The sequence below is a fragment of the Marmota monax genome, unplaced genomic scaffold, assembly GCF_021218885.2.
Source record: "Marmota monax isolate L192 unplaced genomic scaffold, Marmota_monax_Labrador192_F-V1.1 WCK01_AAM20220418_F8-fsc00919, whole genome shotgun sequence".
Taxonomy (NCBI): Eukaryota; Metazoa; Chordata; class Mammalia; order Rodentia; family Sciuridae; genus Marmota; species Marmota monax.
This window is the reverse complement of record NW_026692816.1, coordinates 1-72089: the sequence shown is the minus strand read 5'-3', so window position 1 is coordinate 72089 and position 72089 is coordinate 1. Positions and strand designations below refer to the sequence as shown.

At 36.3% G+C, this 72089-nt stretch overlaps 1 protein-coding gene and 2 pseudogenes across 1 annotated transcript; 2 read left to right on the top strand and 1 right to left on the bottom strand.

Moving 5' to 3' along the window:
* Positions 1-13113: 13113 nt before the first annotated feature.
* On the top strand, positions 13114-14017 carry LOC124095309 (olfactory receptor 2B11-like; annotated as a pseudogene).
* Positions 14018-28596: 14579 nt separating this feature from the next.
* On the top strand, positions 28597-47911 carry LOC124095310 (olfactory receptor 2B6-like). Its single transcript, XM_046448458.1, has 2 exons — positions 28597-28963; positions 47334-47911. Exons 1-2 carry the CDS (start codon positions 28597-28599, stop codon positions 47909-47911), a joined length of 945 nt encoding a protein of 314 aa, XP_046304414.1.
* An 18802-nt stretch (positions 47912-66713) lies between these two features.
* Positions 66714-67651, bottom strand: LOC124095308 (olfactory receptor 10C1-like; annotated as a pseudogene).
* Positions 67652-72089: the final 4438 nt, after the last annotated feature.

Sequence of the window (72089 nt, the reverse complement as noted above, 5' to 3'; positions counted from 1 at the left end):
TACTTAAAATGGGAAATAACTAGCAAGTTCGAATTAACTTCTTAGGCCAAAACAGAAATGTCAACATATTACCTTATAGAAGTTATGTGTAGATCATAAATGTATTTGTAGTTGTACACAATCAATTTCTAATAGTTTTTAAAACTCAAACTGAATTTATAATGGGAATCCCTACATATGGATATAGTAACTGACCTTCAAATTAAAAGACCAAATGCCCCAAATTTGAAAAAAGTAGCTATGAAGAAAAAAGTACAAATGAATAAAGATTCTTAAACTTTGTAAATCTGAAATAGCTTTCAATTTTTAGTTAAAGAAAAAAAAAGAATAGTGTTATTTTAGATGAGGTAGAGAGAAGTGATGGGAGGTGAGGGAAGAGGATGGGGGGATAGGAAAGACAGTAGAATGAAACAGACATTATTATTACTGTGAGTATATATGTGGCTGCATGACCAATATGATTCTGCAACCTGTACACTCAATAAAAAGAGAAATTATAATCTGATTCAAATGCAAAAAAAGAACAACTAATGCTAAAGTGTTTGAACTTCTTGCTCAATTCTAAAGAGTAAAGAGACCATTGTTTCAATCCAAATTGTACTTAATATCTAAAAAAGTAATATGATTTTAGGACCAACTACTCACAATGGACAAGAATATATTAATTTCCATAGCTCTAGATCTCCTTCTTCCCCAACAACTGTAACCTAATTACATGATTCTTTTTTGACATTCCTGTAATGTCTTACAACATTGTGTCTGACAATAAACCATCTAATTTCATTACCTGATGCCATATCAACTCTATCAGACACCTGGAGAGAGAAACCTATAATCCTCAAATAAACAAACTACCTGGTTTACCAGTACAAGTCTGAAAACTATTGTCTTGGATATTATAAAACAGATTCACTCCTATTTTTTATTTATTCCTTATCATAATTCAAGTAAATAGCTATTGTCTGGCTTATTAAGACGAAGATACTCATTTCCAGAATAATTATCATACATGTTGAAAGTAAATACTTTTATTTTGTACTGTCATAAAAGAAAATTTGGTCACCTGCTGCCAGAATGTTTATATATTTGCCACATAGCTTTTGCTTCCAATGTACAATTTGTAGAGGTCAATGCACAAGTATGTTTTTTTTTCATTTTTTTATAACTCTATACATTTTTAGTCACTTACTTACTATAGGGGAAACACATTGAATATAATGGCACTAATTAATGAAAGCCACCTTGAAGTTTTTATCCTACTAGGCTTTGCTGACCATCCTTGGCTAGATATTCCACTATTTGTTATTCTTCTCTTAGCATACCCCATGGCCTTGGTGGGAAACTGCCATCATTCTGGTGTCCAAGTTAGACTCTCATCTTCATAGCCCCATGTATTTCTTCCTCACCAACCTCTCCTTTCTGAACATCTGTTTAACGACAAGCATTGTGCCTCAGTTGCTGTTTAACCTGGGAAATTCTAAGAAGACCATCATCTATGTGGAGTGTGCAATTCAGGTTTAATATTTTTTAGCTCAGTGGGAGCCACAGAATGTATTCTTGGGGCTCTTATGTCTTTTGACTGCTATATGGCCATCTGTAGGCCTCTGCACTACATTATATCATTAATCAATATATTCATATCCTATCCATGTCCATTGTATGGCTGAGTGGAATTACATATTCTGTTGTAGAGGTCACTCTCACATTGCAGTTGCCACTGTGTGGCATCAATAAACTGGATCACTTGTTTTGAGAGATGCCAGTTCTGATGAAGACTGCCTGTGGTAAAAAGGAGGCTATTGAACTCTCACTATCTTTATTTTGCATATTTTTAGTAACTGTTCCTCTGTGTTTAATTCTTTCTTTCTATGCTAGTATTGAATATGCTATACTTAAGGTTAAATCTTCTGAAGGAAAAAGGCCTTGGGGACATATTCCTAAGCAAGAATGATATTCATCTAATAGACACCATAGTGTTTCTCTACCTGTAGTACATTTTTAAATGGTTCTATTCTAGTCATACAAGGTGAAATAAGAACATTGTTTAGTAGTTTAAAATTAACAAGATAAACTGTAGTATAAACTATTAGACATGATAACGACATTATGCCAACCATTCATTAATGGACTTCCTATCAGTTCTCCTGAGAAATATTTTGTCATTCACTAAAGATTCAGCCATGTCTGTGTGCACACTGTGAGTTCTCTGTGAAAGACTCTATTTCTTCAAACAATGATGAGTCTCATTAATTTATCAAGCTCAATTTATGTTGATACTATTATTTTTGTGAAACTGAAATTCTCTGAAGAAGACTCATCTAATAAAGATTCTGGACACTGATTAGGGCTGAGTGAAATGTTGTGCAGCAGGAGAATATTGTAGGACAAGTATGAACATTTTTAGGAAGTGTCTTAGTACTTTTATCAGCAAATTTCTTTCAAATATGTATATGATTTAATATATATATATATATATATATATATATATATATATATATATATATATATATATATATATATATAACTATTAGATAAATCTTTAGGAATGTATTACTAAAATTAGCAGAGCTGTGGCCTTCACTAGCCCTAAAACTAAGATTGCTATAACATCTGAAACCTAATGAAAAGATTTCCCTAGTTTGTTATAACTGCTTATCTAATGCCTCCAACAATATATTTTGTAAATAATTTTTATATATGATTTTTGTTCTATGGCCAAAAAAGTTTCTTTTTTCTTTTTCTTTTTTAGTTATACATGACAGTGGAAACCATTGTGGTATATTTATAAAGTATGGTTTAGCCTGCAGCCAGCACAGGCTTCCTAGGTGAAGGTTCATCTATGTGAGAAATCCAAAGGGAGTTTGAATTAAAGAGACGGACTCTAATTACCTTTAAACCAGCTCCAGGACAGCTTCTCGTATCCCCAGCCTCAAGCTACATATTAGAGTAGCGAGGTTTACTGAAGAGACTAGCGAGAGAGAGAACACACCAGGGAGTGAACTTTTACTAGGGAACAAAAAATTCTGGGGAAAATCCTATCCAATGAAGATTAAGGGGGGGGGCTGTGTCCTAAGGTCAGGTAAGACAATTGGGTCTTAAGGGATTGTGGCCAGGCACACCTCCACATGGACAAACCCTCGGACCTGAGAAGGGTGGGGAAAACTCTGGACACAAAGTTGTGTCTAAGTGCCTCTCGCCCAGCCAGGGAGGTAACTCGAATCAAGTGTGAGGATGGCCTCCCATAGTGTGGAATATATTTTATTCTAATTATATTCCCAGTCTTGTGGATGTACACTATGGGTAGATTCATTGTGGTGTATTTATATATGTACATAAGAAAGTTATGTCAGATTCATTCCACTGTCTTTGCCATTCCCATCCCACTTCCTTTTCTTTCATTCTCCTTTCTCTAATGCAACGAAATTCTATTTTCCACCCTTCCTTCTTGTGGGTTAGCATTTACATATCAGAGAGAACATTCAAGTTCTGGATTTTAGGAACTGACTTATTTCACTTAGCATGGTCTCCAGCTCTCTCACAATTTATCAGCAAATGTCATAAAAGCATTATTATTTATGGTTGAGGAATATTCCATTGTGTATATATACCACAATTTCTTTATCCCTTTATCTCTTGGTGTGCATCTAAATTGGCTCCATAGCTTATCTATTGTGAATTATGCTGCTATATAAACATTGATTTGTCTGTTTTACTGTACTATGCTGATTTTAACTCCTTTGGGAATATACCAAGGCATGGAATAACTGGATCAAAGGATGTTTCCATTTCTAGGTTTCTGATTGCACCAATTTTCAGTCCCACCAATAATATATGAGTATACCCTTTTCCCCACATCCTTGCCAACATTTATCTTAAATTCTATTCTTAATCATTGTCACTATGGTTGGAATGAGGTAGAGTCTCAGTGTAGTTTTACTTTGCACTTCTTTAATTGCTACAGATATTAAATATTTTTCATATATTTGTTGACTGTTCATATTTCTTATTTTGCAAAGTGTCTGTTTATTTCCTTTGCTTGCTTATTTGTTTTGTTGTTGTTGTTGTTGTTGTTGTTTTGGTATTAATTTTTTTGTGTTCTTTATATATCCTGGAGATTGATGCTATATCTGAGGTGCCAATGACAAAGATTTTTCCCCATTATGTAGGTTCTCTCTTCATGCTATTGATTGTCTCCTTTGCTGTTAAAAAAGCTTTTAATTTGATACCATCCCATTTATTCTTTTTTGGTGTGCATGGGGAGGCATAACAGGGATTGAACTCAGGGACACTCAACCACTGAGCCACATTCCCAGCCCTTTTTTATATTTTACCTTTTAGAGAAAGGGTCTCACTGACTTGCTTAGCACCACACTGTTGCTGAGACTGGCTTTGAACTCACTATCCTCCTGCTGTAACCTCTGAAGCAACTGTGATTACAGGTCTATACCACCACACTCAACCCATTTATTAATCCTAGATTTTATTCCTTGCACTGGAGGAGTCATGTTGAGGAAGTCATTTTCTAAGCTGACATGTTGGAGAGTTAGGACTACTTTTCCTTCTAGTAGATGCAGAGTTTCTGATCAAATACCTAGGTCTTTGATCCACTTTGAGTTGAAGTTTGTGCACAGCGAGAGATAGGGGTTAAATTTCATTTTACTCAATATGGACTTTCAGCTTTCCCAGCACCATTTGCTGAAGAGGCTATATTTTCTCCAATGTATGTTTTGGTGCTTTTCAGCATTTGTGGGGGCTTGCTTTGTGTTTTCTATTATATTCCACTGGTATGGCTATATGTTTATGCAAACTCTTTCTCACCAGAATTTGTCATTTAGGGTAATTTGACCATTATTAGACTAGCATTCACATATTTAAATTAGAATAAACAAGCTTTTTATTTCCTTTAGATCAAAGTCATTATTTTACATAAGGCTTTTCAAATGCATTATAGTTCTTCCTTAATGAATAAGTACACTGTATTTTCTATGTGGAAATTAAGAATTCATATTTTAATATTAAAATGAATAGAATAAAGAGATAAATTTCTTAAAATTATTTTAAAATATTATAAGCATGAGTCTTCTTAATGAATGAGAAATAATGTTAATAATGAACTACAACTTGACAATATTTCTATATAGCAATTGCAAAAGGAATGTATGGAGGAAAGAAAGTGGAATGAATCAGACTTAACTCTTTTTGTTATATTGTGTGCACTGCAGGGAAATTAAGGGATCATTTGGAATTTTCTGGCATGTCTTCTGGTCTGATCAAAATGAAACAAATCACTAGAGAAAAGTCACATATTATCATGAGCAAGAATCAATTGTAACTCAAGCATAGTCTTTAAAAATAACAGAACAACGATTGTTGGTTCAGTGTTGAACATTGATAGATTAAATAGGGGAAAATGTAATAATTTTAAATATTGCCCCATTTCTGGCTAGGGGCTGAATCATTGTCAGAAAAAGGATTTCAATTTTGTGCATGTACACAAAGCACTCAGAGAAATAAGTATCCTTTGATGTTAAATAATATCTTTTAACAATTTTATTAGTTAAGGTATCATTTGTCGGACTTAATCATACATACAGTAACATACAATATCTTTACTTTAAGGAAAATGATACAGAAAGATTTTTGTCAAAAGCACAGCTAGAAAGACTGGTAACAGGGGCTAGGATTGTGGCTTAGCGGTAGAGCACTCGCTTAGCAAGGGCGTGACCCAGGTTCGATTCTCAGTACCACATTAAAAAAATAAATGCATTGTGATGTGTCCATCTACAAAAAAAAAAGATATTCTCTCTCTCTCTCTCTCTCTCTCTCTCTCTCTCTCTCTCTTAAAAAAAAAAAAGACTGGTAACGGTTGTTCTCTCTAGTTTCTTAAGTTATCCTTTGTCCTGAGTGAATGCAATTTAGTAATCATGGCCTGTGGAGATTATTCATGACAAAATTGTGAATATTATTTCTACTCTGAGAAATCAGGACCTCTTAAAAGAAATAACCATCTGAGAATGAATAATACCTAGAGAAGTGGTGACAACAATACACAGAAATACTTTATTTGGACTTCATGTCTTCACATCTCCAGAGTTAATTACATTCAGTTTATTCCAGGATGAAGGATACCTTAATTAACTTCATTTCTTTCAACAGAAATGCATATATGTTATCTGAAGTTGAAAATGTGCCCCACCCTTGGTAGAAAGCATGAGCACTCTTGAGATTGCTTTTGCAAGGAGGATCATCCAATATTTTTCTCATTGTCCCAAGAAATCATGACTTTCCTAAAGAACAGGAAATAATGTTAAAGGTAAAAATGTGAACATTAAAAAAATAAAATAAGAATTAATAAAAATTTTAAAATGCACACACCCATTTAGAGGCTTCATATAAGTAAAAGTCAAATATGTTTTAGAAATACATTTTTCATCACTACAGATATCACAGCTGCATAGGATAAAACTGCCAGTTATTAGCAGTCCATCTTATTCTAAGAGGGATGATTAAAATAAATGTGCACTAAGATTCTGATACAAAATATGTCCTTGACTAATATAAATTCAAACTGTATCTTTCCAAACTGTTACATTCAGAATTCCAAGGCCTTAGAGGAGTGCCAGAGAAGACTCAATTGGGTTGGCAGGAGAATGTTAGAAATGGTAAGAAAATGTCAGATTTTGTTTGAAGAAAACACACTAGATAGAAACAGAGATAACTGTTGCCCTGATCTAATCTGAGAGGTAAATATTTTTTTTTTCCCCTTGGGCATATAATACACATGAACACAAAAACACACTTCATTGGGTAGAGGATGTTTAAATAGCCATTTAAGAATTCACTCCACAAACTAAAATCTAAACTTCTCTATTTTCATTTAGATCAACATCATATTTTTTTAAAAAACTTTTTTTCATTATATCAATATTTAACTATTGAACTTAAGGTCTCAATTTCTTGTACATACTGAGATTTATTTATTTTGCACAGACAGGGAACTCAAATAACTGCTGAAGTTTTGTTTGATTTCACATACTACTTGCCATAACACTTCCTTTTCAAACAACACACTATATACTTCCCTTAAAACCATCATCAAATCTCATACCAACCACAATATCTTATCACTTCCATTTTTCTTAACTTTTTGTGTATTTGTTTTTGTTGTCCATCATGCCTCTTCTAGGTTATTACCTTTCAGAATTTCTCCTGAAAGTGAGTTATATACAATATACAATGCAAAAAGCACTAAAATTCACCTTCAAGAATATGTTTCTGGAACAAAAACTATGTTTCCCTAAAGAAATAAAGTTATATTCCAAGAGCATTTGTCAGAAACTGGAACATGTGGTAGAATTATACTGAAATATATCACTTTCTGGGAGAATACAAAACTAAAGGAGATATACTAGAAAGGCAATTATAATATTTGAAAAAGTTGTCACAAATTTGTGAATATTTTACACACTTTATATTTGAAATATTATCTCATTTTTCAAAAACCCATCTAAGTAAGTATAAACCAACATTGGCAGTAATAAAATGCGGCACATTAATTCTTGAGTATGTATATTTTATGTCAGAAGTGGAATTTGAGAGCCTTTCTCATTATCATTCTTTTGTGGGATTTGTTGTTGTTGTTGTTGTTGTTGTTGTTATTTCTTTAACTTTTTTGAATTTAAAATTACTTCATGTGTCAATTGTGGTAAAGTATACAAAACAAAACATTTAGTGTTTTACATTTTGTAGGATGCACACCTCAACAGCACTAAGTAGATTCTCATTATACAAGCATTACCACTATACTCTCCAGAAATCTTTTGATCTGCGCAAACTGAAACTTTGTACCATTAAAAAATAAATTCAGCTAGGCATGATGAGGATGGTTTGAGGATCTATGGAAGAGGCTGGCAGCTAAATTCCCTGAGTATTGTCTTGGGGATCTTCATGATTAGTTGCTGCAATGATACAGAGATTTTGTGTGTTATTTCCCCCAGGGGTTTTTCATGAGGCAGATTTGGGGATGTTAATGAGGATACAGTGCTTCTAGGACTGTATCCCACTGCTCTCCACAGGGCACCTCCATGGGAAAAGGGAGTCCTTCTCAGGTTCTGTTTTTTAGGATACTGATATGGGAGTGGTTGTTTTGTTTTGTTTTGTGTTTTGTTTTGTTTTGTTTCGCTTCTCAAGGGGGATTTTGATGTCACTCTTCCACTTTCGGTTTCCCTTGCCACTGGTTCTATGCCACTGGTTGGCTATTGGTTCAATGAAGGAGTGGAAGGGGGTTCTGGCTTCCTCTGGCCTCTCTGATCTGTATTGCCCCCAGCCAAAGGGCCTCTGTGCAGGAAATTGTCTACACCACAGATTGTCCTGAATTGCTAGACTTACTTTAAATGTCACAGCTGGCATCTGCCAGATGCATATGTTGGTTTCAGCCTGGAATTCATAGATCTAAGCTCAAAGTCTGAGTTTATGCCACTTTTTCATGGAGGTATTTAAGTCTGTGCTCCCTGTTCACAGCTCAACTGTGACTTTATTGTGTACCTGATTATTGGGCTGAATACCTTCTGGGTCTGCCCATATTCCAGCATTTATAAACCAGACCAGATTTTTCCTGAAAGAAGCGATTCCAGTCTACCTGTGTCAGTATAATAAATATGATTCCTCCTCTTTAACACTGAAAAGGCTACTTGAAGTGTTACAGTATACACAATCAACTTTTTCTATTGTCTATTTCCTTGTCTTCAATTTACAAAGTCCTGTATTCTGCCATTGCCCAGTAGGAGCTCCTTTTCTCTTATTTTTCCTTTAATTCTTTATTTTTGTAATTAAAGTTGTAGTAATTAATGAATCAGGAAATAAAACAATTAGATGTACAACTAAACGTTGTTATTTTCTTTTCTAATATAAGATATATATTGGGATACATATTGGATTTAAAACAGAGGAGACAATAAAAAATATCAAACAAATGCATAACATGGAAAAATACACATATAGTAGTAGTAGTGGTTACCTGCAATTTTATATAATTAAATTTTTCACAAAACAGTCTACTCATATATTATGTATCTAATTTTTGCATCTTAATGTTACTTGCATATTTAACTAATAGTGTGTGTATGTTTGTGTGTTTGTGTATGCAGAGGCAAAGAAATGAAGAGACACAAATAAAAAGACAGATTGTCATTTAATCTTTTCATTGTAAAAACATTAAATATTTTACAATTTTTAGGCATCACTTGAATTCTATTCCTGGAAATGTTCCTCTGTATTGACTAAACCCAATTTGGAGTGCCTTTATTGTTATGACTAGAAATAACATATTCTGATAATTAAATAATATGTTCAAAGAACTCTTGTTTAAATTTCCCAGAAGCATTCTTTCAAACAAGCTCTGGTCTTATTATATACTATTTATTTATCAACTTATCTATTTATTGCATCTTATTTAAAATTAAAATTAAGTGTTTTGAGAAATTGAATGAGTTTATTGTAAAACACATCTAAAAAGAGACTTGTTCCCAATCCCAATGCATTAGGTAGCTAATTTTACATAACAAGCTTTTCTATAGAGAATTCTATCCCAAGAAACTTTCTCTTCAAATTCATCTGGGATAAGTGTACATGAATGGCTTATTTGAAAACAATGCCCAAGAGTCTCAAGAAAAGCATACAAATAACATGATTGCAACCATTCTATGAGTTTTACACTTTACCTCCCTAACCTCTGCTTTTTGTATCACCTGAAACACTGATAGTTCTGAAGCTAATTCTAAATGAACATGTGTGGATATATTCCTTGATTTTTCTGAAAGAGCAAAAAACTCAAGTGCATTTTTCATTACTCTTTTACTGTAGGAAATTTATCAAAATAAGTTGAGTAAAAATACTTGATCTTATGGACTACTCATTCTCAAAGAAGGTAGGAATGTGTGTAGACAATAAAGCCTACTATACATATGAAGGGCAGAGTATATTTCAGTTCAAGAGAGACTTTCCTAAATTCTAAAAAAAAAAAAAAAAACCAGGTCAGTGGCTGAGGAACAACTAGATATCACTTTGTAATGTATATCTTAGTCTCTCACTTTAAACAATACTGAAAGCATTTAAGTTTTATAAATAGCTTTTCTGACAGAAATACTTGAATGAAATATGAAGTCTTCATTCAATCAAGTGAGTATAAAATGTGAACTCATTTTTTTATTATATGATCAAATTTCAAGGATTGACTTTTCCACACCTTTCAATAAGATATTTTGGTATGAGATGAAGATGACTGATTATTTCTTCTGATCTTTTCCTCCCAATGATGCCAAAAAGTGCTAAAAGTATAGATAAGATACTATGTGTTATGAAAATGAATTATGAATAATATACTAGCCTGAAAATGTGTGGGAAGTTGCAAAGAAGATATCAACATGAATAGTCTGGAAATTTGCCAACCTTACTTTAAGCATTCAAGTGTAATGAGATAGGGATGGAAAAATCACCTAATGTAGATAGAATCCAAGTGATTATAAAATGTGAGCATAACAGAAAAGATATGATCTAAGATTAAATTTAAAGAGCTCAAATATACTTCATAGTAAATGAAATTGACTTACACTGTCTCTGCTATATTCAAGGAAACAGATAAATGAAGGCACTATGGGGTAATGCTCATTCATTGTGAACTACATTTAAGGTGGAAAACAGGAACAAGATTTTAAATAATAAAAATTTAATAAACTCACTCAAAGCATAATTAATGGATTTTTTTTTAGAAATAGATGTACTAAGTTATATAAAAATTTTGGAGAATAAAATCTAAAATTGTTTGTTAAAAGATTAAAGTGTGGTACAGGGTAGAAAATTATGAAATTAAGCCCAATAAATAGATAAGAAGACTCTAACAGTATAATTACTTAATAATGTGATTAGGTAGTAATTTTCATAAAAATATATTTCATAACTCAATAAAATTTAACCAAGTTTACTTCATATTTAATATGAACACACAATTTTAACTGAATAAACATTTGGGATGAAGTGTATTTCTAAATTCTCTGTAGACAATAACATCTTGAATGTCAATTCAAATAAAGTAAAAAGAAAGCTGGGTGTGTTGGCAGCACCTGCCATAATCCCAGATACTTTGATGCCATGGCAGGAGAATTGCAAATTCAAGGCCAGCCTGAGCAATCTAGTAAGATCCTATTACATGTAAATAATAATAATAATAATAATAATAATAATAATAATAATAATAATAACAATAACAGCTGAGAATAAAACACAGTGGTAGAGTGGCCCAGGGTTCAAGCTCCAATAAAAAAAACCCAAAAGGGTATAAACAAAAAACATTCAAGAAACATACTTTTTGGACATATGCTTTCTTTAAAATCTTTTAGTTATTAGTACACTGTAAGAATAAAGCTTTAACAATGCCCAGAAATATGGTTACTAAGATTTCCTTTAAAAAAGCTTATTGGAGTATTTGGTCCACCAGTCTCATTAAGGAGCACCTGGCATTATTATTATTTTATTATTTCTCCTGCATATTTCTGAACTATGATAGCATTTAATCCAAGGGTCATGTTGATGTCTTGGCTCTGAATAGTTTTGTGTCATAGTACAAAGCATGGTAAAGGGAAAATACCTCAGATTTTTGTCACTAGGACAGTGTCTTAAATTTCCATCTGAAAGCTCTCCATCTTATAGAATAGAGTGGATTTAATGGTATACACTATACACATACACATAGATAAATGTATATGTATGTCTGTTTTTACACATAAATTTAAAGTATATACAAATTAAAATATATAAAAATTAATATACAAACAAAACCTTCATTACCTCATTTACATTTCTCAAAATATTGCTTAACTCATCTATCAATTCAATTATTTTCTATGTGCCATATAGCTGAGAAACAAATATATGTATATATATCCTGAAAATGTAAAATAACTGGAGAATCTGAAAATGTATCTGAGCTTAAAGTGGGATATTGATTTTTCTCCTGACAGCAGTTGTGTTTAGTTCAAAAACATATTTTAGCTGTATATACATTCAATTGACCACTGATAATTATTCAATATATCAATTGTATGCTGATACATTACAACAGGATGCTAAGCTCAGTTTATAATAAAAAAAAACACACAAAGGATATATTAAATAAAATTTAATACAAGAGATCGAATGCCTATGTTTGACACAAAGAGTTATGGAAGAAAACTTTACAAATTAAATTTTTAAACAACAGGACGCTTATGTTGTAATTTTACTATCTCAGTTTGTAGGTACAGAAACTACTGCCAAAAGTGTTTGAACTTCTTGCTCAATTCTGAAAAGCTAACAATTATGTTCAACAGAAGGTCTTCTAACTATTCCAAGGAAATCACACTACTTTGTATTATCCAATGTAGTCACGTTACTTTGTAGCAACTGTTATACTACCTAGTTTGATTGGGAAAATACTATATTGACAATTTCCATTGCTCCAGATTTTTTCCCTGTTCTTCCTCAACTACTGAAACCTCAGTACCTTTCCTTTTCTTAACATTTCTGTAATGCTTTGCAGCAGTGTATCTGAAAAGGAACCATCTTATACAAGCACCCCATGACAGAGCTCTTTCATCAGTTGATAAGAACCTACAAACTTTTATACAACCAGAAATATGAAAAAATGTGCTCTATATGTGTAGTAAGAATTGTAATTCATTGAGCTGTGCTATATAAGTAAACAATAAAAATAAATAAAAAGAAGAACCTACAAACTTAATGTAGACAAACTATTCTGATGATATTTATGCCAGTAGAAGATTGAAAACTATTGCTTTGAACTTGCCATTTTGAATCCTCATCAGAATTAAAGGAAATAACTATTGTTACATTTATTAAATATGAGAAGAAATTCAGTTACAGAATGATAAGTATGTTTGCTAAATGTAGCTGCTTTTAACTTACACTTATACTTATTACACTTATACTATTTGCCTAACAAGATTTTGCATGCCATCTCAGATTTGTGTATAGTCAATGCCTAATTGTGCTTTATCATTCTTTATAATTCTACACTTTTTAAAATAAATTCCTTACTGTAGGTGAAACATTTTGAAGAGAATGGCACTAATTAATGAAAGCCACCCTAAAGGTTTTGCTGACCATCCGTAGCTAGAGCTTCCATTATTTGTTATTCTTCCCTTAGCATACCCCATTGGTGAGAAACTGCCATCATTCTGGTGTCCAAGTTAGACTCTCATCTTCATAGCCCCATGTATTTCTTCCTCACCAACTTCTGCTTCCTGGACATCTGTTTAACCACAAGCATTGTGCCTCAGCTGCTGTTTAACTGGGAAGTTCTAAGAAGACCATCAGCTATGTGGAGTGTGCAGTTCAGGTTTATTTTTTCAGCACAGTGGGAGACACAGAATTTCTTCTCTGGCTCTTATGTATTTTGACCATGATGTGTCCTTCTGCAGACCTCTGCATTGCATCCTCATCATGAATTAGCGCATCTGTGTCCTATTAGGGTTAATTTTGTGAATGAGTGGAATTACTTATGGATTTTTTGAGGTCACTCTTATATTACAGTTGCCACTGTGTGGCATCAATAAACTGGATCACTTGTTTTGTGAGATTCCAGTTCTGATAAAGACTGCCTCTGGGGAAAAGGAAAATAATGAGCTTGCACTCTCTGTGACATGCATTTTTGTAATAACTGTTCCTCTGTGCCTAATTCTTGCCTCCTATGCTAATATTGGGCATACTATATTTAAGATCAAATCTTCTGAAGGAAGTAAAAAGGCATTTGGGACATTTTATTGTAGTTCTTTTATGTTATGATCCAGCCATTATCATGTACCTTCAGCCCACCTCTTCCATCTCAAGGGAACAACCCAAGTTCATGGCTCTGTTCTATGGATTGTTGACTCCTACACTCAACTCCTTCATCTGTACCCTGAGAAATAAGGATGTGAAGCTGGCATTAGGCAAGCTGTTGAGAAGCATTTTTAGTTCCAGGTAATACTTGGTAAATCAAATGAAACATTTTCAAAATTAGAGTTGATTTACTTGGTTCTCTTTAATAGCTCATTGTATCTTATAATTCCAGCTCATGTTACATATTCTTCTTCCAAAGAATATTTGTCACATTCTTCACAATCATGTCCAAAATAAATAAAGTTAACGAATATGCACCTGTGTAATATGCATCTGTGGCACTCTGTGGAAACATATTATAATGGTTCTATTATGGAACATACATGGTGAAATAGTAATTTCATTTAGTAGTTTTAAATTTAGGAATATAAACTGATTAGTTCACACTAGTCATCATAGCAATTCCATGGTAACCATTCATCAGTGGGCTTTCCATCCATTCAACTGAGAAACATTTTCTGTTGAGAGCCACAGCCAAAGGGGCCCCAGCAAACTTCCAGCTGCCAGCAGCTGGAAGTTTGCTGGGGCCCCTTTGGCTGTGGCTCTCAACAATTTTCCTCACTCTGTAAGATTGGCCAAGGTCTGTGTTCACAGCCTGGCTGCACTCTGTATTCTGTGTGAAACACTGTATGCCCAACAATCAAAAATTTTTCAAACTCAGTTCATGTTGATGTGACATACACTCAACAAATTAAAAATTGCTGTTGTTTTTCAAGGTCAGATGGCAAAAATTGGAATACATACTACCTTTGTACAAGAATATATCATTATCTTAGGGAAACAACTAATAAAGGAGACATATGAGAAAGACAACACAAAAATAGGAAAAGGTTGCTGTGAGTTAGTGAATATTTGACCATATTTTGTATTTGAAACCTTATCTAATGTTTCAAAAAATCTTCAAGGAAAGTATAAACCACAGTTGATATATAACGAAGTACCTCATTGATTCTTGAGCTCTTATAGTTTATATTAGGACTGAAAATTGAAAGCATTTCTTTTATTATTTGGGGGTACAGGTTTACTCACTTTACCTTTTACATTGTTCCCTTTAAATATTATTTCACTTTTTAATGTGGTAAAGTACACATAACATTTATCATTTTACATTTTTTGACGTATACTTCAGAAGTAGATTCCCCTTGTGCAATCATCACCACCATGCATCTCCAGAAATCTTTTGATCTTCACAACCTGCATCTCTGTACCAATTAAACAATAAATCCAATTCCCACCTCCAAACTCTGACAACCACTATTTTGCTTTTCATCTCTGTGAATGGCTGCCTTAGTTAACTCATACAGGTGGAATCATACCGTATTTAGTATAGTGTCTTCTGGATTCATTCAGGTCATAGTAGGTGTCAGAATATCCAAATCTTTCCTCATGCATAAATTTTGTTTCTATTTAGATCATTGGTATTTTTAATTTTAAAGAGGAAGACAATATTGTATGATTTTGTTATAACACCATAATGTCTTGGAATTACATTAATTACCAAAAAAATCAACTCTTTTCAATTTATAGTAATCTATTTAAAAATACAATGGATTACTGGGTATGATGGTGCATACCAGTAATCCCAGTGCTTGGAAGGCTGAGGGAGAAGGATGGTGAGTTCAAAGCCAGCCTCAGCAACAGCTAGATACTTAGAAACTCAGTGAGACCCTGTGTATAAATAAAATACAAAATAGGGCTGGAGATATAGCTCAGCAGTTGAGTGACCCTGAATTCAATCCCCAGTACAAAAACAAAACAATAGATACTTAAGATTATGTTTCCAAAATCATAAATAATTCAATAAATTTCAAGCTAAAAATTACAAATTCTTAAAATTGAAAATGGGATATATGTTAAACCACCAGGTACCCAAAGTAATTGTAATATTAAAGAATGTGTATTCTTACATGTGATAAAAACTTATAGGACTTTAAATACTAACATTATGTACAACCCTGAATTTAAGACCATATGAAGTAAAATTAAAAGTTGTTTTAAATAGAAAAATACCTAAAATTTTTTGTTAACGTAGCAGTGAGATCCTTCACTAAGATGTGTGTTAAAAATGTAAAAGAAGGGCTGGGGTTGTGGCTCAGGGGTAGAGCACTTGCCTAGCATGTGTGAGGCACTGGGTTTGATCCTTAGCACCACATAAAAATACCTAAATAAAGATATTGTGTACATCTACAACTTAAGAAATATTAAATAAGTGTAAAAGAAACAGAAATTGTGAGAAATTAATATAGTAGGTTGACTTGGAAATTTTATAAAATATAAGTACTCTGAGAAAAATATGAGCCATTGATAGCGGTTATATTTCATATAAACAGAAATGAATAGAAGGTATAATTTTTTTTCAAGAAGTAAATATCAAGAAAAGCATTTTCTAAAAGAGAGGTAGAACAAGGTGATAAGATTTATCAATAATTGTCCTTCTGCAGAAATGTAAAGTTTAACATAAAGTTTTGTGATGATTCTAATGTAAAATTTCACAAGAACTAAGAAAAAGAGGTGAGAGATCACAGTGCCTGATTATTATATAATAAGAAGACGCTAGATTGAAGATAGCAGGAAAGATTATTTTACATTACCCATGTCACTATTTCCTCATGCCCACACAGAAGAATACAGAGAGACATACCATCTATTTGAAGAAAGGAAAGGAAAGCAAGCATAGACTTTTATTTACAACTCAACACTGAACCAACCAAGTAAAATTCTAGACCAAACAGACAATCATAGCCCCTGACCATAGGCTCAGACTTCATATTGCCTCCAACACCAGGTGGGAAATGTAGCCACTGGGAGGGAGAGTCACTCTCTAGGTAAAAACCCTGCTGACAGAATACAGGACATTTGGACTTTTGTGAAATTTTCATGGCAGACAGGCCTCAATTGTTGTGGTCCTCAGATATACTCTAGTGCAATGGGAGCCTTGTGACCATAGCCTTCAGGTACACCCCTGAGTTACAACAGCTCCAAGGACCAAAATATTCCAATCCAGCATGTATTAGTCAGGGTTCTCAAGAGGAACAGAATGAACAGGAAGTATAATTATAAAAAAGGGATTTATTAGGTTGGATTATGTGACCAGAAGCTGGATAGTTCACAATGGCCATCTGTCGCCTGGAGGGCTGGGAAAACCAGTAGCAGCACAGTCCAAGAGAGCGAAGCCCCAGAACAAGAGGGATCAATGGTGCTACTCTAATCTGAGATCTAAGCTTTCTGGAGAATCACTGTCAGAGTCCACTGTGGAAAAGTGAAGAAGCAAGAATCTGATATCCTCAGACAATCACAGCAGCAATCAAGAAACCATTCAAGAAAAATTGAGCTTACATCTGCTGCTGCTTCTTTGTATTCCCAACTTTATTCCATTCAAGCCATCATCCTATTGGTTGGTGCTGCCCATACTTAAGGAAGAACTCATTTCCAGTTGGCTATCCCACATGCCAATCATTCCTAGACACACCCTCATTGATACAACCATAATCCTCTCAATCCTTGGTATTTTTTAAGCCAATCAAATTGATAATTAAAATTAACCATTACAGCACTATAATAAAGGTAATTGTCAAAGGATATAAAAACCATATCAGAGAGTCTGGCCAAAAATCTATGGATATATTTACATTCCTGCACAAAACTAGTATGTCAAGACTGGAATTAACACCTACTTCTTCAAAGCTTAGACATTGTAATAGTCAAGCCAAGGTGACTCCATTTTATAAAACAGCCATGCAAATACAAGGGTCATGACTGGGGTAAGTTGTTCTTTTCCTTTTGCTCTAGAAACCCTTAAGAACACAGAACTACCTAATGGGGCATTGTTTCTGTAGCTAGGATAACAGGGCTGTGTTTCTGTAATTGGGATGACTGGGCTATTGTGATTGGTTAAGCTTCCTGCCACCTGGCTGCACTCTCCTGCTTCTGTAACTTGGCTTGCTTGCATTGACTAGACCCCCAAATGTCCCTTTCACAGTTTTCAGGTTTATAAAGAGCACCCCTGTAATAGTTTGGGGCTAATCAGGAGAACAAGTTTATGTTCTGGTCAGTTGCCACCAGTGTGCTTCAATAAAGGCTTGATTCTATTACATGTGAGTAGTCTGGAAGTCAATTTATGAAACCTGGGGACGTTGCTTTAACTATAACAACATCAATGCAGGAACAACCAGAGAAACATGATATCACCAAAAATCCCAAAATAAAGTGGCAGCAACTGACCCTAAAGAGATGAATTACCTGACAAATAATTAAAATAACTGCTTTAAGAGAATTGGTTGAACTTCAAGAAAGCACAAATAAATGAGAATGAAATGAAATTCAAAAAATGAGAAAGAGTAAGTGAGCAGAACAGAAAATTTAATAGATTAAAACAATAAAGAAATTTGACAGAAGCCCAGAGCTGGAATACACAAATGAGGAGTACTATTTAAAACATCTACAACATAATTATTCTCCAGAAGACAAATCTTTGAACTCAAACACAGGTAATTTTAAAATACTTATAGGAGAAAAAGAAAAGAATATGATGTGGTATAAAACAGGATTATAAGATTTATGGGACAAAATGAGAAAAAATTGGAGTTATAGGAGTTAAAGAAGAAGATAAGAAAGACAAAAAAGAGAAAGATTACCTACACAAGTAATAGTATAAGGGCTAGGGTTATAGCTCTGTGAAAGGTTACTTTATAGCATGCACAAGTTTCTGATTTTGGTTCAAAGCACTGTAAAAGAAAATAAAGGAAAAATAAAGAATTGGATTAAGGAAGGAAGGAAAAAAGAGAAAGAATAAAGAATGAAAAAGAAATCTCTAGGATATATAAAAAAATCAAAAATCTTAACACCAAAAAACAAATAATCCAATCAATAAATGGGGCAAGAAACTGAACAGACATTTCTCAGAAGATGATATACAATCAATCAACAAATATATGAAAAAAAGTTCAGCATCTCTATCAATTAGAGAAATGCTAATCAAAACTACTAAAAATGCTAGTCAAAACTACTAAATCAAAACTACTCTAAGATTTCATATCACTCCAGTCAGAATGGTGCCTATTAAGAATACAAACAACAATAAGTATTGGTGAGGATGTGGGGAAAAGGGCACATTCTTAACATTGCTGCTGGGACTGCAAATTGGTGCAGCCAATCTGGAAAGCAGAATGGAGATTCCTTGGAAAACTAGGAATAGAATCACCATTTGACCCAGCTATCCCACTCCTTGGTTTATACTCAAAGGACTTAAAAACAGCATTCTATAGGGACACAGCAATATCAATGTTTACAGCAACAGAATTCACAACTGCTAATTGTAAAAACAACCTAGATGCATGTCAGTATATGAATGGATAAAGAAACTGTGGTATATACGCACAATGGAATACTCAGCATTAAAAGTCAATGAAATCATGGCATTTGCAGGTGGAATGAGATGGACATCATTACCCTAAGTACATATATAAAAACACATATGATGTGACTCTACTTTGTGTTCAATCGGAGACAAAAAATTGTGTTCTATTTGTGTAATATGGAATGAAATTGTACTCTGCTGTCATATATAACTAATAAGAATAAGTAAAATAAAATTAACAAAAGATGCTTAAATCATTAAACAAAATACATATATGAAGATGTGAATGTTGTGTCAACATACCTTATATATAATCAGATATATGATAAATTATTGTATAATGGTGCATTAAGAATTATAATGCAAATAAATAAATAGTCTTCAAAAAAAGATGCTTAAAAAGACTGTTTTAAAAAAGACAGAAAATGACTGCTCTGAGTAGATTAATTAAAAAAAAAATCCCACCTATATATCTTACTAGAAAGTCATTTTACCTCCATGTACACATATAGACTGAGATTGAAGGAAAGGAATAAAATGTTTCATGCAAGTAGAATCCAAGACAAAATAGGAGTACCACACTTACAATAGATGAAATAGACATTAGAACAAAGGCAATAAAGAGACAAATAAGGCTCTTATATAATGATAAAGGGGTCAATTTATCAAGATAATAATGTGTGTGTGTGTGTGTGTGTGTGTGTGTGTTTGTATTCATCCAATACTGGAGCACCAAATACATAAAACACAAATATTAATAGAACAATAGGAAATAATAGACTCCAATACAATAAGAGTTGGTGATATTATCACACTACTTTTGGCAACAGACTGATAATTCGGACAAAAAATCAATAAGGAAATAATGGAGTTAGAGTTATAATTCACACTAGACCAATTGACCCAACAGATACCTACAGAACACTCCATTTAACAACTGCAAATACACTTTTTTGTCAACAGCAAATAAATATTATCCAGGATAGATCACATTACAGACATCAAAAATATTCTCAAGAAATTTTAAAATCTTAAAATTATATGGAGTTTCTTTTCTGACAACAGTCAAATAAAAATGAAAGTCAACAATAAGAACAAATTTCAAACTATACAAATACATGGAAATTAAACAAGTTACTATTGAACATTCAATGGATCAAGGAAGAAACCAAGAAGGAAATTAAAAAGTTCTGAAAGAAGAGAAAATGCCGCCGCAATGTACAGAAACCTACAGAATACAGTAAAAGCTGTACTACAAGGAAGATTTATAGCAATTAATATCCACATCAAAAAAAAAAAAAAAAGAATGATCTCAAATAAATGACATAGCTGAATCTCAGGGAACTAGAAAATCAAGAACAAACCCAAAATTAGCATAAGGAAGAACAAAGACCAGATAAGAAACTAATGAAAAAGGGCTAAGGTTATACCTAGGTTGGTAGGTGCTTGCCTTGCATGCACAAGGCCCTGGGTTTAATCCCAGCACCAAAATAATAATAATAATAATAATAATAATAATAATAATAATAATAATAATTTTAAATGCCCTTGGTCTGTTTCTCTCAAGATTTTTGTCAGCTATGGTCCCAGTATAAATTAGATGGTATACTCCACCTGGGATTTTGAGGGTAGGTTCAAAAAAAAAGCATTTACAAAGGTGTTTGTGGGAAGGACTTAGAAATACCAACAAGGGATTTATACCTGTGTATTACATATGCACTATCCTGGAGCTAGCAATGGTGGAGAGCCTGTTATCAACCAAAAACCTAAAGAAGCAAAGGGAGGAAGTGGTACTGGAAACAAGAGAGTAACTATATTAACATGGCCACCTTCAGGAGGTTTCACCTTTGGTGAAACTACAGGCAGCCTCATGTGTTTCAGCTGAGAAGCAGAGAGGAGAAATTACCCTAAACTCTCTTTATTCTCACATGCTAACTTTAATGTTGTTTTCCATTAGCTAAACCCAACCAGAAGCCAGATACAAAGGAATTCTATTCAGTCAACCCCTAGAAGCACAAAACATGGTAGAAACATATAGAGAGATAGAGAATGGGTCTGGGATTGAGAGAGGGAGTGGGAAATATCTAGCACATGTGTAATTTGGAAAGACACACAGTCATGTACTACAAGTGATTACGTTCAGGGAGTTAGAAGGATTACAGACCAGGGAACAATTTTCAAAAGAAAGCCTTTACATTTGTACCTGATTTCAAAGATTTAAATTGTTTTTCAAAATAATGCATTCATGAATTATGTGTCTAATTTTTTAAATCTTAATACTTACCCACATATCTCAGTAACATGCACTTTTGTGTGTGTTAGTCTTTTTGTTATAAAATCATCAAATATTTTGAAGTTTTTAAGTATCACTATTCCTTTCTATTGAAAACATCACTTTTATAATTTTTTTCTCTTCCTAATTGTTGTACCTTTTATTGTTATTATTAGAAGTTATCAAATATTGCTTGACATAATTTAATAATAAATAAAATACTATATTCAAGAATCTCATTTAAATACCCCAAATCATTTATTCAGTCTAGGTTAGATCTGTTTGCTATTTAATTATTCAATTATACAGGAGGCTCTCCCTGTCCCCAGGTTTCTCATCAGCAGATTCTACCAATAGTAGATCATGTGCTATGCAGTTAGGCCTAACATGATTGCTTCTGTACCGAACATTTACATACTTTCCTTCATTGTTATTCCCTAAATAATAGTATAACAATCCATATAGCATTTAAGCTTTGCTAGGTATTATAAGTAATCTATGAATAATTTAAAGTACACAGAAGGATTTTTGTGGGTTATATCCCACTAATATGGAATTTCATGTAAAGAATTTGAGCATACACAGATTTGGATGTCCATTACGAATCATGGGAACAATTTCTCAGGGATACAAAGTGATAATTTATGCTGTTCAAATTTGTGTCCTTGGGGTTGATAAATTGACTGAGTTTATTTTAGAACACATTTAGCAACAGAAGAGACCTGCTCTCATCCTCAGTTCATTAAGTAACTAATTGTACACAAGAAGCATTTAAATTACAAATTCTGTCCCAAGGAATGTTCTCTGTTAACTCATCCGGGAAGTTGATAAATGAATAAAAATGAATGGCCTGTGTTAAAACAATGCCCAAGAGGTCTCAGGAACAGCATACAAATAACATGACTACAAAGCATTTGTAATATTTTCTACTACTGCCTTCCCAATCCATCCTTATCTTTGACAGCCTTGAGTCAAATGAAAAACTGAATTCTGAAACAAATTCTTAAATGCTCATCTGTGTATTTCAGCTTCTGCATCCTTCTCTGAAAGTTTAAAAAATATTGATAAATGTCTTCATAATTTATTTTTACTGAATAATATTTATCAAAATAAGGTAAGTTAAAAGATACTTGTCTTTAAAGGTCAAACATTCTCAGTAAAGGCATGAAGATATATAGATCATACTGCCTAATGTACATATGAAAAGCAAAATTTCAGGGAGATATTTTAAACTAGAAATATCACTTCAGTGACTCTGATAACTAGATTTCTCTTCTTAATTAGACCAAACTTTAAAGCATTTAAATATCAATAAACTCTATAAAGAGTGATGTTAAATACTTGAATGAAGTATAAAGATTTCCTTAGATAAAGGGAATAAGTCACATGAAATACATTTTAATGTATAGTCAAATTTTCATGGATTCACTTGTCCTTATTTCATTCAAATGTTTTGATGAACATTAATTTCTTTATCTTTTATTATAAATAAAGGTCAAAAGTACTGTGAATATAAGTCAAATACTGTGTTTGATGAAAATTAAGTATGGACGAGACATACTACAATGAAAATCTGAGCAGATAAACTAAAGAGATGTCAAAAGGAATAGAGTTTGGTCCTTTATTAAAGTAATTTTAAAATTTGGGGGGTAAACAATTTATCCAGGTAGTGAAATAGTGATGGAAAAAAACACTGGAAGTAGAAGATTCAAAAGTCATGGACCTCAAAAACTAAAAATAATGAAATATCATGAGAATGATATGGAAAAGATGAGAGATATAAGAACATAATCGTAGAGCTTAAACTATATTTCAGATTAAATCACATGGAATAGGCACACCTGCAATGGTGTCTCTAGGGAAATATCCAGACTTTCTACATGAGGCTCCAACAGATCAGATCAAACCAAATTGGAGTCACGCATGCTAAATGCCACATAATTGAACTGAAATATTAAAAACTCAGATAGATCCCCAAACAGACAAGGCTTTCCTGAAAAAGGAGATTCTGGTCTACTTGAGTCAGCTACCAAGGTGCTCTGTTTCAATCCTTTCAAAAAGTAACCTAAAATACCTGATGTTAAAAAGTGAGATTTTTTTCAGTCATTCTGTTTCCCTGTTTCCACCTTACAAAACATGGTCCTATTATTGCCCAGTAGGAAATTTAATATATTTTGTAGAGTGGATGCTGCCTTGATTCATGAATTGCAAATAGAAGCCAACCAGATCTATAACTAAATTTGTTGTGATTTTGTCTTTTGACCGGAGTGATGAAAATTCACAAACAAAATGTCACTGAGGTAAATATTATGAATACAATTTAAAATAATACAAATTTAATAAAATTGCTAATGCATATTGAAATGAATAGTGTCATTAGAGAGATAATTAGATGTTATTGGTTATAGAAATCATAGAACATCAACTCTAAAATGTTCTTTAAAATATTGAAAGATGGTGCATGGTAGAAAAATATCAAAGGTGAATATAGCAGTGTTAATTGGACAGATAATAGGTGTCTTGTAGTGCAATTATTTAATAATATGGGGAGATTATTATTTTTATAATGTCTATCTTATGAATCTAATTTATTGATACTATGCTTATGTACTATCCCCTCTATTACCATAGAATTTTCACCCAAAAGAGAACATAAGGTAAGATATGTTCCTAAATGCACATTGTACAAAGATAATATTTTTAATAATGTCAGCTATTTCAGGCCCTAAAGTACCAGTGCTTTCTATGGAATATTCAGACACTGAAATTCTAGTTTTGATATATCACTAGTTCATTTCTGAGGCATTGATTGCCTTTTGATCTTAATAATTTTTCCAGTTACTAACAGAATATAGGAGTGAATAACAACATACTAAAATACACATACTAAAATGTTCTTTATCAGAGGTTTGGGTTTGGGTGATAAGGGATTTAATGGATATGAAAAGCTTATTGCGTTTCACACAAAGGGGTCACTAAGGATTGGTTGTAATTATTATTTATTTTTTGTTATTGCACAATTCAGCACTAGAATAACATACGGTAAAAGGACAACATTCACATCTTTGCTTTCAATAATTTTATATGACATACCATAGTATGGTTTTATAATCATATGAATGTAGGTTAACTAACTAACTAGACAGTTTTTTGTACTGGTGTATTATCTAAGCTTCCTATATGAATATTGTCCACCCTAAAGATGATTGTGGATTTCATAAAGCACACTTGAAAACCCCTCATTGATTACTTATCTTTCTCAAAGTGATACTGTAATCAAGTACTTGATGTTGTTGCTTTCAATGCACATAGTGACTGGGAAACAAGGAAACATGTATGTCCTGGAAATGTGAAATAATTTATAGTTTGAATAACGCCCTGGCCTGAAATTGAGTTTCCTCCATGGAGTAATTACCTGGAGTTTAAAAATATATTTCAGCTGTTGTATAACCACTGGGTTACTGATGACTGTCCAAATTTGTATAAAAACTTGTTTTAATAAATCCAGTAAAGAAAAATTCATACAAAATGGATAAAATAGAGAAAATTTAGCATAAAATATCAAATGATCAAAGTGAGCTAAGCGGCTGTGCAGATAAATAAATAAATAAAATAGCACACACAAACACTCAATTGTAAGCATGGAGAAACATGTCACTGTAACTCAATTCCCTCAAATTCTAATGGAGAAAGATAATTTTAAAAGCATTTATGATAAACCCAAAGTCAACAGCCTTCTGAATGAGAAAAAGCTGAAAGCATTTTCTTTAAAATTGGGAACAAGAAAAAAATGTGCACTCACTCTCTCAACTTCTATTCAATATTGCACTTGAAATTTTAACCAGAGCAACTAGGCAAGAGAAAGAAACAAAAGGGAGAGATACAAAAAGTAAAGGAAGAAGTTCAATTATTCCTATTTGCAGTTTATAACAAACAATACTTGGAAAGATTTAAAGCTTTCACCAAAACACAGAAAAATAAATGCAGCAAAGTAGCAGGAAACAAAAACCAATGTACAAAAGTCAATAGTTTTTCTACATACCAATAACAAATCTATTGGTATTTCCAATCAGGAAAACAATTCTATTCACAATAGCTCCAAAAGTATATAAATAAATGAAATGCTGCACCATAGGTCTAACAAATTAAGCTAAGTGCTTCCAGTAGGAAAATTACAGAACACTGAATAAAGATATAGAAGAAGATGCTAGAAGATAGAAAGACCTCTCATGTTCATAAACAGGCAGAACTAATATTGTTTATAGAGCCATATTGCCAAAAGTGATCTAGAGATTCAATGCAATATCTATCAATGATATTCTTCACAGAATTAAAATCCTAAATTTCATATGAAAAAACAAAAGACCCAGAATAGCCAAAGAAATCATGATCAAAAAGAGTAAAGCTGGAGACATTGTAATAGCTGATTTCAAAATTTACTTCAGAGCCTTAATATCAAAAAAGTATGGTAATGAAATTAAAAAGACATATTGATCAATGGGATAGAATAGAAGACAGAGAAACAAACCCCCACAATTATTTATCTATTTTTGACAAAGGTGCCAAAAACATACATTGGAGAAAAAATAACCTCTTTAACATATTGTGCTGAGAAAAAAAAAATAGATATTCATATATAGAAGAATGAAACTTGATCCCTATCTCTTACTTTCTACAACTCAACAGAAAATGGATCAAAGGTCTAAGTATAAAAATCAGAAACTTTGAAACTATTAGAAGAAAACATAGGGGAAACACTTTAACATAAAGGCTCAGGCAATGTCTTCCTAAATAGGACTCCTATAGCTCAGGATATAAAAGCAAGACTCAATAAACAAGACAGCATCAACTTCAAAAGTTTCAGCAAAGCAAAGGAAACAATAGCGTGACCAGACAGCCTACAGAAAGAGAGAAAATCTTTCCAACTACTCTTCTGTCAGAACTTTAATATCCAGAATATATAAAGAACTCAACAAAATTAACATCAAAACAGCAAATAGCCTGATCAATATATGGGCAAATTAACTGAATAGACATTTCTCCAAAGAAGATAGACAAATAGCCAACAATTATATGAAAAATTGTTCAACATCTTTAGCAACTCATTGCAAAACAAAATTATACTGAGACTCCATCTCGCTCCTATCAGAATGGCAGTCATCAAAAATGCAAATAACATTAAATGCTGATGAGGATGTGGGAGCAAGGGAACATTTATACACTGTTGATGGGAGCATAATTTAGTATAGCCATTATAATAAAAATCAGTATGGAGTTTCCTCAAAAAGCTAAAAATAGAACTTCCCTATAATCCCACTATACCACTCCTTGGTGTGTACCTGAAAGAATTCAAGCCAGCATACTTTGGAGATACATGCATACCAGTGTTTATTGGAACACAATTTGCAATAGCCAAGTTATGGAACAAACCTAGGAGTCCATCAATGGATGAATGGATACAGAAAATGTGTACTTTTATTCAGTCACAAAGAAGAATAAAATTATGTCATTTTTAGAAAAAATGAATGGAACTGGGAAGTAACATGTTAAGCAAAATAAGCCATAGTCAGACAAGTACCACATTTTCTGTCATATTGAAAGCTACTGGGGAAACATAAATAAAATAATATAAAATAAAAATATATCATGAAAGTAGAATGAAAAACAATAGAGTAAATGAGCAGGATCAATCATAAGGAGGAGGTTAAGATTCAGGGGTGGAGGGTACTAGGGAATAAAATTGATCAAATTATGTTATATGCATGTACCACAATGTCATAATGAAACTCACTGGTCTATATAATTACTATGCACCAGTAGAAAAGAAAAAAAATGAGAAAACACTAGCAGAAAAACAACAAAAAAAAGTATTTAATTTTTTTCCCTCAATTCAAAACAGCTAAGATTGAACCAGGCAAGGTGGTGCATGCCTGTAGTTCCAGCAGCTCAGAGGCTAAGGCAGAAGGATCACAAGTTCAAAGCCAGCCTTAGCAAAAGTGAGGCTCTAAGCAACTCAGTAAGATCCTGTCTCTAAATAAAATACAAAATAGGGCTGGGGATATGGCTCAGTGGCCCAGTGCCCCTGAGTTCAATTCCCACTACCCACCCCCCCACCAAATATATATATATATATATATCCTAAGATTGTTTAACATCAAAGTCTTCTTACTTCCTGTGGAGATGATATAATTATTATGCTGATTAATTGATGTTGGACAAGTCCAGCCTTTTGGGTTTTTTTTTCCCTTTTTGCTGATTCTTTTTATTTAAGTGTAACATTGGTATTCATTTTGAAATAATTATAAAGGCATAGATTATAATTTGCTCTTTTCCATAGTATTTCCTATTTCCCTCCCCTCCTCCCTCCCCCTGCTCCCTTTACTCTAGTGATCTATCTGCTATTTACTTTTAGTTTTCTTCTCTTTTTTCTGTCTTGTGGATATACATGATTGTGAGATTCACTGTGGTGTAATCAATTGTGTACACAGGTGGACAAGTCTACCCTGATGGTTCTTATAGCTCCAGGTTTTATCCTCCTTCTTCTATTATGGATAGCTTAATACTTTCTTTTTAATATTTCAGTAACGAGCTGCAGCAGTACTGCTGAAAATGAATCATGTGATTCCTCAGCACCATGTCACATCTACTAACACAACACTTCATTTTTATAGCTTCTTCAGTTGATTTCTATGCAAGATAAAATTTTAAAACCTTTATGTTGGAGTTGCCAAATCACAGTAACTTATTTTTCTAATTTATCCTCATCAAAACCCAAGAAGATAGTTTTTTTTTTTTTCAGTCCTCAGAAGGTTCAGTTTCAAAAGGACTAGTTTACTTGTTAAAGGTAACTGTCTTTAACTTAGTTTCATGAAAAAATAATGGGTTCACCTTTTGCCTGAACATTTATATTATTTCTCCCATAACTTATTGCACAAATATCTTCCATGATTGAATGTCTAATGCATAATTATAGTTTGCCATTTCTTGTAACTCTGACTTTTTGCTACCCTACTATATGTAAAATGAACTAAAGAGTATGGCACTGATTAACAAAAGTCACCCCGAAGAGTTCATTCTACTAGGCTTTGTTCACTGCCCTTGGTTAGAACTTTCTTTATTCATTATTCTTCTCACAACATACCCGATGGCCATGATTGGAAACATTACCATCATTCTGGTATCCAAGTTAGACACTCATCTACAAAGCCCCATGTATTTCTTTCTCACCAACCTCTCCTTCTTAGACATGTGTTACACCACAAGCCTTGTGCCTCAGATGCTGTTTAACTTGGGAACTTCTAAGAAGACCATCAGTTATTTGGGGTGTATAGTTCAGCTTTATTTCTTTAGCATAATGGGGAGCACAGAATGTCTACTCTTGGCTCTCATGTCTTTTGATCGCTGCTGAGAGCCATAGCCAAGTAGGAATGACACATGGCATTTTTGGTTGAAAGGTGACCCCAGCAAGCCATTGAGATGATAATGATTATGTTAAGATGCGCATTCAGTTGGAGATTAGACCCCTGCTGTCTGCCTAGGCCTGCTACTTTGGAGCTCTCCAGGGACTCCAGGAGAGTTCCCTTTGGTTGGGGAAGTGCGGTAGGAGGAAATCCCAGAGTAGGGATTTCCTATTGGTGGAGTGTGTCCCGGGAGAAGGCCGCATGTGTGGCATTGGTGGGAGTTTTGGAAATAAAGTTTGTTCCTGTTTGAGTGGCTCATGATTTTGTGCCCAGCCAGACTGCAGCATTTGGCAGCCCGTACAGGGAACGCCTGAAGCTCGGAGGTAAGTGAAATTGCTCACCCCTGAGGGAAGGTGAGAGAATGGGTGACCATTTCAAAAAACAATGTGTCTGGTTTTGATTTATTTTGTTTTTGTTTCAAGCTGCCTATCCCTAGAAATTTCTCAGGCAAACTTGGAAAAATGGTTGGCTCAATGTTTGAAGTTGTTCGGCCCTGAAAAAGAGAAAATTGATACAATGATTTTTTGTTCCGTTTTTGTTTCATTCTCTTTCGGTTTTGTTTTGTGTTATCTTATTGGGTTGAGTTATCTTTATAGTAGATTAGAAATTAGTAAAAAACAAACCAAAAGAGTGTTAAGTAAATTGTTAGAGGTCCAGACTATGGTAGAAAACATGTTAGATCAAGAAAAAGAGAAGGTCTCTCAAGCTAGTCAGATAGAGGAAGAAAATTTAAAGGAAGAAAGCTTAGAGGAGAAACAGCTATCGGGGGAAGCTACAACAGGAGGCAGCTACTAACTCCATTCTATCACCAGAGGGCGTAATTCAACCAACAGCTCCACCTATGGAGACAGCTGAGTGACCCTCAACCCCCGTAGTTGATAGATGAAATCCTGGGACAGGACCTCAAAGATTACCATGCCCTGTACTTGAGCAGGCAGGAAGGCAGCGAATTCACCGTGCTCTAGATTTCAAAACAGTGAAGCAGTTAAAGGAGGTTGTAACAACCTATGGTCCCCAAGCACCCTTCACCGTAAGCATGGTCGCATCCATTACCAACTTGGACATGACGCCAGAAGATTGGGCTAGTGCTGAGAGCCATAGCTAAGTAAGAAAGACACATGGCAATTTCCTTGTCAGCCTACCCCATGTTGCTTAGAGGGAGGACTCCCCATTGTGGAAATGGGCTTGCCTTGGACCCAGGTCATTTGCAGTGACATTGCATGAATGTTTGAGTAAGGTGACCCTGCTCAAGGACCAGGGAGGATCTGGGTTTAGGGCGGATCAGGGTTTAGGGCAGATCGGGGCTTAGGGTGATCCGGGTTTAGGGCGGTTCCAGGTTTAAGGTGTGTCCTGCTGGGAGTAGGGCGTATCCTGCTGCCTCCAGGCACCCTCTCCTTGAGTTTCTGTTGAGTTCTCGCGGGATTCAGAGAATATTTTGGGATGCAGAGCCCAGTGGAGGTGTGGATTTTCCCAGAACGTGCGTGTAGAGTGCTGGTGAGAGTTCGAGAATAAAGAGTTGCTGTTTGAATCTACAAGGTGTGTGGTGGCTCGTGATTTTGTGCCCAGCTAGACTGTGGCATTTGGTGCCCCATACAGGGAATGTCTGAAGCTTGGAGGTAAGTGAAATTTCTCACCCTTGAGGAAGAGAGAAAGAATGGGTGAGCATTTCAAAAAACAATGTGTTCTTGTTTTGATTTATTTTGTTTTTAATTCAAGTTGCCTGTTCCTAGAAATTTCTCAGGCAAACTGGGGAAAACGTTTGACTCAAGGTTTGAAGTTGTTTGCCCCTGAGGAAGAGAAATTGTTAGAGGAAGGAGGCACACCAGTAAGACCAAGAACAGTCATGATGTATGTTAATACAGTACAAAAATGTAGCCCATGGCTTTTTGAAGATGAGTTATTAAGTATATCAATGGGACCATCATAGTATCCTGTAGAAGAATTTTTCTTCAACAAGAAAGAGATGGCTAGTTCTGTTTACTACACTTGTCTAAGATCTTGGTTTTTACAGACATCTGATTAATTTACAAAGCTAAAGTGTTAAAATATCAACCACTAAATATAAAATCAAGTACTCTTTACTTATTAAGTTACATAAGGTAATATATTTAAACATTATGTGTGTTTTCATAAATTGGTAAATGAAAAAAAAAAGTTAAATATTGCATTGGTCTGTGTCTTTGCTGAAACAAGGTTACTAAGTGTTAAGATTCTATCAGGTGTAATTTATATACAAAGAGTACAAGAAGTTTCAGTTGGGTTTCAATTATACTATTATAGTACCATTAAAAAATGAAAATATTTCATCTTATTAAAGTGGAGTAATTTGTCTAAACCAGACATTTTATAAGAGTTGTTTCAGAATGTGAATTTATAAAAAGGGTTAACAGTTAAAAAAGAGATATAAAAAGATTCAAGATGTGGAAATATATTTTAATATAAAAGGTTAAAGGAAAAAGAAATGTTTCCAGATGAGATAATCTCTGTGGTAAAGTAAAAAGTTGTAAAATGCCATTTAAAAAGATTTTGAGGAAACTAGACTTACTTTAAAAGATTGAGAAAGGAAGAAAGAAGAAAAAGGTATTTGTGCATGGCAGATTGAGACAAAGCTTCTTAATGGAGTAAAAAAAAGCCTTTAGTTAAAGGGCAGCCATGTAAACTAACATTAAGCGACTTAAACAGAATCTAAGCCTCGTTTAAAAGAGTGAAGCTGTAGGTGGTGAAAAAGTACATTTAAAAGTACAGTATAGATGATAATTGGAAGGCTTTAAAAGGTTAAATTAAAGGTGGTTAAGATGCCTTCATGGCGGAGGAAAGATTGCATCATTTGAAGCCTAGTTAATCTTAAAAGCATTACTTTAAAAAAACATGAAAATGGGAAGATAATAGGATAAAACATACTTAGATAAAGAAGATTAAAAATTTGAAGTGAAAAGCTTTAAAGACAGAAGTATAGAAAGTTAAAAAGAAAAAAAAATATATAGAAAAGATGTAGGAAGATAAAAAAGATGTAGGAAGACAAGAATTTTAAAACCACAAAATAGGAAACAAAAGAAAACTAAGAGGAAAAAAGCAACTAAGGGTGCATGTACAAACCTTAGGGGAAAAAAAAACTGGAAGATAGAAATAAGATAGAAAATAGTTGAAAATGTCAAGTAAAGGTATTTCAGATAAAAAATACAAAAAGCTAAGACAACTATTAGATACAGACATTCAAGATAGAATTAAAATGTACTTATTAATGCAAAAAGAGGGAATTGGAAAGGGGTATATATCCCCCAAAGATAGACTTAAAATAACGCTTTTTACTCTAAACTTATTAATTTGGATTCATCAGGACTTAGTGCTGCGGAAAGACATATGTATCCAAAAAATGTACATAAGCCTAAGGAACTTTGGAAAGATATTCTAACAGGACAATGGAAAGGTCCTGACCCAGTGATTGTCTGGAGTCGGGGTTCTGTTTGTGTGTTTCCACAGGGAGAACTTACTTTCACCTCTCCTTTTCATTATATTTAATAATTCTGTTCAGGATAATGTCTCTTTAGCATCATTGCCAGAATTCCTATCTTCATCCCAGTGCTGGTGAAGACAAAGATAAAACCAAACTACAGCTTCTTTGATAGCTATCACAGTAAACTGTATAAACTGATGCATCAATGAATATAACTCAACAAGTAATGCTCAATCAAGGAGTCGATTTACTTTGGGAGGAAATGGACATATTGATAGACTCCTCCGCTTTGAACTGCTTGCAGAACTTGCCTGGACTATGTATCACTTGTATACATTGTGAACTATCGTTTGGTGCAGCGAATTGTGGTAGTGCTGGCATATCTTTGCTGATGGTGTCACCAGTGATGCAATTTTTCCAAAGGAGCCATCAATTTGCTTGGTGTCGTATCTGTATCCTCCTCCCTTCTGCTAGTGATGGTCTAAAATTTGGGGGCCAACAGAGGTGAAGCAAAGGACCTCACTGCCCCAGTGGCACCAAGGACAAATTTGGGGGCCAACAGAGGTGAGACAAAGAACCTCACCCCCCCACTGGTGCATAGGCCTATCCACAAGTATGGCTGTATGCTGGACCGATAGTCTGTGACGGGTATGATCCAATTGCAGTGGTATCAACCTAAGACAGGAGGCTGACGCCTAGAGGTCAGTTCATCCGATGACGGGTAAGAACCATATGTTGAAATAGACAACCTACCAGGCACGGTCCCTAAGCCACATTGCTTGTTGTTTAATTAATCAGAAAGGGGGAGATGCTGAGAGCCATAGCTAAGTAAGAATGACACATGGCAATTTCCTTGTCAGCCTACCCCATGTTGCTTAGAGGGAGTACTCTCCATTGTGAAAATGGGCTTGCCTTGGACCCAGGTCATTTGCAGTGACATTGCATGAATGTTTGAGTAATTTGACCCTGCTCAAGGACCAGAGCGGATCCGGGTTTAGGGCGGATCAGGGTTTAGGGCGATCCGGGTTTAGTGCGGTTCCAGGTTTAAGGTGTATTCTGCTGGGAATAGGGCATATCCTGCTGCCTCCAGGCACCCGCTCCTTGAGTTCCCATTGAGTTCTTGCAGGATTCAGAGAGTATTTTTGGATGCAGAGCCCAGTGGAGGTGTGGATTTTCCCAGAACGTGCATGTAGAGTGCCGGTGTATTTTCCCCAGAACGTGCATGTAGAGTGCTGGTGAGAGTTCGGGAATAAAGAGTTGCTGTTTGAATCTACAAGTGTGTGGTGGCTCGTGATTTTGTGCCCAGCTAGACTGCGGCAGGCTAGCATTTGTAAATCTGTGCTAAATGGAGGACAATATTTGTTATAGAAGGTTGCTAATAAGGAATTTTGCACGGAGACTGCTAGGCGAAATGCAGCAGCCGGTTACCCTCAAAGAAATCCAAATATGTTGTTAGGAAAATAACCTTATGAGGGTCAATGGCAACAAACTGAATATGATCCTGCTATATATGCACAAATTGCTGCAGATGCAGTTAGGGCATGGAAGACTTTACAAGGACATGGAGATTTACAAGGTCAATTATCTAAGGTAATACAGAGAGCTGATGAACCTTACGCTGAATTTGTAGATAGGATTATTCAAACAGCTGCCAGAGTTTTGGGGGATACAGAAGAAACAATGCCATTAATAAAACAACTGGCTTATGACCAAGCAAATCGTTGCTGCAGAGAGGTTATTAGACCATGGAAACATGAAGATTTAAACACATATATTAAATTATGTAGAGACATTAATGAACAAGGACAAGTCTTGGCAGCTGCAGTACAACAGGCTTTAGATGCCAGGCCAACACCATGCTACAGTTGTGAACAAACAGGGCATTTTAAAAGGTATTGCCCCAAAGGAAAAGGGTTTAACAAAACTAGGTATCAAAAAAATAGAATACCGGGTATTTGCCGTAGAGGGAGACATTGGGCTAATGAATGCCATTCTCAAACCACCATAGAGGGTATTCTGTTATCAAAAAATGGACAAGGACCAGATGTTTACCCATGATATTGTGGAAAAAGGCATCAGGCTCCATTGCCAAAAAAAGGACTGGGGGGCCCAATGTTCGGGGCCCACAACCACAAATATATGGGGCAATGGAGGAACCCAGCAACACCATCAGGGTAGTGCCCAGGACACATTATTCATTAAATCCCTCATCAGACAAACCAGAGGGAGCGCAGGGTTGGGCATCTGCGCCTTCGCCAGAGCAGTACTACCTCCAGAGATGGGAGTTCAAATCATTCCCACAGGAGTAAAAAGACCTCTTCCCCAAGGAACAGGAGGCTTACTATTGGGACACAGTTCTTCTACACCAAAAGTACCTATGATAAATCCTAGGGTAATCGATCCCGATTATGTAGGTGAAATAAAATTTATAGTTCTCCAAGAGGTATATCAGTAATTTCACCAGGAGATAGAATAGCACAGTTATTAATAATACCCAGCCTGCATGATAAATTTTCCAGTCATACTGTAGAAAGAGGTTCCAGGGGATTAGGCTCCACAGGTGTAGATTGGGCTATGCTGTCTTTAAATTTAGATTCTCGCCCCATGCTAAAACTAAATTTTCAAGGACATAAATTTAATGGGCTACTGGACACAGGTGCTGACCTTAGCATCATATCTCATCAAGAATGGCCAAAATATTGGCCATTAAACAAGCCACTCAAATGCTTTGAGGCCTAGGAGTGACAACTAATCCCCATAGAAGTGCAATGGTATTAGATTGGCAGGATACTGAAGGATGTGAAGGAACTATACATCCATATGTATTGGATCATCTTCCTATAAATTTATGGGGACGAGATGTCCTAGATCAATTAGATTTGACATTAACAAATAACATCAATCCTACTACTAGGGCTATACAAGGTTTTAGGAAAGAAAAAAAAATATTAGGAGAACAAGAAAAAGGTATAGCAGCACCAAATCAAATAGATCAAGGAATAAATAGACATGGATTGGGTTTTCAGAAGGGGCCACTGAGACAATCAAAATTACTTGGAAATCAGAAAGACCAATATGGGTTCTTCAGTGGACCCTGACTAAAGAAAAGATACAAGTAGCCCATGACCTGGTCAAACAACAATTAGTGTAGGGACATATACAACCTTCTATATCTCCCCATAATACTCCCATTTTTGTCATTAAAAAGAAATCTGGTAAATGGAGATTATTGCAAGATTTAAGAGCCATTAATAATGAGATGGTTATTATGGGACCTGCTCAATCAGGGATTCCTCAATTGTCTGCTTTGCCAAAAACCTGGTATGTTTTAACGATAGATATTAAAGATTGTTTTTTTTTTTTTTCATTCCAATTCATCCTGAGGATAGTCCACGTTTTGCATTTACTATCCCTGCACTGTATCATGAAGGTCCTGATCAGAGATATGAATGGAAAGTACTCCCTCAAGGGATGGCTAACAGCCCAACTATGTGTCAATTTTATGTTAACAAAGCAATCCAGCCACAAAATCAAAATCCTGAACTACAAAAATTTCACTACATGGATGATGTATTATTAGCACATAAAGATAAAAACACATTGCTGGAATGTTATGTCGCACTTACAAATTTATTAAAAAATTATAATCTAGAGATAGCAATAGATAAAGTACAATTAAATCTTCCAATTAATTATTTAGGAGTTCTATTATCCTCAACCATGGTCCTTCCACCAAAAATTCAAATACGAGTAGATCAACTCAAATCACTTAACGACTTTCAAAAGTTATTGGGAGACATAAATTGGATAAGGCCTTATCTAGGCATAACTACAGTAGAGCTGGGACCTTTATTTGATATCCTAAAAGGTCCATCAGATCCAAATTCACCCCGCATTTTAAGTCCTGAAGCAAAAAAATGCATTAAAAATTATTGAAACATATATGGAAAATATGCATTTGGATAGAATTGATATATTTGCCTTTATTATTTATTGTACTACCAACAAAAAATATTCCTACAGGAGTATTTTGCCAAGAAGTTCCATTATTGGGGATACATTTCTCTTATTCTCCTAACACTCTTCTTACTAGGTATCTTGAGGCTGTAGGAGAATTAATACTCAAAGGAATAAAAGCAGCAAAGGGAGTATTTGGAATTTCTCCCAATAAAATTATTACTCCATACACTATGGATCAAATTGATGAGTTAGCTAAAGAGTTAAATGCTTTGGCAATAATCATGTGTAAATCTAATGTTTCATTTGATAATCACTTACTATCTAATCCTTTGTTGTCTTTTTGGTCCTCGCATTCTGTACTTTTTCCAAAAATGACAAGAAAAACACCTATCATGAATGCTCCAAATATATTCACTGATGGGTCAAATAATGGTACAGCAGCAGTAGTTACCCCTGATCAAACTTTTACATTTTTAGTACCCAAACAATCAGCTCAAAAGGTAGAGCTTAATGCAGTTTTACAAACTTTTGTGATGTTTAAAGATTCTGTATTTAATTTATTTTCTGATAGTCAGTATATAGTTAATGCTATAGTATCCCTTGAAGATGCTGGTAGGATTTCTATTTCCTCTACTGTTTTCTCTTTGTTTTCCACTATACAAAGTCTAATCTGGGACAGGAAAGATCCATTCTTTACAGGACATATCAGGGCACATACAGGATTGCCTGGAGCCCTTAGATTGGGCAATGATTTAGCAGATAAAACTACACATGACATGCATATTTTCTGTACACAAGAAGAAGCTGCAAATTTTCATAAAAGGTTCGATGTCAATGCTAATACTTTACAAAAGCATTTTAAAATAACTAAGGAACAAGCTAGACAAATAATAAAACAATGTCAAAATTGTGTGACCTTCTTACCACAAGTTAATCTTGGAGTCAATCCTAGAGGATTGATACCTAACCATATTTGGCAGATGGACGTCACACACTTGCCAAAATTTGGAAAATTAAATTATTTGCATGTTACAGTTGATACTTCTTCCAGATTTTTGATGGGCTCTCTTCATGCCAGAGAAAAAACCAAAAGATATTATAGCTCATTGCTTACAAAATTTTGCCACTCTGGGTGTTCCAATACAGTTAAAAACAGATAATGGTCCTTGCTATACCTCTAACTCTTTTAAACAATTTTGCTCATCATTTGGCATTACTCACATAACAGGAATTCCATACAATCCACAGGGACAAGGCATAGTTGAAAGAGCTCATGAAACTATTAAAATGTACTTATTAAAGTGCCGCAGTCTGGCTGGGCACAATCAGGAGCCACTTGTCAAAAGAAACTAACTTTATTTTTAGAACCACACACGACAAACAAAATAGTCTCTCAGGAAAAACCCTCAGAGCCTCAACTGCCACCACCGGCTTTCCCCAAGCCTCTCTCTCCCACACAAGCTTCTCTCCACCTCCCACAATCCTCCTGCTCTTGAGGCCGATTGGCTGGGTCACGTGGGCGGAGCCAAAAAAGTCCCCCAATGAGCAGCTCCGTGGTCTGAAAGGGCAGGGAAACAGTCCAATGAGCATCACCGCAGAGGAGCCAATCAGCTAGATGTTGCTGGGGCTGCTGTGAGCCAATCGTCAGCCGGCAGCTGGAAGTTTGCTGGCAGCTGGAAGTTTGCTGTGGCCCCTTCGGCTGTGGCTCTCAACATCTCCCCCTCTCTGTTTAAACAACAAGCATGTGGCTTAGGGACCGTGCCTGTTAGGCAGTCCAATTCAACATATGGTCCTTACCCGTCATCGGATGAACTGACCTCTAGGCGTCAGCCTCCTGTCTTAGGTTGGTACCACTGCAATTGGATCATACCCGTCACTGACTACCGGTCCAGCATACAGCCATACTTGTGGATAGGCCTTTGCACCTGTGGGGGGGTGAGGTTCTTTGCCTCACCTCTGTTGGCCCCCAAATTTTAGACCATCACTAGTAGAGGAGGATGCAAAATGCCATGACATTAAGCCAATTGAGGGCTCCTTTGAAAAATTGTACCACCGGTGACATCATCAGCAAAAATACTCCAGCACTACCACAATTCGCTGTACCAACAGATAGTTCACAATGCATACAGGTGAGCTCACAATGTGTCCAGGCAAGTTCTGCAAGCAGTTCAGTGATGGCTATTGTAGAAGCTGTAGATTGGTTTTATCTTTGACTTCACCAGCACTGGGATGAAGATAGGAATTCTGTCAATAAAGGCTAAAGAAAAAATTATGTAACATTACAGAAGGCACTAAAAGAAAACAATTTTCTTAACAATTTACATTGTCTTCACCGGCACTGGGATGAAGATAGGAATTCTGGCAATAATGGCTAAAGAAAAAATTATGTAACATTACAGAAGGCACTAAAAGAAAACAATTTTCTTAACAATTTACATTGTCTTTAAGAGAATTATTAAATATAATGAAAAGGAAAGGTGAAAGTAAACAAACAGATCTGTTAACCTTCTTTTTTGTTTACATATTAAAACAATCCTCAACAGTTGTTTACCCAATTTAAATTAAACCATATAAATCACGTGAAAAAAAAAATATTTGGATCCATTTTATCATGAGCGCTCATCATATATGATATATGGACATACGTACATTCAAACTTATAACACAAAACACAAGTGTGCACACATAATATAATACATACACCACATAACATTATAGTAAAGGCCTTATAACTTTTTACAGGTGAAATCTCCATTGCAATGCTTAAAAACTCTATAGTCAAAAAATAGAATTGATCAGCAAAACATTAACCTAGGTCTGTATGAGCTCAAAAAACAAAATAGAACTTCATGATATGGCAAAGGGCAATAATAAAATAGATATTGAAAAAAGCATCCTGGTTCTGTTGCAGATGTAAGAATAGCCAAACTGGAGTTTTGGATATCAGTTGTTATGGATTTGAGCCAAATCATCTTCTTTTTGGTCTGTAGAAATCGCTTTAGTTAATCTTTCTGGAATCCAAATCGGCTGCTGTTCTCCCTGTGGAAACACATAAACAGACCCCCGACTCCAGACAATCACTGGGTCAGGACCTTGGTTAATCTCTCTGGAATCCAAATCGGCTGCTGTTCTCCCTGTGGAAACACACAAACAGACCCCCGACTCCAGACAATTACTGGGTCAGGACCTTTCCATTGTCCTGTTAGAATATCCTTCCAAAGTACCTTGGGCTTATGTACATTTTTTGCACACATATGCCTTTCTGCAGCACTAAGTCCTGATGAATCCAAATTTAAAAAGTTTAGAGTAAAAAGGGTTATTTTAAGTTTATCTTTGGGGAATATATACCCCTTCCCAATTCCTTCTTTTTGCTTTAATAAGTACATTTTAATAGTTTGATGAGCTCTTTCAACTATGCCTTGTCCCTGTGGATTGTATGGGATTCCTGTTATATGAGTAATGCCAAATGTTGAGCAAAATTGTTTAAAAGAGGTAGAAGTATAACCAGGGGCATTATCTGTTTTTAACTGTTTTGGAACACCCACAGTGGCAAAATTTTGTAAGCAATGAGCTATAACATCTGTAGTTTTTTCTCCGGCATGAAGGGAGCCCATCAAAAATCCAGAAGAAGTATCAACTGTAACATGCAAATATTTTAATTTTCCAAATTCTGGCAAGTGTGTGACGTCCATCTGCCAAATATGGTTAGGTATCAATCCTCTAGGATTGACTCCAAGATTAACTTGTGGTAAAAAGGTCACACAATTTTGACATTGTTTTATTATTTGTCTAGCTTGTTGCTTAGTTATTTTAAAACGCTTTTGTAAAGTATTAGCATTGACATGGAACTTTTTATGAAAATTTATAGCTTCTTCTAGTGTAGAGAAAATATGTATGTCATGTGTAGTTTTATCTGCTAAATCATTGCCCAAACTAAGGGCTCCAGGCAATCCTGTATATGCCCTGATATGTCCTATAAAGAATGGATCTTTTCTGTCCCAGATTAGACTTTGTATAGTGGAAAGCAAAGAGAAAACAGTAGAAGAAGGGGAAATCCTACCAGCATCTTCAAGAGATACTATAGCATTAACTACATACTGACTATCAGAAAATAAATTAAATACAGAATCTTTAAACATCACAAAAGCTTGTAAAACTGCATTAAGCTCTACCTTTTGAGCTGATTGTTTGGGTACTAAAAATGTAAAAGTTTGATCAGGGGTAACTACTGCTGCTGTACCATTATTTGACCCATCAGTGAATATATTTGGAGCATTCATGATAGGTGTTTTTCTTGTCATTTTTGGAAAAATTACAGGATGCAATGACCAAAAAGACAATAAAGGATTATATGGTAAGTGGTTATCAAATGAAACATTAGATTTGCACATGATTATTGCCCAAGTATTTAACTCATTAGCTAACTCATCAATTTGATTCATAGTATATGGAGTAATAATTTTATTGGGAGAAATTCCAAACACTCCCTTTGCTGCTTTTATTCCTTTGAGTATTAATTGTCCTACAGCCTCAGGATACCTAGTAAGAATAGTGTTAGGAGAATAAGATAAATGTATCCATAATAATGGACCTTCTTGCCAAAATACTCCTGTAGGAATATTTTTTGTTGGTAGTACAATAAATAATAAAGGCAAACTTATATCAATTCTATCCAAATGCATATTTTCCATATATGTTTCAATGATTTTTAATGCCTTTCTTGCTTCAGGCGTTAACATTCGGGGTGAATTTGGATCTGATGGACCTTTTAGGATATCAAATAAAGGTCCCAACTCTCCTGTTGGTATACATAAATAAGGCCTTATCCAATTTATGTCTCCTAATAACTTTTGAAAGTCATTAAGTGATTTGAGTTGATCTACTCGTATTTGAATTTTTGGTGGACGGACCATGGTTGAGGATAATAGAACTCCTAAATAATTAATTGGAAAATTTAATTGTACTTTATCTATTGCTATCTCTAGATTATAATTTTTTAATAAGTTTGTAAGTGTGGCATAACATTCTAGCAATATGTTTTTATCTTTGTGTGCTAATAATACATCATCCATATAGTGAAATATTTTTAGTTCAGGATTTTGATTTCTAAGTGGCTGGATTACTTTGTTAACATAAATTTGACACATAGTTGGGCTGTTAGCCATCCCTTGAGGGAGTACTTTCCATTCATATCTCTGATCAGGACCTTCATGATTCAGTGCAGGGATAGTAAATGCAAAACGTGGACTATCCTCAGGATGAATTGGAATTGAAAAAAAACAATCTTTAATATCTATAACTAAAACATACCAGGTTTTTGGCAAAGCAGACAACTGAGGAATCCCTGATTGAGCAGGTCCCATAATAACCATCTCATTATTAATGGCTCTTAAATCTTGCAATAATCTCCATTTACCAGATTTCTTTTTGATGACAAAAATGGGAGTATTATGGGGAGATACAGAAGGTTGTATATGTCCTTCTGCTAATTGTTGTTTGACCAGGTCATGGGCTGCTTGTATCTTTTCTTTAGTCAGGGGCCACTGAGGAACCCATACTGGTCTTTCTGATTTCCAAGTAATTTTTATTGTCTCAGTGGCCCTTTCTGAAAATCCAACCCATGTCTCTCTGTTCCTTGATCTATTTGTATTGGTGCTGCTATACCTTGTTCTTGTTTTTCTAATCTTTTTCCTTTCCTAAAACCTTGTCTAGTCATAATAGTGGGTGCATTTTGGTTGATGTTATTTGTTAATGTCAAACCTAATTGATCTAGGACATCTCGTCCCCATAAATTTACGGGAAGATGATCCAATACATATGGCTGTATAGTTCCTTCACATCCTTCAGGATCCTTCCAATCTAATACCATTGCACTTCTATGGGGATTAGTCGCCACTCCTAGGCCTCGAAGCGTTTGAGTGGCTTGTTGTAATGGCCAATGTTTTGGCCATTCTTGACGAGAGATGATGCTAAGGTCTGCACCTGTATCCAGTAGCCCATTAAATTCATGTCCTTGAATATTTAGTTTTAGCATGGGGCGAGAATCTAAATTTAAAGAAAGCATAGCCCAGTCTACACCTGTGGAGCCTAATCCCTTGGAACCTCTTTCTACAGTACGACTGGAAAATTTATCATGTAGGCTGGGTATTATTAGTAACTGTGCTATTCTATCTCCTGGTGAAATTACTGATATACCCTTTGGAGAACTGGCTATAATTTTTATTTCACCTTCATAATCGGGATCAATTACCCCAGGACTTATCATAAGTCCTTTTAGAGTAGAAGAGCTGCGTCCCAATAATAAGCCTACTGTTCCTTTGGGAAGAGGTCCTTTCACCCCTTTGGGAATGATTTGAACTCCCATCTCTGGAGTTAGTACTGCTCTGGCGGAGGCGCAGATGTCCAACCCTGCGCTCCCTCTGGTTTGTCTGATGAGGGATCTGATGGACAATGTGTCCTGGGCACTACCCTGATGGGGTTGCTGGGTTCCTCCAGTGCTCCGTATATTTGTGGTTTGGGGCCCCAGAGCATTGGGCCCCCCTGTCCATTTTTTGGCAATGGAGCCCAATGCCTTTCTCCACGATATCGTGGATAAACACCTGGTCCTTGTTCGTTTTTTGATAATGGAGTACCCTCTATGGTGGTTTGAGAATGGCATTCATTAGCCCAATGTCTCCCTCTATGGCATCGTGGGCAAATACCTTCTATTCTACTCCTTTGATACCTAGTTTTGTTAAACCCTCCTCCAATGGGGCAATTCCTTTTAAAATGTCCTGTTTGTTCACAATTGTAGCATGTTCTTGGCCTGGCATCTAAAGCCTGTTTTACTGCAGCTGCCACAATTTGCCCTTGTTCATTAATGTCTCTGGCATCTAAAGCCTGTTTTACTGCAGCTGCCATGACTTGCTCTTGTTCATTAATGTCTCTACATAATTTAATATATGTGTTTAAATCTTCATGTTTCCATGGTCTAATGATATCTCTGCACCAACGATTCGCTTGCTCATAAGCCAGGTGTTTTAGTAATGGCATTGCTTGTTCTGTATTCCCAAAAACTCTGGTAGCTGTTTGAATAAGCCTATCTACAAATTCAGCATAAGGTTCATTAGCTCCTTGTATTACCTTAGATAATTGACCTTGTAAACCTCCATGTCCTTGTAAAGTCTTCCATGCCTTAATTGCATCTGCAGCAATTTGTGCGTATACGCCAGGATCATATGCAATTTGTTGCTGCTGATCCTCATAAGGTCCCTTTCCTAACAACATATCTAGATTTCTCTGAGGATAACCAGCTGCTGCATTTCGCCTAGCCGTCTCCTTGCAAAATTCCTCATTGGCAACCTTCCATAACAGGTATTGTCCTCCATTTAGCACAGCTTTACACATATTAGCCCAATCTGCTGGCGTCATGTTCAAGTTGTTAATGGATTCGACCAAGCTTACAGTGAAGGGTGCTTGAGGACCATAGGTTGTTACAGCCTCTTTTAGCTGCTTCACTGTTTTGAAATTTAAAACTTGGTAAAATCGCTGCCCTCCTGCCTCAAATACAGGGCATGTTAATATTTGAGACCTTGTCTCAGGATCCCAACTATCAACTGCGGGGGTTGGGGGCCTCCCAGCATATGGAGGTGGCGCTGTTGGTTGGACACTTACGCCCTCTGGTGATAGAAAGGTGTTAGTAGCAGTCTCCTGTAGAGGTGGTGCTGTTGGTTGGACACTTACACCCTCTGGTGATAGAAAGGTGTTAGTAGCAGTCTCCTGTTGTAACTTTCCCCCTGATGGCTTTTTCTGTTTTACACTTTCTTTCTCTGTCTGACTAGCTTGAGAGGCCTTCTCTTTTACTTGAATCTTTTCCTCTGTCTGACTAACTTGAGAGACCTTCTCTTTTACTTGAATCATTATGTCTTCTCCTTCCTCTACCATTGTCTGAACTGAAGGCTTTGGACTAAGCAAACAAGATACGAATGTCCACAATGGCAATGTGCCAACTGGCAGAGTCCCTGGGCTTTTCTTTTCTATTCTTTTTAAATCTTCACCATGATGGTTCCATTGTGATATATTTAACAACTCCTCCTTAAAAAGCCATGGGCTACATTTTTGTATTGTATCAACGTATGCCCTGATTGTTCTTGATTTTACTGAGATGCCTCCTTCCTCTAACAATTTACTTAACACTCTTTCAGTTTGTTTTTTACTAATTTCTGATCCCGTATTTCTACTATAATACAACCCAACAAGATAAAGCCTAACAAAACTGAAACTGAGTGAAACAAAATTGGAACAACACAAAATCATTATAATAGCCTCCTGAAATGTCCATCTGTCCTTTCTCCCTATCTGTTCCTCAGATGTGAGCGGTTTTTCTTCCATCTTACACATCTCCAGGGACAGGCAACTTAAAACAAAAGTGAAACAAAATAACAAAAGAAGAATCTTAAAATGGCTACCCATCCTCTCGCCCTGCCCTCAGGGGCGAGCAGTTCACTTACCCTCAGTCGCTCCCCGTGCGAGCCACCAAATGCCGCAGTCTGGCTGGGCACAATCAGGAGCCACTTGTCAAAAGAAACTAACTTTATTTTTAGAACCACAAACGACAAACAAAATAGTCTCTCAGGAAAAACCCTCAGAGCCTCAACTGCCACCACCGGCTTTCCCCAAGCCTCTCTCTCCCACACAAGCTTCTCTCCACCTCCCACAATCCTCCTGCTCTTGAGGCCGATTGGCTGGGTCACGTGGGCGGAGCCAAAAAAGTCCCCCAATGAGCAGCTCCGTGGTCTGAAAGGGCAGGGAAACAGTCCAATGAGCATCACCGCAGAGGAGCCAATCAGCTAGATGTTGCTGGGGCTGCTGTGAGCCAATCGTCAGCCGGCAGCTGGAAGTTTGCTGGCAGCTGGAAGTTTGCTGGGGCCCCTTCGGCTGTGGCTCTCAACATTAAAGCAAAAAGAGGGAATTAGAAAGGGGTATATATCCCCCAAAGATAAACTTAAAATAACCTTTTTACTCTAAACTTTTTAAATTTGGATTCATCAAGGCTTAGTGCTGCAGAAAGGCATATGTATCCAAGAAATGTACATAAGCCTAAGGTACTTTGGAAGGATATTCTAACAGGAAAATGGAAATGTCCTGACCCAGTGATTGTCTGGAGTCGGGGATCTGTTTGTGTGTTTCCACAGGGAGAACAGCAGCCGATTTGGATTCCAGAGAGACTAACCAAAGTGATTTCTACATACCACAAAGAAGATGATTCGACTCAAATCCAAAACAGCTGATATCCAGACCGCCAGCTTGGCTATTCTTACATCTTCGACAGTGATTAACCAGGATGCTTTTTTCAATATCTATTTTATTATTGCCTTTTCCCACATCATAAAGTTATATTTTATTTTTTGAGCTTAAACAGACCTAGGTTAATGTTTTTTTGATCAGTATTATTTTTTGACTGTAGAGTTTTTAAACATTGCAATGGAGATTTCACTTGTGTAAAGCTACAAGGCCTTTACTATTGTTTTATGTGTTGTACGTTTGTGTGCACACTTGTGTTTCATGTTGTATGTCTGTGTGTGTGTTGTCCATATATCATATATGAGGAGCGATCATGAAAAAATGGATCCGGATTTTTTTTTATTCACGTGATTTTAATGGTTTAATTTAAATGGGGTAAACAGCTGTTGAGGATTGTTTTATTATGTGAACAAATGAGGAGGTTAACAGATCTGTTTGTTTACTTTCACCTTTCCTTTTCACTATATTTAATAATTCTGTTCAGGATAATGTAAATTGTTCAGAAAATTGTTTTCTTAGTACCTGTTGGAATGTTACATATTTTTTTTAGCCATCATTGCCAGAATTCCTATCTTCATCCCAGTGCTGGTGAAGACAAAGATAAAACCAAACTACAGCTTCTTCGATAGCTATCACAGTAAACTGTATAAACTGATGCATCAATGAATAACAACTCAACAAGTAATGCTCAATCAAGGAGTCGATTTACTTTGGGAGGAAATGGACATATTGATAGATTCCTCCACTTTGAACTGCTTGCAGAACTTGCCTGGACTATGTATCACTTGTATGCATTGTGAACTATCTGTTGGTGCAGCGAATTATGGTAGTGCTGGCGTATCTTTGCTGATGGTGTCACCGGTGATACAATTTTTCCAAAGGAGCTGTCAATTGGCTTGGTGTCATGGCATTTCTGTATCCTCCTCCCTTCTGCTAGTGATGGTCTAAAATTTGGGGGCCAACAGAGGTGAGGCAAAGAACCTCACTCCCCCACTGGCACCAAGGCCAAATTTGGGGGCCAACAGAGGTGAGGCAAAGAACCTCACCCCCCCACTGGTGCATAGGCCTATCCACCAGTATGGCTGTATGCTGGACCGGTAGTCAGTGATGGGTATGATCCAATTGCAGTGGTACCAACCTAAGACAGGAGGCTGACGCCTAGAGGTCAGCTCATCCAATGACGGGTAAGGACCATATGTTGTATTGGACAACCTACCAGGCATGGTCCCTAAGCCACATTGCTTGTTGTTTAATTAAACAGAAGTGGGGAGATGCTGAGAGCCATAGCCAAGTAGGAATGACACATGGCATTTTTGGTTGAAAGGTGACCCTAACAAGCCATTGAGATGATAATGATTATGTTAAGATGCACATTCAATTGGGGATTAGACCCCTGCTGTCTGCCTAGGCCTGCTACTTTGGAGCTCTCCCAGGACTCCAGCGGAGTTCCCATTGGTTGGGGAAGTGCGGTAGGAGGGAATTCTGGAGGAGGGATTTCCTGTTGGTGGAGTGTGTCCCGGTAGAAGGCCGCATGTGTGGCATTGGCAGGACTTTTGGAAATAAAGTTTCTTCCTGCTTGAGTGGCTCGTGATTTTGTGCCCAGCCAGACTGTGGCAGATCTCTATGTGGCCATCTGCAGACCTCTACACTACACCTTCATCATGAATCAGCACATCTGCGTCCTATTATTATCCATTTTGTGGCTGACTGGAATGATCTATGCAATCTCTGAAGCTTCTGTTAAATTAAAATTGCCAATGTATGGCATCAATAAACTGGATCACTTGTTGTGTGAGATTCCAGTTCTGATAAACGCTGCCTGTGGGGAAAAGGAGGCTAATGAGCTCACACTCTCTGTGGTATGCATTTTTATAGTGGCTGTTCCTCTTTGTTTAATTTTTGCCTCATATGCTAGTATTGGACATGCCATATTTAAAATCAAATCTCCTGAAGGAAGTAAAAAGGTCTTTGGGACATGTTCCTGTCATCTAATTGTAGTTTTCTTATTTTATGGCCCAGGCATTAGCATGTACCTTCAGCCTCCCTCTTTCACCTCAAGAGACCAGCCTAAGTTCATGGCTCTATTCTATGGAGTAGTGACCCCTACACTCAATCCCTTCATCTATACCCTAAGGAATACAGATGTGAAACGGGCATTAGGCAAAGTGATGTGGAGCATTTTCAGACCCAAGTGACAGTTGTAAACATTAAATGAAATTATTTAACACTGTAGGTTTATATGAATTTCTCTAATAACTCATTCTAGTATCATAAATCTGAGTTAGATGTTCTTCTTGCAAGATATGTAATATTTCTTATGTGCTTTATAATAATGTTAGTCAAGAATTATGCTCAGCTAATACACAACATTAGGAGCACTTTTGGAAAATACATTAAAATAATTTTATTCAGAAAGATACTGAAATTGTGCTGAGTATTAACATATTCAAATCATAAAGTGTGTTAAATTAACAATACAAATTATAAGTTCATTAGTTCAATATAAACCCTATAAAAATAGCATGTCACCATTTTCAAATGGGCTTCCTGTCACCTTTACCCAAGAAATATTTTCTTATTTCTCTGGGAGTTTATCCAAAGTCTATGTGAGCAGCATGGCTATAACTTGACTTTCTGTGTGAAGCACTCTATGTTGTCAAAGAATCATCATTCTTTTAAGTTTATCAAACTTTATTTATGTAAATACCATTGTTCCTTTAAAGATACATTGTAGAGGGTGTAGTGGCACAGATTTGTAATCTCAGTGATTTGGAAGACTGGGAAAGGAGAATTGTAACTTCAAGACCAGCCTTTGTAATTTAGGGATATCCTGTCTTAAAATAAAAATGGGCTGGGGGTGTACTTCAGTGTTAGAGTGCTCCAGGGTTCAATATTTGTGTATTTGTTTTATTTACTAACACACACAGAGAAAATGAATTGTAAGAGCTGTAAGTATAGCTCAATGGCAGAATATTTACCTACTGTGCTCAAAGCCCTTAATTTATAACCCAGCACTAAAAGAAAAAAAGAAAAAATAAAAAAGCCAACGTAATTAACAAGAAAGTTGTGTTGTGTTTTTAATCTAAAATTTACATTAAACATTAATATAAAGAGATAAAATATGGATGTTTCTTAATGTTCCTTTCAAATACCGTAAGCATATGTCTTCTGAATCAGTGAGAGTACAAGGAAGTGATGATAACAATCATAATGAATGTCAATCTGGCAACATTTATGTGCATAAACTGAAACAACCAGGAATGCCTTTGAAATCTGAAAAAATAAATCAATAGGAAAAAGTAATAATTTATATTTCTGGGATGAAAAACAACTCAATTATTTCAGCAAGCAATATTAGGGTTTTTTTAATTGATTTAAATTTGAATGCAAATAGTGCTCAAAATTTGATTCATTAAAAGATAAATGGAGATCTGGGAATGCAGCTCAGTGGTAGAGCTCATGCCTCACATGTATAAGGAACTGGGTTCAATCCTCAGCACAACATAAAAATAAATAAATAAAGATATTGTGTCCATAAACAACTAATATATATAATAAAGGGAGTCCTAAAATTGTAATCACACTCTGTCTTTTTAAAATGTATCTCCTCCAAAATTCACATATCCAAACTTAATGTCCAATGGACCACATTAAGAAACCTATAAGAGATGACAAGATCATGAGGGCTTCTCCACTAAGAATGAGATTAAGGAGACTTTACAGAGAATTGGATTTTTTGTGCCCTCTGCTTTCCACAATGTGAGAGCAAAGTGATCCTCCCCTCCATTGAATACAATAAACAAATCTCTGTCTTGGTAACTGAGACTGGGGTCCCTACCAGTCATTAAATGTACTGATGCCTTACTTTGGACTCTCAGCTTTATAATGAGAAAAAAAAATTGCTATTTTTTACAAGTTACAGAGTCTCAGGTATTTGTAATATATTAAATGGACTAAGACATACTAAAAATTTAAAACTCATCATAAATTTATTTATCATTTATGAGAACCACTTAAGGTCTTTGTAGTTATTGAACATATATTTGTAGTAAATTGAACATATATTTTGTGAATCCAACATGATAGGCAGTGAGAAACTGAATACTGTAAGAAAAATAAGAGGTTATTTTTGTTATGTTATTCTGAACAACAATCAGCTGCAAGCCAGATCCACTCTTTGAAGAGTGCTGGCCCAATTCTCAATGTATTTATATTATAGTATGTTCAGTTTAGAAAAAAGAATTATAAAAAACCTTTAAAACTGACTTATTTTCGGATGATACCTGACTACTACATTTTTATCAAAATTGTGCACACACACATTCACACAAATGAAATATAAATTTTGTTATGTTAAACATTATTTTTTTACATAAGGTATCCTTTGTCTACCTTAGTTTTACACCCAGAAAAAGTATTTTTTTATTCTGTGGTCAAATCCAGTAAAATTTGTGTCAAAAACATAACCACACAGACTGATTATAGCTATCCTATTTACTCTGCTTTGGGCTACTTAATGTGTATACTACTTTCTAAGCTGTTGAAGATGACTTATTTCATAAATGTGAGTGATGTACAGATTGTGAAAACTCTGGACTTCCTAAGAATTATATATCAAAATATCAGAAAAAATACTTTCAGAAGTGATGAAGAAAAGCACAGAAATATTTTATTTATGTAGAATACTTCACATGTCCCTGGCACATATGTTCAGGATACTCTACAATAAAGCATACTTTGGTTAGTTTTTGAGAAGCTATGTTGAAGAAAAGGCACATATTATCTCTGAAGGCAAAATGTGCTGTGCTTTTAAAGTAAAGCATGTGTAATTCTAAGATTATCTATTCAAGGAAGATAATTAAAAGCTTTTCTCATTTTCCTAAGCAAGCAAGGCTTTCCTGAAGAACAAATGAAAGACAGCAAAATATTTAAACACTTAAAAATAAAATAAAGAATACACTCATGCATTTATAAAATTATTTAGGGCATCAAGATTAAAAAATAAAAGAAAATGTTTTTACAATAGTTTTCTCCATTCAAGAGATTTCCTCAGATCTGTGTAACATAGCATAATAACTGAATAAGTGGCTTTTTCAAACTCCAAATTATACACAGGGGAATGATTAAAATAAATGCATTTTGTGATTCTTGTTCAATAAACACCTTTATGACTATTTACACTACTTGTGCAGTCCCTTCAGGATACTGTAACATTATAATGTTGAAATGTAAACCACTTATGTCTTTACTATAAATATTATTTAATAATAAGTACAATAGTTCATTATAGGACATGCAATATAATAAAGTATAAATTGTAAAATCCCAAATGCAACATGTGGGAAGTGACAAAGAAAAAGTGTAGAGGTTTTTAATACTATCAAAGTTAAGTTGTTATCAATTTAAAATATCCTGTTACTACTATAAGATGTTTTCAGAAGGCTCAAAGCAGTCAGGAAGTGACAACTTATAATAAACACACAAAGAATAAAAAGCATTGAGTAACTGATTACAAAACCAGGCAAAGACACATCAAAGAAAGAAAACTTCAGCCCAATATCTCTAATGAACATAGATGCAAAAATTCTCAATGAAGTTCTGGAAAACTGAATATGGAAACATCTCAAGAAGACAGTGCATCATGATCAAGTAGGACTCATCCCAGGGATGAAAGTGGGCTCAACATATGGAAATCAATAAATGTAATTCATCACATCAGTATACTCAAAGATAAGAATCATATGATCATCCCAATAGATTCAGAAAAAGCATTTCACAAAATACAGCATCCTTTCATATTCAAAACACTAGAAAAACTAGAGATAACAGAAAAATATTTCAACATCATAAAGGCTATCTATGCTAAGCCCCAGGCCAACATCATTCTAAGTGAAGAAAAATTAAAGGCATTTCCTCTAAAATCTGGAACAAGACAGTGATGCCCTATTTCACCACTTCTATTTAACATAGTTCTTGAAACACTGGCCGCAGCAATTAGACAGATAACAGAAATTAAAGGGATATGCATAGGAAAATAAAAACTTAAATTAGTACTATTTGCTGATGATAAGATCCTATATCTAGAAGGCCCAAAAAGTTCCACAAGCAAACTTCTAAAACTAATAAATGAATTCATCAAAGTAGCAGAATATAAAATCAATACCCACAAATCAAAGGCATATCTGTATATTGGTGACAAATCCTCTGAGAGGGAAATGAGGAAAACTACCCCATTACAATAGCCTCAAATAGTAAATAAATAAATACTAGGGAATCAACTTAACAAAAGAGGTGAAAGATCTATACAATGGAAACTACAGAACCCTAAAAAGAGAAATCAAAGAAGACCTTAGAAGATGGAAAGATCTACCTTGCTCTTGAATAGGCAGAATTAATATTGTAAAAATGACCATATTACCAAAAACATTATACAGATTTAATGCAATTCCAATCAAAATCCCAATGATATTCCTCATAGAAATAGAAAAAGCAATCATGAAATTTATCTGGAAAAATAAGAAACCCAGAATAGCTAAAGCAATCCTTAGCAGGAAGAGTAAGCAGGTGGCATCACTATACCAGACCTTAAACTATATTATAGAGCAATAGTAACAAAAACAACATGGTATTGGCACCAAAACAGACTGGTAGACCAGAATTTGGAAAATTAAAATATTTCCATGTTACAGTTGGTACTTCTTCCGGATTTTTGATGGGCTCCCTTCATGCCAGAGAAAAAACTAAAGACATTATAGCTCCTTGCTTACAAAATTTTGCCACTGTAGGCGTTCCAAAACAGTTAAAAACTGATAATGCCCCTGGCTATCCTTCTACCTCTTTTAAACATTTTTGCTCATCATTTGGCATTACTCATATAACAGGAATCCCATACAATCCACAGGGACAAGGCATAGTTGAAAGAGCTCATCAAACTATTAAAATGTACTTATTAAAGCAAAAAGAGGGAATTAGAAAGGGGTATATATCCCCCAAAGATAAACTTAAAATCACCTTTTTACTCTAAACTTTTAAAATTTGGATTCATCAGGGTTTAGTGCTGCAGAAAGGCATATGTGTCCAAAAAGTGTACATAAGCCTAAGGTGCTTTGGAAGGATATTCTAACAGGACAATGGAAAGGTCCTGACCCAGTGATTGTCTGGAGTGGGGGATCTGTTTGTGTGTTTCCACAGGGAGAACAGCAGCTGATTTGGATTCCAGAAAGACTAATTAAAGCGATTTCCACAGACCAAAAAGAAGATGACTTGGCTCAAATCCATAACAGCTGATATTCTTACATCTGGGAAAGTGATTCTCCCACACCTGGAGGCTAATGAATAATGAACACTATTTAAGGCCTATTTCAAATGTAAAAAACCTTGGGGCTTACTTGTGGGAATACCATCAGACTCACATGCAAGTTACAGGAAGAAGGATGGGATATCCAAAGAAGAGTCAAACCCAGGTGGTAACCAGGCTGCTTTTTTCAATATCTAGTTTATTATTGCCTTTTCCCACATCATGAAGTTCTATTTTATTTTTTGAGCTCATACAGACCTAGGTTAATGTTTTTCTGATCAGTTCTGTTTTTTGACTGTGGAGTTTTTAAACATTGCATTGGAGATTTTACCTGTGAAAAGCTACAAGGCCTTTATTATTATGGAACCCAGACACCTTTTGCCACTTAACTACATCCCCAGCTCTTTTATGTTTTTATTTTGAGACAAGCCCTCACCAAGTTGCCCAGACTGTTCTTGAATTTGCAATGCTCCTACTTCAGCCTCCCAAGTCTCTGGGATTATAGGCATACACCACATTCCTGACTAGAGTAGTGCTTTTTAAAGTGTGGTCTGTGGGCTAGTGCTACTCTGTGAATTGTTTGTTACCAATTTGTGATGGGAAGAGAAAGCATTTAAAAATTTTTAGAACAACTTGACTTTGCCACAGCACCCAAGCCTGTGATCAGTGGCCTTTTCACATTGAGCAAAAGAACAAAACCAAACTGAATCCATGGTCCTCCTACATACTAGACAAGGGATCTACCACTGAGCTCACAGATAGTAAATACTATAAAATGTTGGCTCTTACTTTAATTCTATACCACTGAGCTCTATCAACTTAAATTCTTTTTCTGATTACAAATGTGACTTTTATTCATTGTAGAAAACTTGCAAAATAAAAAAAAGGGAAAAATTTAATTAAAACATCCATAATCCCACTTAACCAAATACAACTTGTCTTTATATTTTGTGATCCTCAGACTTTTAAAATTAACATATGTCTAGCAATAGCATCTTTTTTATGCAGCCAAAAATGTCTTCAAAAATGAGAATTTGAGAATGACAGGAGGAGGACTGGAACCTCAGTCAACTTCTGAAGCTCTTTAAATTCAGTGTCTAGTAAGACCAGTTTTTAAAAAAAGTGTATATAATCATTATATTCTAAACTCAGTAGTTTTTGACACCTTGGTGTTTTAAAGCCCACATGAGTTCATTTAATAAGAGTTGGCAGAAATTTGGGGAAAAGTTCCTTCTATTGTGAGACAATGGAACCAGAATAATCTGGTGTTGTCATTGGCAGGTCATGTGGTGATGTGGCTTCTGGATAGCAGTAGGTTTCCTTGGTATTTTGGGCACTTATTGGCCTCCCATTGGTCCCTGGCAGTAGCATGGAAGGTTCATTTGCTACACACAACTGAGATCCTAATGAATGAATGGTAAATATGTAGATTATCCTTCTATAAGGTACTTGTGTGTGCATGAATCCTTTCATCATGTGTCTGTGCCTCATGCTAAGGAAGAGGAGGTCATACACTAGATGCTGCCTTATTTTGAAACAGTCAAAAGTTACTCACAGTCACAGACATTGCCTGCTTGCCTATGAAAGAGATCTGTTCATTTGGTCATTATTTATGCATGTTATAGTTATACGTATAACTGTGTATAGTTATATGTTTCTGCCTCATTTTTGTTTGGGACTCCAAGAGCTCATAGGTTTAGAAGAATTCAAAGCCCATCATGCTTTTAAAGGAAACATCAAATTGGCCCAAGGCCTTTTTCAGGATATCTTATCAGCATGTCATATCTCAACATGGTTTAGAATCAAAGTAACAGCCAAGATTATATAGTATTTACTATCTGTGAAGAATTGTTCTTAAGCATATTAATTCATAAATTTGGAACTATTTTGTAAGTTTATGAGTTAGATATTATCATCTTAATCCTATTTTTCAGGTAAGACAAGGAGGTGTAAAAGGGATACAATTCTTTCTGGAGATCACAGAACTAGTTAGTGGTAGAGTTGAGAGTCTGACTCTAGAAGCTGAGCTTTCATCTTTGAAGCTGTATTACTTCTGCCCTTATTAAACATGAGCTACAGCTGACTGTGGTGCAACTTGTAGGAAAGAGTGTGCCATGAAAAATCTTTCTTCCAAGTTCGAACTGAATTTATCTCCTACTTTGTATGACAGCAAACAATCTGCATCAGGTTCTGCGCTTTAGATACTTCATCACTGCTTTTAACTGTGATGATCTGGAAAAATTGCATCAGTTTTTAATGTTTATGTGTGCATGCATCAATTCCTGGATTATATGTGTTTGAATCATTAGCTGACATCTCCTTACTATTCCATATTGCAGGCCAATCCACCCATCAAAAAACACCATCTAGACAACTTGTGTCCTGTAAATACATTTTACTGCCTGAAGTCATGAAATGTTAGAAGAAAAATGGACCTTAGAAATAATTTTTAAAAATAGTGTTTTAGTTAGCTTTTTGTTACTGTGATCAAAACACCTACAAGAACAACTTAGAGGAGGAAAATTTTATTTAAACTCACTGCTCTGAGCCCAAGGACAGACAGCATATGCCCAGAGGAGGAAAGCTGCTCAGCTCATGGTGTGGTCTGTAAGCAGGCTGTGTGTGTGTGGGGGGGGGGGGGGTGGCAAGGTGCAAGTGCAATAGGGAAGATTTACCCTCCAGAGCACTCTTCCAGGGACCCACCTCCTCTAACTATATACACCCTGGCTCCAGATACCACCTAGTCAGTTCATTCAAACTAGGAGCTCTCATAATTGAATCATTTCACCATCAAATATTCCTGCATTAACAGGAGCTTTTGGGGGACACCTCATATTTAAACTATAATGAATAATTTTGTTGCAGTATATAACCTATATATCATGAAACTCACCTATTTCAAGTAAACAATTCAGTGATTTTTAGTAAACTTAAAGGAGTTGCAAATCATCAGAACAATCTAATATTAAAGTGTTTTCATCATGCTCAAAAGATATTTTGATCATTTGCATTTACTCTTCATTTTTTACCCAAGGCCTCAGGCAGTTACTATTTTACTGTCTGTTTGTATGAATTTGTCTTTTCTTGGCACTTCTTAAAACAGTAGAGTAATACCTTTTAAGATACTGCCAAACTGTTTCCAAAGTAGCTGCATCATTTTATATTTTTTCCAGTAATGTGTGAGGATTCAGTTTCTCCACATCCTTGCCAGCACGTGTTAAGTGGCTTGATGGCTTTAGTTTTATTGAGAAATCTTTAATTTCTCTTTGCGGTTTTAGTTTTCATTTTCCTAGTGACTAATGATGCTGAGCATTTTTCTGTGTGCTTTTTAGCTATTTGCATATTTTCTTTAAGGAAGTGTCTATTCAAATCTTTGGCCCATTTTATAATAGGGTCATTTGTTAGTAAGTTGCAAGAGGTTCTTCATATTTTGAATAAAAATTATCCAACATATAATTTGTAGACATTTACTCCAGTCTGTAGCTTACCTTGTCGTTTTTCAATGTTTTGGGGAAAGGTTTTAAATTGAATGAAGATCAAACTTATCAATTTCTTTTTTCATTTCTTGCTTTTAGTGTCAAATCTGAGAAATAGTTGCCCAAACTAAGTCCTGAAATATTTCCTCTTATGTTTTCTAGAAAAGTTTTAGTTATAGCTCTAAGTGCCCTTGAGAAAAAAAAATATATATATTGCTCTTTTATGGAGTGATTTTTTGTCAGTGAGGTCAAGTGCTGTTATAAATCCTTGTTGTTTTTTCATCTTATTGTTTTAACCAGTATTTAAAAAAAATTTTTTTAAGTTATAGGTGGACACAATATCTTTATTTTATGTGGTGCTGAGGATCAAACCCAGTGCCTCATGCAAACACTCTACCCCTGAGCCACAACCACAGCCCTGTTTTATCCAGTATTGATAGGGGGATGTTTTTACTTGCGAAACGTTGTTGAATTGTTTCCCCTCTATTTTATCAAGTTTTTCTTCATGTATTTTGGGAGACTCTAGTTATGTTTGTATATGTTTTATATGTCCATAATTTTTAATCCTGATGAATTCACTTTTTATGTTTTCAGTACTGGAAATTGGACACAAAGGGTGTTCTACCAGTGAGCTACATCCCCAAATGCTTTTTATTTTTTATTTTGAGACAAAGTTTCACTGAATTGCTCAGGCAGATCTGGAACTGCAGTCCTCCTGTTTCAGCCTCCCAAGTTGCTGGGATTACTGGTGTACATACTACTAGATCTGGGTTTCATTTGTGCTTATCCTAGTGGAGTTCACTGAGCTTCCTGGATGCATAAATTCATTCTTTTTCATCAAACATTTGCATTTGTAGTCATTATTCTTCAAATGTTTTTCTTTCTCTTTTGCTAATCTTCCTGTTATTTTTGTTGTATGCTTGATGGTGTCCCACCTTTATTTTTGAGGGCTTGTTCATTTTTCATTTCCTTACTGTGCCAGTTGGATAATTTCTATTAATCTGTCTTAAGATATGCTTATTCTTTCTTTTATCTTTGCTGTAGGGCTCTTCTAGTGAATTTTTCATTGCACTATACTTTTCAATTCCAGAATTTCCATTTGCTTCTTTTGTGGTGATTTATTTCCTTGTTTATAGTTTCTGAGAAGTCTTTGTCATCATATTTTAATTCTTCTACCTTTACTTTTTAAAATATATTTATATTTTTTGAGGTCTTTGACTTTTATAGCTATCATTTGGGCATCCTCAGAGGCAGTTTCTATTGTTATTTTCTTAATATGGGTCACACTTTTTTACTTGTTTGCCTTTCTCATATTTTTTTGTTATTTACTAGACATTTAAGATAAAGTAGCAAATCTGAATTCTGATTCCCTCCAACAATGGCTGGTGCTGCTGCTTGTTTATTTGTTCAGAAACTTGCCTGGACTAATTTTGTGGGGTCTCTTTAACCTTCAGTATTGGCCACAGAATTTTTAAATTCTTGTTTTCATTTTTAACCTTATTAGGGGTTATTCATGGGTCAAAACAGTTTATTAGTTAGAGGCTGTGCTTAAACATCTTGAGCTAGTGAGTCTTCTACCCTTTATTGATGGATCGGTGTGACATAGAGAATGCATTCAAAGTTCCATCATTTTGCAAGTTTGTCTAGGCTCTTACTTTCTGTATGTGTTAGAACTCATATTCAGCCTGAGTTGAGTAGCTGGGTAGTGTATATAGCCTTTCACAGGAGTACAGCTTTTTAGATCATGAAGGATATGTGGAATCTTATCCAGACCTACAATGGGTACCTTATTCTCTACATCCTCCTATTACATCTGTTTAGACTGAAGGTTTGTTGTTCTTCAGTGTTTTGATTTCTGACTAGCAGACATGCAGGACTTTCCTGATTAATCAATACAGAGATAGCTATATTTTTTTGTTGTTGTTTTTTTTTGTTTTTTTGGGGGGAAGGGGATACTGGGGATTGAACTCAGAGGCTCTCAACCACTAAACCATACTCCCAGCCCTATTTTGTGTTTTATTTACAGACACGGTCTCACTGAGTTGACTAGGACCTCACTAAATTGCTGCAGCTGGCTTTGAACTCGAAATCCTCCTGTCTCAGCCTCCCGAACTGCTGGGATGCTATTGTTTTTGACAATTCCTTGGGCTTGAATTTTCTTTCTGTTCCAATTAAATTCAGCCCTTTTATTGCTGATCTTCATGGCCGGTCCTTTCCCGGAACAACTTTGGGGACAGAAAGTTGGATAGATGGACAATGGGAGAAACTTCAGGTTAAAATGCTGGAGCATTTAACTGTTCTTGCTGAGGTTCTAGAAATGTTCTGGAATGAATGCTTCCTAATTTGTGAGATGCCTCTGGACAATTTCCAGAGTCCTTGCATAGTTGTTCTTGACAAATCTTTACAGCTTTGGTAGAAGTATTTGTTAAGTGCTTCACTCAGCCATTCTGGAGTCCTTGTTACCCCCACTCCTGAAAATAATTATGAAAAAGATTGACTTAGGCACGTAAATCTACTGAATCCAAGGGGGAAATAACCTCAATTTATTTTGTTTTTGAATTGTATGAGTTTCTGGTGAGAAGCCAGATCATTGAATTTGAAGTAATTGTAGAAATCTTGAATGTGTGTATCCTTCTACTTTTCAGGCATTCCATTCAGCAAATATTTGTTAAGCAGCTACTTAGTCATCCTAACAGACCTAGTATGTCCTTTTTTCTTTTCTTTTATAGATAAGGGAAAAGGCTAAAGATACTGAATAACTTACCAATGGGTTGATGGTAGCCAAGACATTAGGGCACAAATCTGATATGCACTCCATGCCCTTCTCACCCATCTCTAACTCTGGCGTCTGCTTTCCCCCAGCAGATGACATAACTGTAATCTCAACCATGCCAAGGGAGGCTAGGGACCTTTCTACAGCCATGTCCATGGGGCTTGAGACCTCCCGGAAGCATCCGGATAAGGCGTGCTAAAACGCCTCAGAGGGTAAGGAGCTGATTCCTTGTGTGGCCACCAACTGTCCCAGGCAACCTCTTCCCCCCCAAGACCCGCTCAATCCTTACCAGAGCCATCTGAGCGGCAAGACCTTCAACTACCACTCCACCCTCAACTGCCACCCAACATCAACTGCCACCGGTGATGTCACAGTGCAGGGAAACCCTTCCAATGTGCGCAGTGCCATCAGCATAAGAGTTGGAATTCGGACCTGACGCACCACCAACTCACGCACGTGAGCGACCCTTCCTGGACCCGCAGTGTAACTGTAGCTTCAGCCACAATGTTGACCTGGCCAGGCACCAGCATGTCCACATCCGTGAGCGGCCAGGTGGTTCCGCTGCACCCACTGTGTGTACTCACGCACCTGAGGGTACACATGGGGAGTGGCCCCTACTGGTTCAACGAGTGCAGTGCGGCAAGTACTTTTCCTCAGACACACTCTGGTCAATCACTGGCATCCACACCAGGGAAGGGCCTTACAAATGCTGGGTTCACCCGGGAAACTTCAACCATCAATGGCACCTCATGGTCCACAGAGGAAGCACACAGGCGAGCGCCTCTACTACTAGGGTTGCTGCTATGAGGACTTAAGCAGCGGTTCCAAAGTCCTTTGGCACCACAAGCTCCATACTGGTGAGAAGCCATATGGGCTGCGCAGTGTGCAGAGCGAGCTTCAGTCAGAAGAAAAGCATCATCTTGCAACGGAAGCTGCATCCTGGGATGACACCTGGAGGGCTGGCCTGGCCCTCAGCTGGGGCTGCATAGGAGCGACCCTCTCCAGACTCCACTCCTCCTGGGCTTCACCTTTCCTCTGCGGTACTGGTCAAGAGAAGACACGATCCCAGTAGAATGGGAGTGCAGTAGGGGAGCTCAAGTCGATTTTCTATAGATACCTTTCCAGGGATGGAAGCTGACTAACTGGTGTTTCTGGCGCTCAGCCCTTTTCTCTTCTTGCCTCTCCAGGTTCTCTCCCTTTGCTCCCAGAAGAATTGGTTCTCCAGGGAAGAAGGAGCTGAAGATATGGAGCAAAAGTATAGCAAGTAGTATGGGTCTGGGGAAAAGCCTCCTATTTTATAGTTTTCTCATTACCCAAAATTCATCTTACCCTCTTTAGAGTTTATATCTCCTACTCCATATTGGCTTATTGGAGCCTCTGGTCTATTTCATGAGTTATGTTAAAATTGAACATCATGGTCCCCATTTTGCCCTTTATGTTCCCACCTCCAAAATGACCTCTGACCTGTTGCAGCTCAGGGATTCTCATTTGCATCAGTTCATCACTTTGCTCTCTCTTCTCTCTTCCTAAACCTTCAACTTTCACTTTTGAAGTTGGGGCATTCTGAACTTAAGGCATCTAGGGGATGGAATATTCATTATATTTGCACTCTGCCCTTCCCTCACTGAAGAACTACCTGTTCAGATTTTCTACTGGGAGATGGTAGGGGGTCTGGGTGTTTAGAAATAAAAATAAAGCAAAGCAAAATGCACTTCTTATCTTTCTTGGGGGCTCAGGAAAGAAGTCAAACAAGGAAGGGTGATGATGGTGGGGGATGTAATGTGCTCAGCTTCCTTTCTGCACTTGATGTTTCTCATGAGGAGGTTCTCAGGAGTGATAAAGTGCAGGTGGAAACATCATCTTTCTCTCAGTCTCTCACCTGGAGAATTGGACTTTCTAGAAGAGAAGGTATTCCCATATTTCACTGGCTCCACCTCCTGGAGGGTGGGGCCAGAGCTGTTTTGCCACTGGAAGTAGAAAGTCATTAATTAAGCTTGTCATTGCAGGAGGCCATTAGTTGTTCGGACCAGTCACACTTTCCTGTGCTGTCTTGGGGTGGGTGTAAAGCTATTGTTTACTAAACTTTTAGGTTTGCTTTCTATTTCTGAACTTTGAGAAACCAATTTCTGGTCTGAGGCCCAAACACACTAATAACACTGCTCCTTACTGCTAAATGTCAGGATTATTGTAGTTTTGGTGCCACCATGTGGCCAAACTGAAAAACTGCATGCTGTATAGTACTGGCAAGCATTGTGGCAACGTTTCCTGGAGGTAAGGCCTAAGGCAGTTTTGAGATTTTTTTAAAGTGGATCTTACCCACAGAATTTCTGATTCAGCAGGTCTGAGGTAGCACCCGAGGAGCATCTCTAAGTCCCTGGTGATGCTGTTGCTCCTGGTCAGGGATCACTTTTGTTGACCACAGGCAGAGTATAATGACAGGTTAATAGTTGAGACCAAGCTCCACCACCATGGTTCCCACCCCATTCTAGATGATCATAGCGTTGTAATATGCAAACTGTTTTGGACAGCTAGAGTGGTGTATCTAACATGCTCCCTAACCATAGGTGGTGATCTATAAAATTGTCTAATCTATAAAATTTCCCAGGGAAAATTCAGAGGCTTAGGAAATCATAAGAAGAGATGAGGTCCCACCCCCTCCCAAGGAGTTATATTGTTTACAGGGGCAGGGAAGAGTCAGACTTAACTACCTTCACATCTTTTGAGACTCTTTTGACTTTGGCATGTATCTCACCATTCCCCCCTGCCAGTCTGGGGTCCAGGTCTTGTGATGCTTTGTCTCTAGACCTCTCCCACTGAGCTGTAAATGATAAATGGTTAAGTTAACACACCTTTTCATAAGTTCCTTAAGTAAAAATCAAGAAATATAACAAAAAATGATGCAAAGAGAGGAGCTTTTAGAGTTTTTACAAGTGGAATTTAGGAACCTAGTCAGGCTGCTATGTTAATGTTTCTGGTACATGTGCCTGATTTACAAATCCACCATATCCTTAGGAGACTGCATTCTAACACAATTCTGCTGATAAGCCCTTTTCCCGCTTTTACCTATTCTCCATTAATAGGTGAATGAACAAATTGTGGTATATTCCAACAAGATATCACTTAGAAATGAAAAGGAATGAGCTGTTATACACCACAGCATGGATGAATCTCAAAAAATTATATAGGCCCTGAGCTGATGGCCCTATCTGAGATACTGCATTTTCTAGATTAGATGCTGGCTGCTCAATGTAGCTCATAAATATGATGAACATTTACCAGAGAGATGGTGCAAAAAGCACACTGTATATTTGGAACAGGTGTTATTTGATCCCTCTCAACTTTGGTGGGGAGTTGGACCTTGGTCACCCAAATATCCCTCTAATAAGTGGTTTCTCTCTGTGTCTTTGTCTTTACAGATGAGCATGTACACATGGACTCTTTACTGAAATCTCTATAAACAAAAGAAACAGAAACTTGTCTGCTTCACTTTTAGAGCTGGGGTCAGAGTTATGAATTTAGAAACTTGCTAATGCAGTTTGCCATAAGCACCAAGTGAATATACATATTAGGATTAATTTAGCTCAAGACCTCTTGGTATGGATAGTAGAAGAGCATTCATCACAATCTTCTTTTTGGTTCTCAGTGACAGAATCAGGTATGAAAAGCAGAGGGTTCTTGGGGAAGTAAACATAAAACAGTGGAGCTGTAACCCAACACAGCTCATTTAATTCAGCCCTTCTGTTTATGATGTTGCTGAAAACCAGAAGGAAATGAATGGCATTTACTTCTAGGTCACATAAAATTTTAGTAACAGTGGAGCTTGCAATCCAGGTCTTTAGTCTTAACCCAGGGCTTGCTCCATTCAACAGTAACCCCTACATTTTCTTTTTCTTTTGCCTGCTGGATCTAAGCCATGTCCCAGAAAGACTTTAATGTGACTTACATAAACATGTAGAAAAAAGAATGAGGGAGAGTAGAGAAAGAAAAAAGAATAGACAAAATAATGTGGAGCCAGAAACCAGGTAAGTAGTTCAAAGTGTAGTTTGAGGAATTCTGCACATTTTGGGGGCACAAGTTGCAAATTCTGGTATAAACTTAGTAGCTGTCACACAAAGAGTAACAAGTGATTATTTTCTTTTTAAAGGTTAGGCATATACCTCCTGGATGGATGCATGCAGCCATCCACTTCTGTATATTCATTTGAGCAATGAAAGCATACAGAACTTGTACACAAATGTCATAGAAGCTTTATATGTAAGAATAAAAAAACTGGAAACAATCTAAATTTCTATTAACAGGTGAATGGACAAATTGTGGAATATTCTAACAAGATATCACTTAGAAATGAAAAGAAATGAGCTGCTGTACACCACATCACGGATGAATCTCAAAAAAATTATATTGAGTGAAAGAAGTCAGAGTGCTGGGTGCAGTGGAATGCATCTATAATCCCAGCTACTTGGGAGGCTGCAGCAGGAGGATAGCAAGTTCAAGGCCAGCCTCAGCAATTTAGCAAGACCCTGTCTCAAAATGAAAGGGCTAACTGAACCTCTGAAACCATGAGCCCAAAATAAACTTTTTCTTCTTCTTAAAAAAAAAAAAAAAAGAAAAAATGAAAGGGCTGAGGATGTAGTTCAGCATTAGAGTCTTTGTATAACATGTGTGAGGTCCTCATTTCAGTCTCCAGTAACACATAGACTGAAAGATTCCTTTATAAAACTCTAGAAAAGGCAGACTATTGTGATGAAAATCAGATCAAAGGTTGTTGGGAATGAGGAATGCCGGTTAGGGTGGAAGTAAGGCCATGAGAAAAGCTTTGGGGAGGCTGGTATGTTCTTTCACAATTGCTTGATGGTTTCATAGTGCACACACAGTCAACACAAAATTTACATTTAAGTATGTGCAATTTATACATATTGATGATGCCTCCATAAAATAGTAAGAAAAAAAGTTATTGCTTATATGACCGAAAAAGTACAGGTATTTCTACTGTGGAGATGTGGGACAAACTTTTCCTCTTGAGAATTTCATAGTGTTGCTCCTTGTAAGTTTTCCTAATGGCAACCAATGGAAATCAGTGGCAGAATGCCAAATCACCTGTGAGCAAGAACATTTCTACCAAGGGTGGGTACTTGGAGATAATTAGGAGGCAAAAACAATGCATTTTAAATATACAGCTCTCCCATGGTCTGCTTCAGCCTGGAGATTAGATTTTCAGTGATTAGAGGAAAAGCTTATTGTTTTAGCAGTCCTACAGGCAACTCTTCCTAAATGCCATTTCTATCTATGGGAGTTTTAATAAATACTGAAGAGCAATAATGTTGTGGGTTTACTCTGATAAAATAAGTGTGGAGAACGCCCTGTTTTCTCTCTTGGAAGGGAAGAGTAACCACTTATGTCCCTTCTCTTTAATGTTTGTTTTGAGTACAGCATTTCTACTTTTTGTGGCTCTCTGACAGTTTTCACAGGAATAAATATGTTCTCTCCAATCAGAAAAGACTTTCTGGGCAAAATCACCCCCTGTATTCAATTGGTATTCACCACAGGGTCAAACAGAGCAATGGCACAAAATAAAGGTGTTGGGTATACGGAAAAGTATGTGGGTTGTACTTTAAATTATGAATGAATTCTTGCATCTTGAGGGTATTTTTTTCACTTTTTACATTTTTAAAATTTAATTTTATCTTTTTACACAAATGGAGCACAACTTTTCATTTCTTTGGTTGTACATGATGTAGAGTCACACCATTCATGCAATCTGCATCACTGTAGTGTTCTGATTTTAAGTTCTTTGGGTAAGACCAAGGAGTGGACAAGCTCAGTCAAATGGTGGTTCCATTCCAAGTTTGAAGGCATTTTTTAAAATTAACTAGTTCAGATTATTTATTTGTTCTGAGGGTCGCTGACTACTGCATTTCATTGCTGTTATATTTGCTCTTCATTATCCTGGTTGTTTCTAGCTTACCTTTGTGCTGTGTGGCAGTTTCCTATAGTCTTGTTGTATGGAGCTTCTTTCTGTACCTTCCTTTGGGTGTCATTGGTTCCAGTGCCACTGACACAAAGAATACCCTTCTTTCCCCAGCAAAGGAATGAAATGTGAGCTGGATGCTATCCTTTGTGCTGATCTGTCTGACTCATTGTTGAGACAGTTTTTGAGATACTAGTTTGTGCCAGATACTAAGCTTGGTGCTTACAAGTCTATAAATTCTCACAAACCACAAAGAAATAGACTCCATTGTTATTTCAATTTTATGCATAAGGAGATTAAGGCTCAAACAGATTGCATCATTTGCTTGTTGGAAGAAATTAAATTCAAATCTATCTGACATTAGAATCTATTCTCTTAACCACTGTGTCATGCTGATTTTCATAAGAACTTACCTTCATTGAATTTTTTCTGGCCCTTCTTCAAATCTTAGGAGATTTGCTTTTTGCCTGGGAACATTGACTATGATCCAGCTACACCACTCTACAGTATTTATCTAAAACAATTAAAATCAGCATACTATAGTGATACATGCTTACCTATGTTTATAGCAGCAAAGTACACAATAACCAAAGTATGGAACCAGTCTAGGTGTTTGTCAGTGGGTGAATGATAAAGAAAATGTGGTATATAGTCACAATGGAATTCTACTCAGTCATAAGGAACAAAATTATGTCTTCTGCAAAGAAAATGAATGGAATCTGAGGATGTCATGTTAAGTGAAATAAGCCAGTCTCAGGGCTTTCTCTCAGATGTGTAAGCTAGAGAGAAAAAAGGAAAAGAAAAAGGAAAGGGGTTGGTGGAATCTCATGAAGATAGATGAGAGCTCAAAAGAGTAGCGGAAGGGGACTTGGGAAGGGAGGAAAGGAGGCAATTTGAAAGTACTGATGAATGAAATAGACCAAATCATACTGTGTACATGTCTAAATATGTGACAAGAGAGTTTGCTAATATATATATATATATATATATATATATATATATATATATATATATAATTATAATGCACCAATAAAATTTTTTAAGAGATTTGTTTTTTGCCTGGTGGTAGATTTTATTAGGGATAATTACATATTGCTATCATATTAGCCAGTAGTACTCCCATGAAAAAAAAATGCCTTCCCTAGAATATAAAAGTGTTAAATGACTTTAAGGATCATTGCTGAAAATTTTATTACCTTGGCATTCTGGTGGGGTTGTAACTTTTCTCTTAGTTGTCAGATTTTTCTGCTTGTAAAATTGATCTTCTCTCTTGAATTTCATATTTGTTTAGATTATGTGAGTATCAGGGGGTCTTCAGGGGCTTGACTCCAAGTAGTTCTTCAAGGCTAAGTCTGTCTTCTTGACAGGGTGGTCCTCCCCTAGGTGACACCCATGCCTCCTTTGCTCTACCACTTCCTTTGCTCCTCGGTGTTTTCAGATTGACTAGGGGTCCTGGCTGCAGTCATCATTGTCACTCTCCTTGTCAAACCTCTGCAGGCCCCATTTTCTGGATGGTTCTCTTTAGGGCAGCCTTGACATCAGTGTTCCTCAGGCTATAGATGATGGGGTTGAGGATAGGGGTGATCACGGCATAGAAGAGAGACAGCAGAGGGTCAGTGGCTGGATCATAGCTGGCTTTTGGGCAAATATAGAAAGATGGCAGTGCCATAGAAGAGGGAGACCACGACCAGGTGGGAGGAACAAGTGGAGAAGGCCTTGTGGCGGCCAGCTGCAGATGGGATCCGTAAGATAGTAGCCAGGATACTCCCATAGGAGCTCAAGATGAGGCCAAAGGGGCAGAGGATGATGAGGGCAGCAGCCAGGATAATCTGCAATTCATTGAGTGAGGTGTCTCCACACACCAGCTGCAGGACAGGCTGGATCTCACAAAAGAAGTGAGGGATGGCTTTGGGGCCACAGAAGGGAAAGGAGAAGATGAAGGAGGTGTGGCCAAGACCCACCATGGCTCCACAGGCACAAGCTGAGCCTGCGAGCTGCAGACACACCTGGTGGCTCAGCAGCATCGGGTAGCGGAGGGGCTCGCAGATGACTGCATAGAGGTCATAGGCCATGACCGCCAGGAGGCAACACTAGGTGGCACCAAAAAAGAGGAAAAAGAACATCTGGAGGGCACAGCCCCAGCGGGGGATGTGGCGCTGACCAGTGAGGAGGTGGTGAAGCAGCAGAGGCACCGTGACCGATGTGTACCCAATCTCCAGGCCGAGAGGATTGGAGGAAGAAGTACATGGGGGACTGGAGTGCAGGGTCCGCTGAGACCAGCGCCACAATGAGGAGGTTGCCTGTGACGGTGAGCAGGTAGACCGTGAGAAAGAGAGAGAAGAGCAAGCCCTGGACGTGGGCCAGGCGGGAGAAGCCTACAAGAATGAATTCAGTTACCACCACGGAAGCGTTCGTGCTCATCCTGCTCACATCCCTTTTGATGGGAAGAAAAAGACAAGACAAAGAAGAGTCGCCACCGTGGAATTGTGAACGGGGTCAAAAATGACCTCTCTCTGCATTGGATCAAAGCCCTGGGACTCCCTTTCTTTTAGGCTTTCAGTGTCTTTGAAATGAGGCAGCCCAACTGCCCCCACCCTGGCCCACTCTTGGAACCCTGGGCAAATATTTGTCTCTCTGAGCCCAGCTGTCTTGATCTCTTCCTGATGGTGCCTACCTTCAGATAAAGCATTGAATTTGGGTTGGTTTCTCCTGGGTGAAGTGTTTGATCATTCTAACACCCTTTTCTCTATTTCCCAGCCTTGCTGCAGGGCTGGGGATGGAATTTTCCCTTCCAGAAGATGTTTTTCTGCTCGAAGCCAGACTTTGTTCTGTGTTCAGGACATGAAAAAACCCATTCCAAGTAAAGAGGATTTCCTTTCCTATTTGTCTCCCTCCTGACGCTTTTTCTATTTCTTTTCCTTTTTTCACATGTTTTTCTTTTCACTCAACTTGGCTTTTCTCTGGCCTAATGTTCACCTCTTCCTCTCTATTTCCTGCCCCTTTCCAGCTATTATTCCAGTTACCAGATGCCCTTTTCTATCATTTCACCATGAGATAAACTTCATGGTTTTCAGTGGGGAGAGAAGGGATTGGATAGATCATTTCTTTTAAGGTCCTGAAGGCAGTTGAGTAGTTCAGTTTTCCAGAGGATCTTTCTAGTTTTAAAAAAATGCTCTGGAAGGAGATAACAAGACTTTTTTCAGTTGCTTATTTCTGCATCTTACAGCCTCTCAAACTTCATCCCTTTATATCATACCACATATACAAATCCCCAGGCCACTTAAATAAATTCTACATATGCATACACTAACATATTGTGTTTCTAAATATAAGCACAGGAGAATAACCTAACATCCTCAGATGCTAGATTCACTTAAAGTCAAATACATACACTGTATACAAATGCAAACTACAGATAACAATGAAAGTCAAAACTCATTTAACATAGAAATATTAACATGGAAAGATACAGACAAATAGATACATAAATCAAAATTCTGTGCAAAATAACCATATTTAAGAATGCATATTAGAAATACAAGTGCACACATTGATATCCTTTTGCAGTTGAGAATCTCTGGTTTATTCCATGTTGTTCAGTGTTTTCCAGGATATTGTTGGAATAGTGTTTCTCTGTTTGGAGAAATAACTAGGCTAAAGGCAGGTAGCATTTGATAACTTGCTTATTTTATCCTCTCTTTACATAGCAGATCCTTGTGAGAAACATAATCGTAGGTTTTGGTGTCTCCGTAAGGTCTCTGAGGACCTGAGTCTCCAAGTATACTTGACTTTCCAATGGGAAATAACTAATTAATCTGTTATTTTAGAGTTAGTTCCTTAGATCACCAAAAGTATAGGATGACCTATCAAGAATATTTCAGAGACAATGTCCAGGACTATTGGTTTCTTTTAACTCTCCCATAATATCTCTGGGTTGATCTTTTTTATGTTCTTTTCCTTTCTCAAATTTTTTTTCCCTCACTGTCAATGTCCTACTACACCTACAAAAAGTAATAATGCCATTTTACCTATCTTATGGAATTTGATATAGTTTAATAATAAATTTATTTTTAGCTATACACAGAATCTCATGTATTTCAGTTATTTTTCATAGAATTAAGAATATAGACGATACATAAACATATTTTGACTAGTGAGCTGATTGATAATTGTTATTTTCTTGAAAACTGGTCCTGAATTTTTCTCGCTTGGATTTTTTTCACTTATTATACAAGTGTCATCTTTACATTATTAGTCTTTGGATTTAATTTTTGATCTGTTTCTTCGTGTTCTTACACACTTTCCTACATTTGATAAATTCTGCATCAGAAAAGATGTTTTTAAGACATGTAACAACTGTTACAATAATAAGCCTCAAACTCAAACTGGTTTAAAAATGAGCTAATTTATATGTTCCTGTACCTATAACTTTGGGATTTGCTTATATTAGTTCTCCCACTTAGTTTTCTTTACATCATCTGTTTTATTAGGTTTGGCTAAAAGTAATAGAAATACCAGTGGCTCAAAGAGGATGAAAATTAGGGCTGTGGAAGTAGTTCAGTGATAAGAGCATTTGCCTAGCATGTGTGTGTATATGTGTTTGTGTGTGTGTGTGTGTGTGTGTGTCCAGCACACACACATATACACACAGGACACACACATACAAACACACAAACACATCTATCACTATTAAAACCCCTCGCTACATATTATAGTTATATGTACTATATTGCACCAAAAATAAAAAAAAAGAGGATAAAAATGTTTGTCTCACTTTATTGTCTGAAGCTCTGCATTTCAAAACAATATGGCTACTTTGATCTAAGAGGTCATAAGAAATCTTGTTTCCTGTCAGTTTATGAGTTTTCTGCTCCTGATGTAAGACCCTCTTATGGCTTAAGATGAGGGCATCCGTGTTTTAGGGAAGAGAACATAGTAGAACACTCTGGAATGTTTTGTGGCAGGTAAACATTCTATTAGTATAAACTATGTAGAATTCTTGCCAAAGATGTTTATAGCTTGAGTATAATTATAGGAAATAATCAGACAAACCCAATTAATGGCACATTCTGCAGACAATGGACCCAGACTCTTCAAAAATATTAATGGCTTTTGTTTTATCTTCAAAACAAAAGTTGAGGATAGTATTATTCTTAACTGAAGAAGGCCCCCCAAAAATGACAATAAAATGTCATGGCCCATGGCTGGATCCCAGATCATAAGAAAAAACAAAACAAATAGAAAAGACTTTTGAAACAGGAAATTGAATGTTGACTTTATTTTATTGCACCACTATTAAATTTCTTGGGTGTAATAATATTTTTGAGGAACACTTGACTTTAGAAAGTTGGAGAAGAACATATTTAAGGGCAAAGGGTTATGCTTACTGCAAGTTTGTTTAAAGTGGTTCATCAAAAAAAAAAAAAAACAACAACAACAAATATATATATATATATATATATATATATATATATATGGATAAATCCTTGACTCTGCTCTAGTGGATGTTTGTCTTTGTATATAATCATCCTGTTCTTGTCTGTGGAGGCTGTGTAGATTTCACACTCTTTCTCCTATTACTTGGGCAGTGGACTATATTAGCAGGCAATAGTTATATGATAGTGTAGCATGTTGCTGCAAGAGCAAGCAAATCAAAATTTTAGTGGCTTAATACAAAACAATTATTTATTAACCATACAGAATCTCTTGTGGGCTCAGATGACCCATTAACACAGCTGTGCTCCATGCAAAGCTCCATGTAACTTTGATCTTATGACTTCACCATACTAACATTTGCTTTTGTATTTGCTATGAAGGAATGAGTTGGGGAATCAATCATCATCAATTAAATTACATTATTTACATTTTTCTGATCAGAGCATGTCACATAGCTACGCCTAACTTCAAAGGGATTGTGGAAGATTGTACTTTCTAAAGGTACCCGTAAGAAGTCTTTCTTACCCGCATACTGTTCTACAATATCATCTTGCTTCTTAAAAAGTGAACCCTACTTCCCCTAATTTGTTTAAATCCATTTGGGCTTTGATAATTTCAACCCATAGAGCAAGACGGATAGGATGATGTGTGATTTCTGAAGCTGGATAATAAAAGTGATGCCACTTCTGCCTTGTGTCTTGGAATATTTACACTTGGACCCCCTTACCTACCATGTAAGAAGTCCAGCTACTCTGATGCTATTATGCTATGAGGAACCAAGGCACATGTGGAATCCACAGGAGGCACTCAGTGAGCAAACAAATTAAAAATAATCCCAGACCAATACCTGACATATGAATAATGATTCCAACCAGAGGACTCTGGATCCCAGCTGTCAAACCACCCTTTAAAGACTTTGTGTTTTCAAAGTTGATGTCTCATCCATTGTAGGGCAAGACAAGGCATCTTGCTTTGCTGCTATAGAATAACATTATATAGACATTTTCTTTCTCCTTCTAATTCATATGTTGAAACCTAACTCTCAATGTGGTAGGATTTGGAGTTGGGGCCTTTGGGATGTTCATGAGGATGGAATCCTCCTGAGTAGGATTACTGCCCTAATGAAAGAGTTGTGAATAGCTTTTTCACCACTGTGACCAAGAGACCTGACAAGAACAATTTTACAGTAGGGGAAGTTTATTTTGGGGCTCATGGATTCAGAGGTTTCAACGCATATGTGGCCAATGCCCTGGGCCAAATTGTGAGGCAGAACAGCAAGATGTAACGATGTGGAGAAGAAAATCAGAGAAGGAGGAAATCAGCAGACAGAAAGAGAGAGGGAGCAAGAGCAGGGATGGGGGGGAAGCGAACGCTAGTGAGCTTACCAGGGACAAAATGTAAACCCCCAAGGCATGCCCCCATT

Bases quoted from the DNA above. Each gene is read 5' to 3' on its own strand.
- LOC124095310 (XM_046448458.1), top strand. From the start codon at position 28,597: ATGGCACTGATTAACAAAAGTCACCCCGAAGAGTTCATTCTACTAGGC. The intron at 28,964-47,333 runs GCTGAGAGCCAT...AGACTGTGGCAG, and splicing joins TCTCATGTCTTTTGATCGCT to ATCTCTATGTGGCCATCTGC.